The 72089-nt window shown below is 36.3% G+C and overlaps 1 protein-coding gene and 2 long non-coding RNA genes across 4 annotated transcripts; 1 reads left to right on the top strand and 2 right to left on the bottom strand.

Annotated features, from left to right (window-relative positions):
* Positions 1 to 47076: 47076 nt before the first annotated feature.
* Positions 47077 to 47851, bottom strand: LOC104085287 (uncharacterized). The gene is made up of 2 exons (XR_683812.4): positions 47663 to 47851; positions 47077 to 47350 (listed from the first exon to the last, which is right to left on the bottom strand). It is a non-coding gene; the product is annotated as an uncharacterized lncRNA (long non-coding RNA).
* Positions 47852 to 49763: 1912 nt separating this feature from the next.
* LOC104085288 (uncharacterized) lies at positions 49764 to 56073 on the top strand. 2 transcript variants are annotated; one of them, XM_033653186.2, is made up of 8 exons: positions 49764 to 50308; positions 52850 to 53053; positions 53144 to 53171; positions 53956 to 54114; positions 54235 to 54595; positions 54694 to 54820; positions 54957 to 55495; positions 55576 to 56073. In XM_033653186.2, the coding sequence occupies exons 2-6, from the start codon at positions 52859 to 52861 to the stop codon at positions 54776 to 54778; spliced, it is 828 nt and encodes a 275-aa protein (XP_033509077.1). In that variant the 5' UTR covers positions 49764 to 50308; positions 52850 to 52858; the 3' UTR covers positions 54779 to 54820; positions 54957 to 55495; positions 55576 to 56073. The 2 variants fall into 2 exon arrangements, with proteins under 2 accessions (XP_033509077.1, XP_070053877.1); XM_070197776.1 differs by having other exon boundaries at positions 54957 to 55428.
* A 4066-nt stretch (positions 56074 to 60139) lies between these two features.
* Positions 60140 to 61116, bottom strand: LOC104085290 (uncharacterized). Its single transcript, XR_683813.4, has 2 exons — positions 60886 to 61116; positions 60140 to 60426 (listed from the first exon to the last, which is right to left on the bottom strand). It is a non-coding gene; the product is annotated as an uncharacterized lncRNA (long non-coding RNA).
* Positions 61117 to 72089: the final 10973 nt, after the last annotated feature.

Here is a 72089-nt window from a genome sequence, read left to right on the forward strand (position 1 = left end):
AACTTACATGATTAGTCTTAATTTTTCCAAATAGTACAAGAATAACAATCCACCTATTAATATGCTAATAATTTGGCAAAACCTCCGAACCAACAGCTTTCTTTTATTTGCCTAAGAAGTCGTAGACTCTAGAGTCTGCCCATTAATCTTTTGGTCACACACTACACTGTATTTGTACTAAAAGAGACTTAAAAGAATTTTACTAGGTGCATAGTTGTCCATGTAAAATTCTTAAAAGTCTCTTTTAACAGGCTACGTACGGCCTCTACACTCCCTAGTGAGGTCCTAAAATTGTGGTATTTAATGTAATTTATAACGGCTGATTAGCTCTTTTGGTCAATTGATTTTTTGAATCTTTATAAACTTATTTTTAATTTTATGATCGTACATTTTTTTACACATGAGAAATTTACTTAAATTCAAAATTATAAAAGAGTATAATATACAAATAACACCATTTTTTGCTACAATGTCAATTTTGGTTCTTGTATATGAAATTTAGTTATATGCATTTAACATCACGAACATATTGCATCATTGCTCAACTTGTTTAAGTCAGTGAGGTGATAAAGATACTTGCATTCGGTGGGTAGGTTATCTAACACTTGTTAGCTCAAACATTTGATACAATAAAAATAATTGAAATGTTTTTATGAAAATTGAAGTGTTAAACGATATTTATTGTTACGACCCAATTTCACCTATAAGTCGTGATGGCGCCCAACACTACAGCTAGGCAAGCCAAGTTAATAAATTAAGCATATATTGACAAAATTTAAAACCAAGAAAATAATAAAAACTAAATTCTACCAATGTGTGTGCCAAGACCTAATATCACAAGTGTATGAGCATCTAGTAGATTATACAAAATCTCAAATATTATCTGAAATAAGATAGACAGAATGAAAAATACAAGGAGAGACACTAGTAGCTGCAGAACGGCTCAGAAATACAGCTCACCACTATGCCCCTGGATAGCGTGGGTGTAAGACGATAGGTCCCCCACTAGTACTTGCCTCCTGTCCTGCACAAAAAGTGCAGCAAGTGCAGTATGAGTACGTAAACAACGTGTACCCAGTAAGTATCAAGCCTAATATCGAAGTGGTAGAGACGAGATGACCGACTTTGACACTCACTATGGGTCAATAATAATAATTGAAATACAATTAAAGTATTTAAATCAGCACGATTTACAGAATTTACAATAATTTATTTAACCAACGGAAATAATTAAATTCCTTCAAATGCAACAATTCTCAATATATTAATTAAATTCCTTCATTTCAAATAATTTCCAAGTTATCAATTAAATCTCATTTACAGGAATAACAATTAATTCCTTAACAAGCACGCATAATAATTCATTAAATTCCAAGGATTCTCAAATTTATCAATTGGCTCCGCAAGCTAAAATAAGCTATTAAGATATCGTGTAATTATTATTATTATTAAGCACGATTTATGTCGAGGATGTACGACCCGATCTAGAGTGTCGTGTACACTGCCGAGGGACGTGCGTCACGATCCATAGATGCATCTATCCTGCCGAGGCGTTCGACCCTCTCCACAAGAAAGGAGGACATTTTCTTATGTGCCTCCGGAAGGAGAGTATATTTATTATAAGATAAATTCGGGAGGAAGAACAATTTCTTTAATCAATTAATTAATTTAAACAGAAAAATCAAACATATGAGGTTTCCATCCTTTAATATCTTTATCTAACAATTCACAATATATTCATATATAGCAATTAATATTAATTAAATAAAAAATATAGTTTACACAAGTAATTCATGCTTTGAGTCCTAAATTATCCGGACTTTAGCATTAATAGTAGCTACGCACGGACTCTCGTCACCTCGTGCGTACGTAACCCCCGCAATTAGCAACAACTATTCAATTTAATCCCTATGTGATAATTTTCCCCTCACAAGATTAGACAAGAGACTTACCTCGTCTCAAAGTCCACTTTCCGATTATCGCATTGCGTAAAATTCTCGATTCAATGCCGAAAAATCCGAAACTATCTAAAAATCATATAAAATAATTAATATATGTTCAATAATTCAAAATTCATCTATTAATAAATTATCCGATCCAAAATAGTAAAATTTTTAAAATTCACCCCAGGCCCATGTGCCCGGATTCTAAAAATTTTCGGATGAAAATGTTACCCATAATCTCAAGAACTTAAATATATAATTTCTACTCAATTCCATAACTATTTTCGTGGTTAAAATCTCATTTTTATAAAAATTTAGGTTTTTCACCTAGACCCTTGATTTCTAAGATTTACTAGTTATAATCTATCTATAATTTATGTATTTAACTCAAGGAGTGTGGAATTAACTTACCTTTCAATTGCTAGTTGAAACCCCCTTCTCAAAAGCTCTGAAATCGCCCGGAAATGGAGGAAAAATAGGCTCAAAATATTTGAGCCCCGACTTTTTAACCATTCTGCCCAGACAGGTTTTTCGCACCTGCGGAAGGGGTACTGCACCTGCGGCTTTCGCACCTGCGAAAAAATCCTTGCAGGTGCGAGTTTCGATCGCCTGCCCCCTTTTGCATCTGCGCGCACTGCCTCGCACCTGCGCGTTCGCAGGTGCGCCAAAATTCCGCATCTGCAGCAGTGGCCTCCCCTTCCCTTTTTCCGCTTCTGCGCATGAACCTCGCATCTGCGAGAGTCGCACTTGCGGCTTTCCAAGCGCAGGTGCGAACGTACCAGAAGGAGAAGGCTTCAACTCTTCTTCAAAATTTCCAAAATTGATCCGAGCCTCGTCCGGTTAACACTCGGGGGCCCCGGGCCCCGCTCACACATACCAACAGGTTTGAAATCCCAAAACGGACTCGCTCGAACACACAGAATATGTAAAACAATGCCAAATTTAGGAATCACACCTCAAACCAAATGGATTCAAACTTAAGAATTTCAAGTTATTCAATTTACTTCCAATGCGTTGAAATATACTTAAACTACTCAGAATGATACGAATTTTTGCGTGCAAGTCTTAAATCACTATACGGAACTATTCCCAAACTTGGAATTCCAAACGGATTTCAATTACTCAAAATCCTACTACAAACCAAATTTTAAGAAGTTTAAACCTTTAAATAGTTGATTTTTACTATTAAGCGTCAAAATGCTCCCGGGTTATCCAAAACCCGATTCGGACATACGCCCAAGTCCAAAATCATCATACGAACCTATTGGAACCGTCAAATCCAGATTCCGGAGTCGTTTTCTCAAAATGTTGACCGAAGTCAAACTTGGCCTTTTAAGACTAACTTAAGGAACCAAGTGTTCCGATTTCAACCCAAACGCTTCCAAATCCCGAACCAATAATTTCCGCAAGTAAAAAATTATTAAAAGCACATACGAAAATTTTTATTTTAGGAAACAGAGTTCTAAAAGTTAAAATGACCGATTGGGTCATTACATTAATATTAATAGGTAAGATAATAGAGACTAGATTGTATTAGATTCAATTTTTTAAGAAGGTTAATGTTGGACGTGATCCAAGATTTCACTGTTTGGTCATAAATAGTTTACAAACTCGTTCTTGTTTTTGTTGACAAGGGTATTGGACTTGTTTCTGGTTACTGAGATTGGTGATTATTAAATGATTGACTTTATTAACACTCAATTATCAAAGTAATATTCTAGTTGATTATTAGCTCAATTTGATACAATAATTGAACAATATTATGATTATTTTATATCACAGTCATATAGTTGAAAAATCCTTAAATTAATTGGTAAGATAAGCCCAACTCGACTTAAAAAAATCCTTAAAAGTACAATATACGAAACTGATTTATTTTCAAAAGGTCATTAAAGTAATAAATAAGTAGCAATGACTATATTTATGAGCACTTTTTGAGTTAAGGATTACTTTCAAAAAATTTGCATGGCTACTTTAATTATATTTCCATTTCCTTCTTCTTTGTCAAATAGGAAAACAATTAATAAGTGATTAATAATAAAAAATCTGAAAGCTGTGATGAATCAGCTGTTGATAGGACTGGAAATCCGAATGCTACTAGTACTAGGATTTCAAAAACCCAGACCGAAGCAATTTTAGTTTGATGATTTTCCCAACTTCAAATTTACGGCATTATATAATAGAGATCTTTTTGTTTTGAGGAGGTTAAAAATTAAACAAAGTATCAAAAACATAGAACCATGGATTGGTTCTGGTTTGGTTTAATCACTTTTGAAGTCCTTAGTTTTCTTTCCCCTTTCCTAATTTGGTATACTTGTAAATTTTGTAATAAATCTTCAGACGACGACCTATTACCAATTTCTGACCGTGCGCTATTCTCCGCTGCCGCCGTATCATTCCGTATAACTTCTAACAGTGCGGTATTCCCCGTCGCCGTCGCTTCATCCCGTACGATTTCTAACAGTGTGCCATTTTCCGCCGCCGCCGTTTCATCCCGACCTAATCCTGGTCAGCAGCAACCATCAGAATCGAGAAAAGGTTGAGATTATGGTTATTAATGAAGGAAGCCAACAGGGAAAACAGGTATTGGGGAGAACAATTTTATTATTTGTCTTTTGGAGTATTTAAAGAGAGAGAGAGATGCACAATTCTGCCCGCTTGTTGCCATAAATTTATGAATTTCTTTTTCGAAATTATAGATTTTAAATAATTAACAGTACTTCAATTGTTCTTGTTTTTGTTGACAAGGTATTGAAATTTGTTTACCCGTAAAACAGTACAGTTGAATTTATATGTGATTTCTAGACAATTAAATTAATTTAATCCTAAAATAATAGAAAAATTAGATAAATATGCAATATTTATGTCTGAGATGGAGAAATTAGAACGAATCAGTTGATTGATGGTCTATATCTTTTAGACTATAGTTAATGGATACTCTTAAACCATAATTCTAATTATATAGACTATGATTCCATACCAGAAAAATTTTCAAATTCCTTTTCGGTTTTGGAGTTCTCAACAACAAACAACGACCCCTCTATTAGAATAGAAATTCATAAAAATAATTTAGATTTAATTGTATAGTGTATACCCGTTATGTACACAAAATTGACATTTATTTTATTTTCATCATAGAATGATTATTCTGTCTTTTTTCTTTTTTGTAATTTGTAGGAAATAGCAGAAACGATAGTTCCGGGAGCAAGGCTTCCGGGCACAACAACAATGAAATCATGATGCAAGAAGATGAAATTTTATTAAGCTTTGAATAGAGTGTAGCGTAAGTTTGCCTAAAAATTCGTGTCCTTTACAATAATAATAAAGCTCACTATTTATAACTGCACTTAGGAAACAAGGTCCTAGGATCAAGCCCTTCTTTAATGTCAATTATGAGGGTCATTGAAGAATGTATAATTGCGGAAATGAATGTCATATTCTTTGTAACGGGTAGTGTACTAAATGCTGTAGAATATTTTTCATCAAATGCTATCGGGTGGCCGTCATTTATTTTATCTCCATGAGTATCATTGTTTCCGGTAACAGACAAAATAGATGCCTTCGTTTTCAGCTATCCTCTGCTTTCGGCTCCACGTGTCACTTCCTTATGTGATCATTTAATACAATATATTCTACCCTATACAGATAGTCCCTCTGCTTTCCGGTGGCATAACTTTATGTCACCAAGAAGTTGGTAGGAACCTTCTTTTTGGCGAAAATTTTACTGGCCCCCACTGAAAAGCTTCTGACGGTTAATTAGACGCACGTTTCTCGGCATTTAATGCCCAGAACACGCGCCATCCACGATTCAGCATAACTTTTGCCAGCTATCGAGGTAATTATGGTCACGAATTTAGCTGCCTAAACCTTTACTTATACGCATCAACCTCATTTATTCACACCTCATAACTCTCCACTCTCTTCATTCAACTTGTACTCTGCTCTTCAACCTTTCTTTAATTTTCTTCATAAGAGAAAAGCTTGTCCTTCTTCTCTAACATAGAATGGCTTATTCTTCTAAAACCCTTAGTTCCTCAAAGAACAAAAGCAAAGCCGATGAATCTACTCCTCCTATAGTGAGCATCATCATCCCCCGAAGTCTCGTCACAACTAAAGACTTCGAAGAGAAATTTTCTTTTGCTAACCCTCGTACATGGGGCCATTGGCAGATACCCTTCTTCCATCTATCCTTCCAGTATTCCTGCGGTGAAGGAAGATTATCGTTGTCAGGATTTAGACATTATCGCTCCTGATTTGGTGAAGTGGGTAACCTTACCCTAGAAGGGTTTTACGTACTTCTATACGTATCCCTACACTTTGGGGGCATTTTCTCTGAGTGGAAAGCTTGACTCCGTCATTGTGGAGTAGTGCCTCTGTTACCAAGTGTGTTTGGCACTAGTGAGTCCTTCCGTATGGAGGGCGATTGCTTGTCTTCGGCACCTTTGCCAAGAAGTGGGAGAGGAGCTATCCCTAGCTCACGTGATGAACCTCTATTCCTCCAATATCTTCCGCGGGGGGAATGGTAAATTTCAGCAAACATGGTCATCATTCTCTACTATCTAGCATGGATGATGACAATGATCGTGGGTAGATAGAACGGTTAGTTGCAATTTCCACCAATAATATCATTCTGTCAACGGTTTCATCCTTTCCGGAATCATGGAACCGCACTCATAAGTCCCTTGTTTAATCTTTCTTTTTTCAGATATCATCTCATATCATTATTGACCTTCCTTCTTTCGTCTGTTTCAGCAACTCGATGGGTACCACCTAGGGTTGAAGGCTTGGACCACTGGGTCCAAAAAATCTTGGACGTCACTACGCCCGAAACCCGCACTTGGAAAGAACTGGCCCTTAAATACGGGTGGAAGGCCAAAAATCTTTATAACTTAGACTCGTCCCGTCTCTGCTTTTTGTGTGGGGAAATTAATTAGTCCTTTCTCTCTATACCGAATTCAGGTCTACCCCAGGGCTCGGTTGTTATCCCCGAGGAGGATATTTTGGTTGATCTTGTTGATGCGACGAGGTAGCCGCAGAAGGATTTTTCATAGACAAGCGTCTTCGGGCCTGCTTCTGGTGCGAGTGCTTCTTCTCGGAGACCTCAGCCGGAGAACAAGCAACCAAAAAGAAGGCATTTCTTCCGTGGCCGGGGGGAAAGAATAAGAGGGCGAAGAATGTTGTCCCCGAGTCATCTTCGGAAGTTGTGTTACGAGTCCGCTGCCCGGGCCGACCATAGATATCGTGATGATTGACGTTGATGGAGAAGCCAGCAAGGAGGGGGCTTCTCTACACAGAAGATGACGACCTTCCTCAACTCAACAGACTGCTCAATCTGTTGGTTAGCTACACCAACCGAGGATGATGCCTCGGTGCTCTGGGGGGAGTTTGAGATAGTGGAAAATGCCAACTCCCATTTCTGTTTCCCAGTCATTACGCCTGGTATTCGGGGGCTGAGTACCAGGTCCCTACCATTTTCGGTTGACTAGCAACCAACAACCAGCACTGTATTTGTCGTAGCTGTTTCTCACCCTTCAAGACCATCAGTTTCATATCCCTTTTCACCAACTCTTCTACCATCAACTGCTACATCATCTCCACCGTCCGCATCTGTACGAGAAGATGATATTTCTCTCCCCTAGTCCCCAATTCATGGGAATTTGGAGCAAAATTATGATGCCCTTTCAGAAGATCCGCAAAGGAGGAGGATCGTTACTCTCTTATTTTCTACCGGATGCAATTTGTTGTCCCGGCCGGTGGAACTTGCTAACTATCAAATGCCTTTGGCTTCAGAAAAAGATTGGAAAAAGATATAGGCTCTCTCGGGAGAGTGCTTGTTGAACAATATTATGTACAAAGCATACTCTTCATTTCCTCTGTCATTTCTTCTATCTTTGATTTAGTTGTATTTTGAGTTTGCCTTTCTTGTTTCACATGCCAATTTCGTTACTTTCGAGGGCCTCCAAAGATTGATTCGGGAAAAGGAGGAACTTACCTCCGAGCGGGATCAACTTTTGACCAAGCGGGACCAAACTGTTGTTCGCCTCTCAGAACTGGAAGCCAAAACTACTGAGGATGTTGTGTTGGAGGCTCGTTTGCAGCACATCGAGCAAGAAGTAGATAACTCTTAGCCAAAAGATTGCCCCACTGAGGGTTCAATTTGAAGAGGCTAGGGCCAAATAGGCTGAAGTCTATAGTGTCGTTCTTGCTGCATCTGATCGCGAGGCTGCCTCCACTGAAAGATTAAATAATTTAGAGGCAGCCTTGAACTCAAAAACTGAAGAGCTTGCTGCTGACGGGTTAAAATATGCTTAATTGGAGGAGAAGTATAAGAAGACCATTGAGCATAATGGACTTTTACGCTTTATTGTCCGCGAACTCAATGCTAGCCTCAAGTCTGTTAGATCCGAACGGGAAAATCTTTCTGCCGAGGTTGACCAGCTTAAAGAAGAACTCAAGCACCGAGCCGCTTCCCTCGTTGTTGAAACAATATATGTTATGCATAGCATGGGGAGAAATACCTTGGAGGAGGCTAAAACGAGTATCATTGACTTTGATGCCGAAATCGCTAAAGCCCGTGAGCTAGAGTCAGCTGCTAAGAGGGACCGCCTGGCCAGGTCTGATGCTTCCGGTCTTCTGGTTCTGGTTCCGAATCCTCGGAAACTGAAGAGGAACCGGAAGGCAAAGATGTTGAGGTCCAAAATGATGAGGGTCAAGATATCGAGCTGGCAACGGATCTATCCAGTTCCCCTGGGGGCGCGAATGCTGTTCTTCCTCCGTGTTCTGGAGATACAGCAACTTAGCTTTTCATTTCTTTTATCAACTTTTGTACTTGTGTCGTTTTGGCACATTTATTGTGAATAGAAATATCTTTTGCTCAAGTGTTACATGTTTCTTTCTGCGTGTCACACCCCTTTTCTTCCACCAAAAGATATATGTGTTATTGATTGTAGGTATAAGAGTTTTTTCAATTAAAGTGGTATTTTTGAAGTAGGGTTATTTTATTATTCAGAGTTGCCACTTGAAATTTGATTTTTTGGGTATTCCAAGTCACCTTTTATTTGAATCCCTATTTAAAGGAAGATTTTACTCTTTTATTATTGGTCTGCGAAAACAAAATCCGTGTAAGGCATTCTGTTGACGGTCGCTTTATTGACTAAAAATAGCTTGAAATAATTTTGGATAAACTCTGATTTATTGGTTTCCATGTTTTATCTATCCGCTTTCAATTATTAAAATATAAAATTATCTTTGAAACGAATCACGTGTGTGAATCCGTTTTGTTTATTGTGCCAAAATTACGTCATACGTACGTGTACATAATTAATAGCAGTTTATTATATTAAGATTGCTTTGGCCAAAGTTGGGCAAACACATACTTCGGTTTTAATTTTGAAAAATCACAATTATGTCACGTGAACGTGTACACAATCACGATTCAGCATTGAGTATTTTAAACATAACTAATATTTAGCAAATCAAATATTAAACTAATATTTAGCAAATCAAACAAAATTCACCGTTGAGCATTTAAAAAAAAGATTATGCGCAAAATCAATAACATAACTAAGAAAAATATAAACTAAGACGAGACAAAATAAATAAAATAAAAGCAATAAAACTACGGATTCATGAACTTCTATTGCGGCTCACTACATTCGATCATGGAAATATGCAGCATATTGATGTCAACTTAACCAACTGAGAAGATAAAAAGGAACGGACCTTTACTGTTGCCAAATGCTTTTCAATATATTGATAAAGAAGAAACTTGTATAACAGCTTGGAGCCAGAACAATACCGTCAACCTCAACAGATCCTCAAACTCGAACAAGAATACCTTGTCATTGAATGGCTTATAGACTGGTTTTAGGTGTTGGAACAGTCATTTTTGGTTGGTTTCTCGCAGCCACTGTTGCTGCGTTTTTTCCCAACTGGTGCAACTGATTCTTTGATAGGGATGAGCTGGTTTGGAGCTGATTTTCGCAGCTATTTTCTGGTGGTTTTAAGGTTATTTTAATGGAGTTTTACATGGTTTGGGGGCTGGTTTTCAGATCTAGCTTTAGCTGGAATTTTGGTGGTGTTTATTGGAAGAGATCCAGTTACGGCTGCCCCTTTTTTTTTGGTTAAGGAAGACCAACTCCCCTCCTTTGTGTGTGTTACTTGAGTGTATGTCCGTGAGGTCAAAACATGTGGGGATGATTGTAGATGAGAGAGACCAAGAGAGGGGAGGGACCGGTTCTTGAAGGAGGGATGTGTGGGTGAGTTGTGAGTGGGGATAAGCATGGGGGACACACATGGGGGACAAAGGAAAGTGAAGTGGGGACAAAGTGTGGGGGGACAAACATGGGGGACAAATGAAAGTGGGGTGGGGACACGCGTGAAAAGATGAGAGCGGAAAAAATAGAGTAAAAAGTGAGGTATTGGTGAGATGAGTGGAAAATAATTCAAGCATGGTCAAAAATTAGGTGCTCACAGTATGTCCCTATTTGCTTGGAAACATGAAGAGTTTTCAGGCAAAGAAAAGATAGCGATATGACTAATTTTTGATCATACCATTATTCAAAAGGGAAGAGATAAGAGAAAAGAGTGTGACCGAGTCTTGGTTATGGACATCCTACATATACCGGGTTATAAGGGAATCAGGTCGTGTGTAGCTTAAGAAGAGTGATGGAAGGATGAGGTGGAGAGTCGAGTGAGGTTCCGTCAAGGCTCCGGTCTATGGTCCTGTTATTACATCAAAATCAAAAGAAACTAAACAAACCTATCAGCTATGAGTTACAAGATTCCTATTTATAGGTCTTCTAAAACTTGGTCTTGAGTCTTGACTGATTATTCATGCAGACTCTGATCTAAACCTTGATGCTTCCTAGTTGCAGGTGCTAGTTCATCTATGACTTCTTCTGAGCAAAACGGGAAATGTAAAGCTCGTAACTTCAGTCATGTCTTGAGCAGTCCATATCTTTTCCATCTGCTTCTGCATTTGGATTCACTTCTTTTCCTTTTTTTTTTCTTTATTCTGGATTGAGAATTCTTCTTTTGGTCATTTTGAACCTTGTGCATCGAGGTAAAACCTGCTCAGACACCAAAACAAACAAACGAACGAAATTTTTCTGCACCAATTTTCACTAGGAAAATTTCATGAGTTACTGTAAAAAAAATTCTAAACTACTTCTTTATTGAAAGCAATAAAAATAATCGGGAAGGGTGTACCCTGAAAAGATCATGATGATTTTTTGTGTATTTTTTTTTTGGATGGTGTTCATTTACTGTCCAAAAGAATTTCTCAACTAAGGATTGGTGTACCTTAAGTTGGGAAAATGTGACAAATGAATAGTATACCCTATATTGGCAATGATATCACAGAGTGGTGTACCCTGCATTTAAGATCAAATTAACTAGGGAGTGGTGTAGTCTATATTGGAGAACACAGCTAGGGATTGGTGTATCCTATACTGGTAAGCAGATCAGGGATTGGTGTACCCCAATAAGGAAATGTAATCAGGGGTTGGTACCCTATACTGGTTTACTGAAAAGGAAATGAACCAGGGGTTGGTGCCCTGTATTACTGAAAAGGAAATGTAACCAGGGGTTGGCACCCTTTATTACTGAAAAGGAAATGTAACCAGGGGTTGGCGCCCTGTATTACTGAAAAGGAAATGTAACCAGGGGGTTGGCACCCTGTATTACTGAAAAGGAAATGTAACCAAGGTTTGGCACCCTGTATTACTAAAAAGGAAATGTAACTAGGGGTTGGCGCCCTGTATTATTGAAAAAGAAATGTAACCAGGGGATGGTACCCTGTATTACTGAAAAGGAAAGGTAACTAGGGATTGGCGCCCCGTGTTACTGAAAAGGAAATATAACCAGGGGATGGTGCCCTTTATTACTGAAAAGGAAATGTAACCAGGGGTTGATGCCCTATATTACTGAAAAGGAAATGTAACCAGGGGTTGGCGCCCTGTGTTACTAAAAAGGAAATGTAACCAGGGGTTGGCGCTCTATGTTACTGAAAAGGGAATGTAACCAGGGGTTGGCACCCTGTATTACTGAAAAGGAAATGTAACCAGGGATAGGTGCCCTGTATTACTGAAAAGGAAATGTAACCAGGGGTTGGTGCCCTGTATTACTGAAAAGGAAATATAACCAGGGGATGGTACCCTGTATTACTGAAAAGGAAAGGTAACTAGGGGTTGGCGCCCTGTATTACTGAAAAGGAAATGTAACCAGGGGATGATGCCATGTATTACTGAGAAGAAAATGTAACCAGGGGTTGGCATCCTATATTACTGAAAAGGAAATGTAACCAGGGGTTGGTGCCCTGTATTACTGAAAAAGAAATGTAACAAGGGGTTGGCACCCTGTATTACTGAAAAGGAAATGTAACCAGGGGTTGGCGTCATGTATTACTGAAAAGAAAATGTAACCAGTGGTTGGCACCCTATATTACTGAAAAAGGAAATGTAACCAGGGGTTGGCGCCCTGTATTACTGAAAAAGAAATGTAACCAGGCGTTGGCGCCATGTATTACTGATAAAGGAAATGTAACCAGGGGTTGGTGCCCTGTGTTAATGAAAAGGGAATGTAACCAGGGGTTGGCACCTTGTGGGGATCCTATGTTGGAAAAGGGAGACTAGGGAGTGGAGACCCTATGTCTAAAATAAAATCAACTAGGGAGTGGAGACCCTATGTCTAAAATAAAATCAACTAGGGAGTGGGGACCCTATGTTAAAAAAACAAAAACGACTAAGGATTGGAGACCCTATGTCTAAAATAAAATCAACTAGGAAGTGGGGACCCTATGTTGGAAAAGAGACTAGAGAGTGGAGACCCTATGTTTTAAATAAAATCAACTAGGGAGTGGAGACCCTATGTTGGAAAAACGACTAGGGAGTGGTGACCCTATGTCTAAAATAACTTCAACTAAGGAGTGGAGACCCTATGTTGGAAAATCGACTAGGGAGTGGAGACCCTATGTTGGAAATAAAATCAACTAAGGAATGGAGACCCTATACTACCATGATTTTGAACTTTTTTAAAAGAGAATGAGTAAAATGCGGGAAAGAAATTGGAGAAGACTTCCCTTTTGGAGTTGTTGCTGTTGCAGAGCTATTTCTAGCTCCCGTGATATTTCTTCTTGTTTTGTTTATTTGGTTGCACCTGCTTCTTGTAAGGTTGCTTTTGGATTGCACCTATTTCCTATTTTTCAAACCAAGAACAATTGTTAGTTTGAAACGGTGGTTGGTTTTGTGGCCTTGAGTGTTTTAGTCACTTGATATCGGCCCGACTTCTTTGATGATACTTTCAACTGCAACTGGTTGTTTTCTGAAAACCGATTTCATTTCTGGCCCCGGAGAATCTTTGGTTTTTCCAAAACTCTACCATGACGGTTGATCGCGTGGGCTTAACCTTTTTCACCTTTATTTTGCCTTTGTGGGCATTTGACTTCTTTCTTCCAATTTTATCTTTATAGTATTGGGGAACCTTTGGCTTTTCAAACTTTACCAAGACGATTAGCCACTTGGGACTTAACTTTTTCAACTTTATTTTGCCCTTGTAGGCGCTTTCAATTTGATTTCCTCCTTTTGAGAGTTTTTGATTTCAAAGCATCAGCCACCATGGCCAGTCGGGATCGACTTGATGCCTCTGCCGATACTGGGTGCCTCTTTTGCATATTGGCTTGTATCAAATGAGAGCCCTGTAAATTAGTCTTGCCATCCCTTCTTTGCCTTAGTTTTAAAACAAAGTTAGACCGAAATGGATTCAAAGAAAAACAAACAATGGAATGGAAATTGAGTTTAAACAAGAGGTGTCTCTTTCGGGGAAAGGAAAGAAGGACTTATCTGGATTACATGCGGATTTTCATAAACATGGCATGCCTTTTGCACTGGATGCCTGATCCATGTAATCCATCTGACTCTCAGAAATTCATCACAACCTTTGCCTCGAAACAGAGAAACCTTGCCCCGGACTGTGTCGATGTCAATGGCTGTGAGGAACCTTTTTCGATCAATGGTGCCCTCTGCGGGTTTTCAACAGCTGACCTCTCTCATTTCTCTTCTCACCATCGCCTTATAGTGCTCTTTGCAAGTTTTCACTAACAAGACTCTCTCATTTTAATTTCTCTGCTTACCATCGCCTTACGGTGCCCGTGAGTATTTTCACCAATAAAACCCTCTCATTTTATTTCTCTCATTTGGTTGCATCATATCCAAGTAATTGTATCCTCCTATTTTGAACCTCTTTGTCGATTGATCGGAAGGACTTGAACAGGATTTGGGGTAAAAAGAATTTGGATTGAATTACAACTTTTGGAACCTTTCGGGCGAAACCATCGCCGAACCATTATAACATCTGCCCCAGTTTCATTTTTGGGGGAATTTAAATTTTTATTTTGGTGTGACTAAACCCCAAAAAGAGGTTGCCTACGTATCCTTTCGGAATCAAGTCGAGCGTAGTTTAAGTACATGAACTATTTTGATTTTCTTTTGTTTTTGTTTTTCTTCTTTTTTTTCTTCTTTGTTTTGTTTTTCTTCTTTTTTTTTTCTTCTTTGTTTTGTTTTTCTTTTTTTTTTTTTTTTTTTTTTTTAAAATAACATCTTCGGTTCCAAAGAGGATAATCAAACAAAGGTAATTAGCTCAAAAGGGTTAGCAAAGGGTTGGTGGTGTTTGGATAACGAGAATAAAAGTTTTCGTCATCCCAATCAGAGAACACTAATGCTACATAAAGGGTCAAACAACAAGGAAGAGTAAAGCATTAAACTTCTAGTTAATCCTTATTCTACTAACTCTATAAATATCAGTTTTGTTCTCTTTATAGACGATGCACACATACTGAAGTTAAGCACGAATTAAGAGCAAAATAGCAAGGTATTTTGTGAGCAATTCCTGTGAGATTTAAGAGTGCGATCTTGAAGCTACACGAACAAGATTGAAGAACCAGCTCCATGAAGAGTTTTATGAGTCTTTCTTTATTTCTAGTTCAAAGTGTAGTAGGCGTTTTGAGTTGTACCTTTCAGCTTTCTAATAAGCAAATTGTATTAGGTACCTAAGTTGTATATTTCAAGTTAGAGTTAACTTGACGTAGTCGCAACAGCCTGTGTCGTATTGCTATAAGGGTTAGAGTTAATCATTAAGTTTGCAAGAGGTTGTAAACTCTAGTTGTATTGTTCAAGTTAGAGATAACTTGAAGCAGTCGCAACAGTCTGTGGCTGGTTGTTACAAGGGTTAGAGATAATCCTTAGGTTAGCAAGAGTTTGTAAACTTTGTTGTTGGCTCAGAGTTGCAGTGAAGTGTTTGGGAAAAATCTTACTGGGTAGTAGGTCGTGAATTTTTCACTTTCTGAGCCGTGTATTTTCCACGTAAGACTCCTTGTATTCTTTACTTTCTGTATTATTTATTCCGCGACTGTAGTGTAAGGAACGCATAGAAGAACTAGGTCCTTTGATAATCGAGTGCACGCGAAAATCAAACACCACATAATTCACTCCTCTTGTGTGGTATCGAATTATAAAACATCAATTCAAAAAATATTTAAAAAAACATTAGTCGGTCAGATAAGCCCAATTCTATTTAAAATATAATATATGAAACTGGTTTATTTTCAAAAGGACATTAAAGTAGAAAATAGTACTAGTAACTACTACATTTATGAGTATCTTTTGCATTATGGATTACTTTCTAATTTCCTCGGCTACTTTAATTATATTTCCATTTCCTTCTTCTTTGTCAAATAGGAAAAAGATTAATAAAGTGATTAATAATAAAAAATCTGAAAGCTGTTATGAATCAGCTGTTTATGGATATCAGTGTAAGAAAGACTCCCAACTCCGAACGCTACTAGGATTTTAAAAACCCAGACCGAAGCAATTTTAGTTTGATTATGATTTTCCCAACTTCAAATTTACGGCATATATAATAGAGATCTTTTTGTTTTGAGAAGGTTAAAAATTAAATAAAGTATGAGAAACTTTTAGAATCATGGATTGGAACTTATTCGGTATCCATATCCCTGAAGCCCGTATTCTTCTTGTGTGCGCAGTTGTTCTAATTATTTGTTTTTGTTATTTTTGTAACAAATTATCAGACGACATCGTATTACCAATTTCTTACCATGCGCCATTCCCCGCCGCCGCTTCATCCCTTACGACTTCTAACCGTTCGCCATTCCCCGCTGCCGCTGCTTCATCCCGTACGACTTCTAACAGCGATCCATTCGCCGCCGCTTCATCCCGACCTAATTCTAGTCAGCAGCAGCCATCAGGATCAAAATATGATGTTGAGATTATGGTTTTTAATGAAGGAAACCAAAGGGGAAAAACAAATATCGGGGAGAACGATTGTGCTATTTGTCTTTCGGAGTTTTTAAAAGGAGAAAGATGCACAATTCTGCCTGCTTGTTGCCATAAATTTCATGTCGATTGCATTAAGATTTGGTTACTTACGAGTATTAAGCGGAGTTATTTGTTTTATAACATTCTGACACATTGATCATGCTAATGCAGTGAAAATTATTGAGTACCCTGTTTTCAGTATTTTTACCATAGTGTAAATTTGTAACTCCAATTAGGACTTCAGGAGGATTTATTCAATAGCTTAATTATTTGCTTGCTTCTGAGCTAAAGAAGTTCCCCGACCCTTCAATTTTACATGTTGATTCCTCTATGATGTCGTTTTTCTTCCTCTTCAACTTTAGTATATTATTCATGTAAAAGCTAGTGATTAGTTAATAATAGTCGTGAGTTTCAATCTTAGTAGCCTTTATTCCCTTTTTTGTGTAACAGCAATAGTTTTTTCACGCAGTTTCTGTTTCCTTAATTTAACGAAAGAACTACCTTTAATTTTAAGGAGTACTTTATGAGTTCTACTTTAGAAAAGTTAGACTTTCTGTGTTAAACGAGAAGAAATGGCGGGAGGCTAAAGAGACACAGCCTAATTAGGTTATTCACAATTAATACGCATACATCATAAAGTTTCAAGCTATGAGACTAGTTCAAATAGATTCTTCTTATTTTATAAGAGTCTATTGGACAATTAAATTTATATCGACAATGCCTAAAATTCAAGTCTGTTGGAATCCTCTTTTATAAATATCTTTATGTATCCACTGCTCTTTGGACTCTATTGCTAAACACGCGCTAAGCAAACTCAAATAAGATGTCCTAGAGGTAACACATAGGCAAACTAGGTAAATACTTATCACCATATTAACATATTCAGGGGCGGAGCCAGAATTTTTATCAAGGGGTACCAAAATATAAATAATTAGATACATCGAAAAGTCAAGGAGAGTTAACGTAGTGTAATTTTTCGGCGAGGGGTGTCGCTTGACACCCCTTGGTTCAATGTGGCTCCGCCACTGAACATACCATGTTTAAGTGATTGAATGAGATGGGTGGTTCAATGTGGCTCCGCCACTGAACATACCATGTTTAAGTGATTGAATGAGATGGGAATGCAGGTTAAATAACCACACACTTACGTACTAGAATTGAAATCTATCTGCAAACACATATCATGCATCTATTAATTTACACATATCATGTATCTATTGATTTAATATAAATTGGTTACTTCCGAAGATGCCGGCAGGCTTGATGACATCAAGCTAACTTATTGATTACGATCAAGAAGACACAAAATGGACAAACATCAGGTCGTTCCAAATTTGAGACAAAAACATACGAAAAGTACTACATTATATTTTATCTTGGATCAGTATCGATGCATCCAATGGTCCAATGCTTGTTCAGCGAAGCGTACATGTGAACTGTATTTTCACCTTATTTGTAATTTCTAATTTCAAAAGTAATAAGTTTAATCTTAGAACCTTAAAGTTAAATCCATCAAGTTTAAATCTTCGATTCGCCTCTGCATGCAGGGAAACATGTCGATTAAGGCAAACCATTATGTGACTGAGAATTGATAGGAGACGAGCAACATCTGCAACAAGATCCTGGTGGTGGAGGTTGGCAACACACACAAGCAGGACATATAGGTCTCCTCACAAGTACTTCTGCTTATTTGAATCCGAAAATTGAATAAAGAAATAACCAAAAGAAATAGAATAAAATATTGATGTAGATGTATGATTAATTACCTCTGTACACATTGGAACGAGCAGCAACGCCTTCTTGGATTCCAGGGGTTAAAAGTAAAGTAAAGAAAACAAGGATCATGACTATAATAGATCTTGGAATTATGGTTACCATGGTGTAATGAGAAGAATAGCTAGAAATTAGCCTTCAATTAGATGAATTAATGAACAAGTAGTAGTCATAAAGTTATTTATATTGCAAAACTAGCAAAAGGAAAATTGACTAACTGTGTGTTCTCACTTACCAAGCTCAAGGTTGACTTGACTAGGTACAAGTTAATTATATTGGGGAATCTGTTCAACTTAATTTGATTTGCTATAAGTTATTCAATTGGAGATTTTGTAAGCTTATCTTTGAAAAAAATGAAATAATTGAAAAGTCAGCAATTGCAATTGTTGACTTGTGCATATGGTGATGCATATGAGCTGGTGAGCGCTGAATTTGAATGCAAAGTAAAAAAAATGCGTTCTTTTTAGACTTTTGTAGTGTTCTCAAACTTACCAGTTACTTCTGCTATCTCTTACTCTTGCGGAAACATAAAGTAGAGTAAATAGACTGCTAAACAATCTTATTAATGTTTTAGTCAGTTGAATTCAACCTCTCTCACTCATCTTTTGAAAACAATTAAATAAATTATAGTATTGCTTAGCAACTGTTTATTGTAGTAATTGAGAGCAAAAATTCAATAATAGCACTGCTACAATAATATTATTTGTAAGCAGATATACGAATTGGCTTGAGTCGTGCTGTGCACTGTCCTAAGAAACTATTTCAGCAGTGTGAAATGTCTCTCCAAGATTAAACAAGCCTACATCTATTAGGAAGGATACAAGAATCAGCAAAATATTAAATTACAAACCCAACTATTTAAAAGAGGGGAACAAAGAAAGTAGACTATAAAAGTTTAAGGAGGAAAGGAAAAGAAGCGGAAGAGGAACGAAAAAGGCAAATGAAAAATGCTGATCATTGATGGCCATATTGAAAGTTTATTTATAGCCTTTAAGTGAAGCTTAGAGCATGACAAATGTATACCGCTTGTCTTCGATTTCTCATGCAAGAATGCCACATGGAAGGACATTTGTCCATTTTTTGGAAATATCACAACAATTCTCCCACATATTTTCAAAACATTCATACAAAGAGGAGTAAGATTTGCTGGATTTGTATGGTCCAAATACAATAGGTTTGGTGTCTTTTGGACTATGAACCAAACTTAGACCAATAAAACTTAACTCACATAATTACTGGTGAAATATAATATTTCTATGAACCACTAATTCTTATTGTAAGTCAGAGATTTTATCAATCACATTTCGACCCTCACAATTTTGCTGTTCAACACGGTTTTGCGCTACTAAGCTATACGCGTGCCTGGTTATTCATGAGAGCTCTAGAGACTATGCCAAAATCTCATAGGAGCGGCCCCACTCCACTCTCATATAGGTGAATTCATCAAGTGTATACTGTTTTGAAATACACCATCCTAAAGGAATATGAATTTCATTAAGAGTTATAATTCATCCTCTCAATTAGTAGCAGTCAAGAACTCTCTTTTAGTACTTCAGTGTCAATATTGACTTGTTATTACTCATATGAACCTATTTCATGGGATCTCCAATCACACAGGTTGGGTTACCATCTCTATTGACAACATGGCGGCTTTAACCCCATCTCTTTTGAGGTTTGAAGAATTAATTTTTCTCCTACTGGTTTAGTCAGAGGATCGACCAAATTAACTTCTGACTTCACATAATCAATGGAAATTATTCCATCTCTCAGTAGCTGCTTTATGACATTATGTCTCAATTTCATGTATCTACTTTTACAATTATAAGATTTATTCTTTGCTATAGCTATTGCCGCTTGGCAATCACAATATATAGACACAGGAGGCAATACATCCTTTATTAAAGGGATATTAGTTAAGAAGTTTCTTAGCCACTCAGCCTCAGAACTAGCTAACTCCAGAGCTACAAATTTTGATTCTATAGTCGATCTAGCAATGATCGTCTGTTTAGATGATTTCCACGATATTGCACCACCACAAAGGGTGAATACATAACCATTAGTGAATTTTGTCTCATTTGAATCAGACATCCAGTTTGCATCGTTGTACCCTTCTAAAGTAGAAGGAAATCTACTATATAGAATACCATAATTCATGGTTCCTCTCAAATATTTCATTAGTCTAGCTAATGCAGAACAATGCTCTCTGTTGGGATTATGAGTATATCTACTCAGTCTACACACATCATAGGCTATATCAAGCCTTGTAAAATTCATTAAATGCATCAAACTCCCAATAATCTGAGCATATTTAGACTGAGTAACTGGGTCACCATTATTCTTTTTCAATTGAGAATTAGCATCAAAAGGAGTGCTCACAAGTGTGACATTAAAATATTCAAACTTCTTAATAAGTCTATCAACATAATGTTCTTGTGACAACATTATTCCATCTTCACTCCTTATAACTTTAACTCCCAATATTGTATTTACTTCACCCAAATCTTTCATATCAAAATTAGCAAACAGAAATAATCTAGTACTTTGCACAATATTTAAACTTGTATCAAATATAAGCATGTCCTCAACATACAGACATATTATCACATAATTATTATCTACCACTTTAGTATAAACACATTTATCGACCTCCACTGAAGAAAAACCTTCTCTCAGTAAGACTTGTTCAAATTTCTCATACCACTGTTTAGGAGCTTGTTTAAGGCCATAAAGAGATTTAATTAATTTACAAACTTTATTTTCTTGTCCAGGAATGACACTGCCTTCAGGTTGAACCATATAAATTTTTTCTTCTAAATCACTATTTAAAAAAGCTATTTTGACATCCATTTGATGGATAAAAAGCTTATGGATAGAAGTTAAGGCAATTAAAATTCGAATAGAAGAAATTCTAATCACTGGTGCAAACGTATCAAGATAATCTATATTTTGTTTTTGAGAAAATCATTGTGCTACTAACTGAGCTTTATATTTATTTAAAGATCCATCAGGATTAATTTTCTTTTTGAAAATTCATTTACAACCAATAGACTTTGTACTAGGAGGTAAATCTGTTAAAATTCATGTTTTATTTTTTAAAATAGAATCGATTTCAACTTTTATTGCCTCTTTCCAATAATTAGCTTCTGAAGAAGTTATAGTTTTAAAATAATTTGATGGTTCATTATAGACAAGAAAGGTCTGAAAATCATTTCCATAAGAAAAATATCCTTTCCTAGGCCTTTTACTCCTTCTCAGTTCCTCATTAGAGGTAATTTTATTATTTGTTTTAACAGGTGTATGAGAAATTTTATCAGACAGTGGATAAATATATTCAAAGAACTCAGCATTCTTTGTCTCAATTATAGTATTGCAATCAAGCACATTACTTTTTAAAACAAGAAATCTATATGCAGCACTATGTTCAACATATCCAATAAGTATGCAATCAACAGTTTTAGAACCTATTTTTCTCTTTTTAGGTTCAGAAAAAAGGACTTTAGCAAGGCACCCCCACACTTTTAAATATTTCAAGTTAGGTTTATAACCCCTCCACAATTCATACGGAGTTTTGCCAGTTCTTCTATGTGGTATTCTATTTTGTAAGTGACATGCAGATAATATAGTTTCACCCCACAAATTATCAGGAGCATTGGAACTAACTAACATAGAGTTCATCATCTCTTTCAATGTTCTATTTTTCCTTTCAGCTACTCCATTTGACTCATGTGAATAAGGCGGAGTTTCTTCATGAATAATTCTATTCTTTTCACAAAAATCATTTAAAGAAAAATATTCTCCACCTCTATCAGATCTAATTCTCTTGATTATTCTATTAAGTTGATTTTCAACCTCAGTTTTATAAGAAATAAAAGCATTAAAGGCATCATCTTTATTTCTAAGAAAATACAACTTAGTATATCTAGAAAAATCATCAATAAAAGTCACATAATATCTTTTACTACCTCTAGTCATAGTCTGCTTCAAGTCGCCTAAATCAGTGTGAATTAAAAATAATAATTCAGTTTCTCTATTTATGAAAAATATGTCTTTTTAGTACTTTTAGCTTCAGCGCATATTTCACACTTGTCAATATTATTTGAGTCTAAACCAGATATTAATCCTAGCGACTATATTTTATTTATATATGCGATATTAATGTGTCATAATCTAGTATGCCATAAAGAAATTGACTCAACTATATAAGCAGAAGCAGATACATTTCCATTGATAACATCAGAAACATTAAGTACAAAGAGTCCTTGGTTACAATAGTCCTTTCCCACAAATATATTATTTTTGGTCATTATGATCTTATCAGATTCAAATGACACTTTCACTCCGGCTCTTCCCAACAAGGTTACAGAGATCAAGTTTGCCCTCATAGTCGGAACATGCAGTACATCAACAAGGTCTAAAGTTTTTTTCGAAGTGAGTTTCAGGAGAATTTTACCCTTACCCAAGACTTTTATAGTACTTGAGTCTCCAAGGTAGACCTCTTCTCTATCATCCTCTACAGGAGTATAAGAGGAAAATGCTTCTCGATTTGCACAAATATGTCGAGTAGCCCTAGAGAATACCACCCATTCTTTTGCATGTGCTACAATGTTTACTTGAGAAATGACAGCTGTAATAATATCACCTCCTTCAGCTAAGTTAGCCTTAGGAGTATTAGTTTTTCCTTTGTCATTTCCTGCTCTATACCTGCACTGTGAGGCATGATGGCCTGGTTTTCCACAAACAAAACAAGAGCCTTTTTTTCTTTTAAGGTTAGAATTTTTAGGCTTGTAACCTTGAGACTTATTCTCGTACCTTTTGCGGTTGTTGTTGTTACTTTGCACTATGTTTGCTTTAAGAGATGTCATCCTAGCTTTGGAAGATTTTTTTTCTATTGGAATCTTCAAATAAGATGTGGGTCACAATTTTCTCAATAGTAAAATTTTTTTGTTTGTGCTTTAAGTTATTTTTGTAGTCACTCCATGAGTCAGGCAGCTTCTCAATTAGCACTCCAACAGCAAACTTTTCTGGTAAAGACATCCCCTCGGCCTTCAACTCTTTTAACAATTTTTGAAATTCGTTGATTTGTACGTTCATCTCTTTATCATCTCTCATCTTCCACTAATAAAAGTTTCCTGCTACAAATTTTTGTTTTGTAGCATCCTCAGCAGTGAATTTTTTAATTAAGGCTTCCCAGATAGCTTTTGCTTCTTTATAACTACAATATACGTCAAATAGTTAATTAGATATAGTTTGAAATATGGTATGACGGCATACCTTGTTGGCATGTTGCCATGATTACACTATTTTATTATCAGTGTCTGGACTAGGTTGTGGATGCAGCAGTGCATGTGCAACACCATGGACATCAAGCAGTGAGAAAATACGTTCTTGCCAACGCTTGAAATTTTCATTGGCGAAAATTTTAATATTTGACACATCTGAAAATGGCCTGGCATATGGCAGTGCAACTGGGGCTGGAGCCAGGGGCGGAGCTAGCCCTTTATATACGGGTTCGGTTGAACCCAGTAACTTTTGTCCAAACCTTGTATTTGTCTTAAAATATTATTGTATTATATACAAATTGTTAATTAAGAACCCAGTAACTGTGAGCACGTAATTTTTATCCGACGAAAAATACTCCTACAAATTCAAAATAGGTTTTTCTAATTATTTGAATTTTTATAGAAGTTTTAGGAATTTCTTGTTAATTGTTGCTTGCATTTAGTTGCATATTTAACATTTTAAAATCATAAGAAAAATATCAAAAATGTCTAAAATATTTCATGCATAGCATTTTAGGTCTTAATTGTATTTAGGATTTAATTACATAAGTTAATTGCTTTATTAAATAAAAAATCAAAAATATTAGACATTTTTACATTTTTAGCTTTCAGTTGTAAATTAGTAATTTTCTTTCATTAGTCTTAAGTTAATTAATTATTTTTATGTTAGAAGTAGATAATTAATTCAATTCTACAAATTAGATTGTTTTAGAACTTAACTTTTTTATTAGGATTATTCAATTTTATTAGGGTTAAAAAATTCAAAAAAAACTGAATAAAAGAAAGGCTTTGTTTGGTTCCGGTTTGGGCCAAAGCCATTTTTCAGTGGCCCAATGCATCTCAAAACCCAACTCGCCCCAAGCCCAGTTCGTTCCAGCCCTCACTTAACCAAAACGACGTCGTTTTAGTAACGGCGATCTTAGCCGTTGATTTTCTTTGATCGAACGGCTGAGAACTCCACACCCGAAACCCTTATAACTGTTTTAAGACCCTCCCCCCAAACCCTAGACACCCCGCCCAGACCTCTCTCATCTACCTCTCTCACCCTCAGCCACTCACCACCGCCCGCCGCCGGCCGAAAATCGTCTACGGCGCCGGCGCAATCCCAAATCCTCCCAAAGTCATACCCTACACTCATCTCCTCATCCTCAACCCAATCTTACCCTTAGTTTTCACAAAATCCCCACTGAATGTCCTCAATTTCGGATCTAAAAAAATAAAAAAATAAAAAAGAAAACCCCTGGTTTCTTTCTTCTTTTGATTTTTCGTCGAGTTTCAAGGCTCGATTCGAGCCGAAATTTATGCTAATCGATTGTTCTCAGTAAGAACAATCGATTAGTGTCATTGTCGGCTCATTTTGAAGTTGCTGGAGGTCGGTCGATTCGCCATTTCTCGGCCAATGTTCGTCATCACTGGAATGGTTTGGTGTCTTCTTGGTCTTGCTAAATCGTTACATCCACTCATATTTCCTATTTATTGTGTGATTGATTAATCATGTTTTAATTTTTGTCTGAATGCTCAATTAGATTAGTTAATAGGTCGATTTAGTTTAGTTAAGAGTTAGTATTTGGTGAAGTCCTTAATTAGATTTAGGGCCCAAAATATGGTTTTGTTATTTCTGATTTTCTGTTTTGGGCTTCTTCTATGAATTCGGATTTGCGCTTGTCTTGGTCCATTTGGTCATGGCACTTGGCCCAGACCTAAGCAGATAGTCTTTTCTAGAAATAACAGCTGGCAATTTCGGTTTAAAAATATTCTTTTCTTTCTGACTTTTCCCATTTTTTACGCTGACAGGATTCCCTCTCCTCCTTCTCTAATAACGACAGCCCTTACATTTTATATAAAAGACTTGATATTCACACACAAAAGGGGAGGGGAGGTCACACAAAAAAGGGCCTCCGAAATTCATACTATCCTTTTCATTTTTTTAAAAGACTAATTTTGAGACTCCAAATTTCTGAAAACTTGAGAAATCCCTTCTCATTTAGTAAGAAGTTGGTTTTACAGTGTCATTTGGTCTTGGGTTTTACTGCTGGATTTCCGGTCTGAAGGTTGGAGCTATTGTGTTTGTTCTTGCTGTTGTTTGCTGTTTGTTGTTGAAGCTGAGTTCTTTTCCCTGGTTTTCTAGACCTTTATTTAGTCCTCTTCATTTGTTCGCCTACTGTTAGGTATGTAACACTCCAATCTGAAACCTCTTTTAAATATGGAACTAAAGTTGTAATTGTTCAAGTTTAGCCTATGTTTAATATTTTGTGCATCAAAGATGTGCGGTTATCTTGTTTATTATCAAATCCATCCACCTTTTGCTTTCTGCCATGGTAAATGAAGTATATTTCAGTTGTGATTACTGTGATTGTGCTGCTGAAAATTTCATTAGGATAGAGCTATTTGGTTTTAAGGTGAAATGATTTAGCATAAGTTTAGTCCATGAATGAAACAAACTTATTTGATACTTTAGCGTCTACAATTTTTTTTTAAAAGTCGAGTGTGAGTTGTTTGCTTTCAGGGATCTAATTGAGTATGAATGTCGTTGTGAAGTCTGTAGTAGTTTAAGTAGTAATATGAGCATGATTTAAGTTAATGACATGAACTTACGAGCAATAGTATGACTAACTTTCGGGGTTTTGAATTGCTGTGTTCCTATTTGTTTGTTGTTGGTCTTGTGGAATTGTTTGAGCCGAGCTTCATTCTTATACCTCCGAATCTACATTTATCTACTATTTACTGTTTTTTACACTCTTAGGTATATAAACGCTCAACATAAATTTGTGATGTTTGGGAATTCAAATTCTCTTGCAACCTCCAGTTCTTTTAAACAACATATTGAAAGAAGTTGTTGGCATGCTTTTTCTCTGATTATCCCTTTGTGTATTGAAATCATGAAAAGTTATAATCTTTTGAATTTTAAATTGTTGTTTTGTTTGTTTCAATTGTGATAAGTTGGATGCAGATTTGCAAGATTAGCTCTGTAGCTATCCTTGTAAATGCAACACTATTTTTTGAGAATTGCAAAGTGTCACATGGTCCTGAATTGAGTGTCTTAGCAGAAGATAATTTGATGGGAAGCCAGGAGTTTATTTTATATGAAGTCACATCTGATAATTAGCTAAATACAAGGATCGCTAAGTTTATTTTGTTTATGACGAGAGCTACGTAAATTCATTATCCATTTTGTATAATTTCGATTGATAGCTAGTTCTACGTTTTTTTTAAAAGAGTTTATATGGATGTTTCTGTCTTATCTCTGAGGCCTGGGGGTGCCTTATACATGCTTCACATGTAAATAGATGTTTGAAAAGAAACTATTTTGCTAATGCTCTTTCTATTCTTATCTGTTGTGGATTCCTTGTTTATCCTAGATGTTCTAATGCTAGATATTCTAATGCTAGAGTAGCTAGCGTATTTGGCAGAAGTTTTGCTTCTCTTTGCTTTCTACCTCCGTCCATATTCACCTTTCAAGTTATTTTAATTAGCTCAAATGATTTTGATATGGGATTTCACTAACTAATTTTGAAACAAGCCTTTGAGATTTAAACATATGCATGCTCTGAGTCAGAAGCTAAATTGATACTCTTTCCCAACAAAATGCACTCCATAAATCTAGACTTTGCACGCGAATCCCAAATTTTAGGATAATAGAAACATAAATAATCATAGCCATGCTTTAGGCGCGCGTGTAATCGACTTTCGTAATTGTGTACACGTTCGCGTGACATGATTATGATTTCCAAAAATAAATCAAAGTATGCGTTTGCGCTACTTTGGCCAACAATCTTAATATTAATAAGGCGGGACTAATTGTGTACAGATTCACATGACATGATTATAGCGCACCGAATGAAACGGATTCACACACATGTGATCTGTTTCAAAGATAAATCCATAAGCGCCATATCTAAAAGTGGTAAAAGGTAAAATGCACATGGGTTCTAAAATACGTAATTAAATAATTTAATTAAGCCATGTATGATTAAAGCGACCGTGCTAAAAATACAAAATTCGGGAGTGCCTAACACCTTCTCCCAGGTTAACAGAATTTCTTACCCGGTCTTCTGGTTTCGCAGACTTTGAACAGAGTCAAAGTTCCTCGATTTGGGATTTAAAATAAACCGGTGACTTGGGACACCATAAATTATCCCAAGTGGCGACTCTGATTAAACAAATAATCCCATTTCGATTAATGTCACTTTAATTGGAAAAACTCCCCTATACCCTAGGAAAAAAAGAGGTGTGACAGCTCTGGCGACTCTGCTGGGGAAAGAACCCAGAATCTCTGGTTCAGGGTTCAAGAATTCGAGCTTGTTGTTGTGATGGTTATTACTGTATTTGTGGGCCTAATGTGCTAATTGCCACTCATTTACCGCTTGGATATTATTTGAACTGTATTAAATTATCTTCTTACGCCTCCCTTCTGAGTCTTCTAAACATTTGGTGCACACGTACGCGTGGCCCACTTTTCTATTAGAGGTCATACCAAATAAAACGAGGATGGATCAACCACTAGGCCGGGTATACTTTCGTGCTCCCGGTATGTCGCTCTCACCTCGGCTCAAGTTGTCCACTTGGGTAGGCCATGTCTAGAACACACCCCCAGGTCTAAACCTAGAATAACATAGCCTTATGCTGGATCCCTAGTAGGAACGTTTGCTTGCATCACGTGCATTTGACTTAGGGGACTCAACACAGGGGTTGAGTCCGTCTAGGACAGGTATACCCGAAATAAAGGCCATCCTGATGCATCTTACCTGCTATGTGTGCATTTATTTCGGCTTATTTGTTGACCAACTAAGAAAATAAAAGAAAAACCAAGAGTGAGGTAGGATAAAAAATTTACCCGATTCTAAAAACCTCGGTATTTGAAAATGCCTCGAAACTCTGCCAAAATTTTTGAAAAATGAAAGTAAATCAATATCATTCTCTTCCAATTATGTCAAAACTGACCGAACTACGCGGGTCTGATTCCCACCGGATGTGAGATACATAGGCAAACCTCATCGGTACCGACCCCAATTTTTCCAACCAAATAAATAAAGTATGCCTATTGGTCAAAAATAAAACCGACCCAGTTTCGGTTAAGTCTTGCGCCGTTTTGCCGGAATAGCCTTAGAATACTTTTAAATTATCGAAGGGCTAGTCTCGCCAAGAATGGACATGTTCGTCAATAAGGCATCACTTTTCCCATAAAGTTCCTTACCTCGGCCTTAAAACTTTATTTGAAAGTGGGAAGGGGCCATTATTGCAAAGATGACCATTTTGGCCAACGCTGCACAAACAGTCACCTTCACGTGATTTTCTTTGAAAAAATATTTTGTTTTTGCAAAAAGGTCTGTTGGTCTGTCTTCGAACTAAAGTCAACCCTAACCCCAACCATTCACAGGTACAAAATGAACACTGTCCAGACCCCACATTAAATATTGTAGAGCAGGCTCCACTGCAGCTCCAAATGTGGTGGTATGACTTGGGTAAAGATGGTCAAGACTGGGTAGTAGAACATTTGGGTGCTCTCACAGATATTATGAAGGTCAAGCCCCGAAATGATCTGATCAAGGCTTTAGTGCCCTTCTGGGATCCCGTTCATAATGTCTTTTGCTTCTCGGACTTTGAGCTCACTCCCACCCTCGAGGAAATAGCAGGATATACTGGTTTCGGCCGGGATTTGAGGAAACAACAACTTATATTCCCAAGGCCTCCCTCTGTGCGTTGATTCTTTGATATTTTGAACATCAGTAAACAAATAAGGAAGAACAATGTATGTTGCTCTTTCTACTTCCTGTACTCCAGGTATGGACATCCAAATGGGTTTGAAACACATGAAAAAGGGTTGAACAACAAGCAAAGCAAAGATACTTGGAAAATTCATCGTCGCTTTGCTTTCATAGTGGCATTCCTAGGCATCATGGTCTTCCCGAATGAAAAAGGGACGATTGATATCCGTATGGCTAGAATTGCACAAGTCCTAACTGCCAAAGAAGATCACACACTTGCTCCACTTATATTGTCGGATATCTACCGGGCATTAACACGGTGTAAGTCTGGGGCGACGTTCTTTGAAGGTTGCAATATCCTTCTACAAATGTGGTTAATTGAACATCTTCGCCATCATCCGAAATTTATAAGCTACGGACCAAGCAAGAGCAACTTCATTGAGAGTTATGAGGAAAGGGTAAAAGATTACAACTCTCCAGAAGGGGTTGATGCTTGGATCGCCCACTTGAGAACTTTAAAGGCGAATCAGATTGAGTGGACTTTAGGATGGCTCCCAGTGAGGAAAGTCATACACATGACAACCACAAAGAACTATTTGCTATTGATGGGCTTGAGAAGTGTCCAACCATATGCACCGCAAAGGGTTCTAAGATAATTGGGAAGATATCAAGTGGTGCCTGAGGATGAAGATTTGAGTGTCCAAGTTATTTAGCTACACCCCGAAGCCCCACTTCCCGAGGCTTTAATCAAACAAATCTGGAATGGTTGTCGATACTTAAAAGAGGACACCCAAGTGCCCGATCTCGCAAGAGGAGAAGTAGATCCAAGCTATGCCATATGGTTCGAAAGAAGAAACTGTATTAATGACGAACCATAGCCTGAGCCTGAAAGGCCCGCCAAAAGGCCTCATATTCAGGCTTTTGATGACAAAGTCCGAGAGCGTTTGGCCTGGGGAGAAAAGGAAAAGAAATATCAAGCCACCATCCATGCCTTAGAGGAAAAGTTGAGGAACCTCGCATTTGAGAATGACTTACAAGCACAGGTAACCGAAGGTGAAAAGAGAAAATTGACCTGAGAGAACGAGGCGCTCCAAGCCCAACTCCAGGACATGAGGATAGCCGCCAAAATGCCTGTAAGGAGCGAAAGAGATGAAAAACTCATCGGCAACCTAAGGATGAAGGTGCATGACTATGCGACTGACTTGAAAAGGCCGAAAGAGACTTGTTAAATGCTCAAGCAAAGTTGGCCAAAGGTGCGGAAGAACAAGCTAGATTAGCCCACCAGTTGAAGCAGAAATATGACAAAGAAGTAGCAATTTTACACAAAAAGCTGGTTGCCCTTGAGAATGAAATGGTCAAGCAAACAAAGGATTTTAAGGCAGAAAGAGAGCATTGCTATGTATTGATTTATCAACTATAATAAAGCATGCAGCAATTACAAAACCAAAACAACACAGATACACAAGTGTTGGAGGCTCGGGCCCAGCAGATTGGATGTTTGCTTCAAGAAAAGGGTGTCATCAGAATGAGGATTAAAGAGATAGCTGATTATGTTGTAATGAAATGCCATGAATGTGAGGACATGACCAGGTCTATATTTTTTGCTTCTGTGATGACATTCGTTCGCCAGGTGATGTTTGACCTAGACCACCTTCAAGAGGATATTGCCCGTAAGCCCGTGCGGAGACCGGCTGATGTCTCGCAGGCTCCCATAGTACCAGTGGAGGCTCTCATGTACTTTTGACTTTCTAGTTTTTTTTGAGTCTGTACTTTACTGCTTTCTAGAGTTTTGTTCAAAGCTGTTTATTTCGAGTTTATATGTTTTCTTTTGTAGTCGTCAGTATTTTTAAGTCCTTGTAGTAGAAAACAAAAAAAAAGATGATGTGACTTTATTAATGAAGTATTAAAACCCCAAAAGATTTTATTTCGTTTCGTATTTATATTCTTGAACTACGTAATGATCTGATTCATGCGGCGTCATGATACGTAGGCAATCCCTATAGGATTCGATCATAGTCTTAAAATAAAATAAAAGACAAAAAAAAAGAGAAAAAAAGAGAGGAAAAGAAAAAGGGAGGAAAGAAAGAAAAGAGGGGCAAAACAAAAGATAGAAAAGAGAATGAGAATTAACAGAGCGAAACACAGCAAAAGGAAAGGGGGAAAAATCAGGATTTGAAATTTGGAAAAAGAGCCGGGATGAAACACATAAGCCGTCGCAAAGCATTTAGAAATGTTTAATGGCTCAGGTGCATTGCATCCCCAATATGCGATTCCCTATCTGTTAAATGCTTCAAAACTGACCAAGTTATTGTGTGTGCATGTTAGTTAGGTTCTGTTTAGGTGGTTAGTTTGTTGGCATCCTGGCAAGTCACCCCTATAACACCAGATCAAAGCGCAAGGCAGTCATGACTAGAAAAGAGTCGGACACGGGTGTTGTTGACCCGCCGAGGGAGATTGTAGAATCGGAGGCTGAATTAAAAGAGGAGGTCCACAGGTTGAAGTATCAAATGGCAAAAATGTATCAAGCCTGGATCATGGGGCATCCTCCACCTTCATTCCCCGCTAACTATACAAAAAATACCGCTTTTATCCCACCACTGGCACAAGCCCAGAATCCCACTACTGTTGATCTTTCCCCTCAGCATGCACTGGGTTTTACCCATTTCCACCGTTTCCCTGGCACCTCGTCCTAAACTTTCCATGCTCCACCAGCCAAAACAACCACATACCCTGCTCCAACATCTGCTCCTGTTTTCGTAGCCCCTCCGCGAGCTACCCTCCACCGATCTTTTAGTGAACCTGTATTTCAAGCTCCAGATACCCAATATTATGCTCCAAAACCAACTTTCAAAATCACGGATCCCTATTCCTACACCCCGCATTTTGAACGTCCTGTTGAAACTGAGAAACCATCCCGGAACGTGGAGCAGGATGAGATATTCAGGAAAGTGAAGAGTTTAGAGCAATCTTTAAAGAACATGCAAGGGATAGGAAGCCAAGTAAGTGTGGCTTACAAGGATTTATGCTTATTCCCTGATGTCCAACTGCCCGTTGGGTTCAAGATGCTCAAGTTTGACCTGTACGATGGACATGGAGATCCCGTGGTCCATTTGAGAGGCTTTTGCAGCAAGATGACAGGTGCCGGTGGGAAAGACGAATTATTAATGGCGTATTTCAGTCAGAGTCTGAGTGGGGCGGCTTTGGAATGGTACACCCGCCAAGACGCTAGCAGGTGGTACACATGGGATGACTTGGCTCAAACCTTTGCTCGACACTTTCAGTACAATATAGACATTGTCCCATATTGCCTATCTCTGACCAAGGTAGAGAAGAAGCCCTGTGAGAGCTTTAGGGAATATGGTTTCAGATGGAGAGAACAAGCTGCACGGGTCAATCCTCCAATGGAAGAAGATGAGATGGTCGAGTACTTTCTTCAAGCCCTAGAGCCTACTTACTTTGGCCATTTGATCTCATCCATAGGTAAGTCTTTCAACGATGTGGTAAATATGGGAGGAATGGTGGAAGAGGGACTCAAGTCTAGCAAGATCATGAGCTACTCCGCCATAAAAGCAACCATACAGGCAATTTAAAGCGGCACCGGAACCCTGTTAGGCATAAAGAAGAAAGATGATGTCGCTATGTTTGTCTCTGGATCATGGCGTGGCCCAAGGGGTTTGCCTCACCAGTACACCCAACCTCGATCCTAACCTCAAGCCTACACCCAAGCTCCATATAATCCATCTCAACATCATTTCCTACTACAAGACCCTCAATATTCAGTTAGACTACCCCAATACCATGTTTACCACGCACAGTCATATGCTCAACCCCCTCCTTACCCGCAATGGCATGCTCCAACTCCACAAAATCCTTATCCACCCCCACAACCATACCGAAATCCTACTGGTCCAAGCTTTCGACCAAGGCCAGATTATAGAAAAGAGAGGCAACAGTGAAAAGAAACCTTCACCCCTCTTGGAGAGTCGTATACCAGTTTGTTTCAAAGGTTGAGGCAGTTGGGCGTTTTGAGGCCGATTGAGCCAAAGATGCCAAATCTACCTCCAAGGAACCTCGATTATTCCCTCAGATGCGCATATTGTTCTGATGCCCCAGGGCACTACACGGAGAAGTGTTGGCATTTGAAGAGGGCGATCCAAGAGCTTATTGATACAAGTCAAATTGTGGTTCAAAGCCCGAAGGCGCCAAACATCAACCAAAATCCTTTGTCGGCCCATGCAGAGACACATATGATCGAGATAGTTCATAAGGATGGGGAGCCCAAGAATTCTTCCAAGTCTATCATGATGATCTGGGCTAGCGAAAGTAATCTAGTTAAAGCTCCAGATTCTGCAGAAGCAATGCCCTTGACAGTTGAAAGGGTGTCGGAGAAGCTAAGCGCGCTCAACGTGAAGCCATCTGTATTGGTTGTGAAAGGGCCTCCGATTGATCTTGAAGCGAACCAGGAAAAGCAAAAAGTAGTCGTGCCAGGGGTCCCGGGCTAGCCTGTCATAATCGTGGAAGGGGCTCGTATTACCCCCGTTATTATTAAGCCAGTGACCCAATTACCAATGGTTGACACAAAGGCCGTCCCGTGGAATTACAAACAGGTGATAGTAACATATAAAGGTAAAGAAGTAGAGGAAGAAGTCAATGAAACCGGAGGACTGACTCGTTCTGGGAGATGGTTTACCCCAGAAGAACTGAGGAAAGCCAAGCCATTCATGGATGGCCACATCCCAGTAAAGAAGACGGTCACCGAAGAAGAGGCTGAAGAGTTCCTGAAAAGGATGAAAATGCAAGACTCTTCCATTGTAGAGCAGTTAAGGAAAACACCAGCTCAGATCTCTCTTTTATCTTTGCTGATACATTCAGATGAACACCGCAAAGCCCTGATGAAGATTTTGAATGAGGCCCATGTTCCTGATAAGATCACGGTGAACCATTTGGAAAAGATTGCTAACAAGATTTTCGAAGCAAACAGGATCACTTTCTCATATGATGAACTTCCTATGGAGGGTACAGAGCACAACCGAGCTCTTTATCTCACAGTGAAGTGCGAAGATTCTGCTGTCTCAAGGGTACTAGTTGATAACGGTTCTAGTGCAAATATTTGCCCTCTGTCCACTTTGCAAAAGTTAAAGATCGGCACTGAAAGGATCCACATGAACAATGTATGTGTTCGAGGCTTTAATGGAGGAGGGAAAGATTCTGTCGGTGATATAATGCTCGAATTGTCAATAGGGCCAGTTGAGTTCACTATGGAGTTCCAAGTACTAGATGTGGCTATCTCCTACAACTTTTTGTTGGGCAGGCCCTGGATATATGCTGCCAAGGCAGTCCCGTCTTCTCTGCATCAAATGGTAAAGTTCGAATGGGACAGGCAGGAAATAGTTGTGCACGGTGATGAGAACTTATCTGCTTACAATGACACAATTGTTCCATTTATTAAAGTTGAAGATGATAAAGGGCCTTGGGTGTACCAAATGTTCGAAACAATGTCTGTCGAGAAGATTCCTGAAGGAGAATGTATTCCAGGTCCAAAGCTACCCTCCGCGTCCGTCATGGTAGCAAATGAAATATTGAAGAATGGTTTTGTGCCGGGCAAAGGTCTGGGTTAGTCTCTGCAGGGTATTGCACATCCGGTGTGTCCACGAGAAAGTTTTGGTACATTTGGGATTCACACTCATAGGGAAGGACATGAAAATGGCTAAAAATTTGAAAAGAAAGGCATGGTCACTTCCTAAGCCTGTTCCACATATCTCCAAGTCTTTTGTCAAGCCAGGGGTCGCAATAATATCAGCGGTCCCAAAACCTATGGTCAACTTTGATGAAGAGTTGATCAAGAGGTTCCAGAGTCTGTTTGATGAGGTTAATATGGTGGAAATCAGGGAAGGTTCCAGTAATGCCGATGTGCAGCTCCTTGGGCCAAATGTGAAGCTTAGCAATTGGAAAGCTACTCCTCTCCCCACCCGGAAGGAGTTTTGGTAGTTTGCTTTGTTTTCCTTTCTGTTATCTGGGTTATTCCAGGGTTGTAATATAGATTTCTTATTTTTTGCTTGTTTTGATGTACAAACCCTTCTATCCTTTTATTTTCAATGAAATACAATTTCTCGTTTTCCATTATTCCTGATAGCGTTTCATTTTTGTTTTGTTCTTTTTTCTGTACAGTTCTTTTCATGCTGGTTTCAATGACATGACATGCATGAGGAATTTTCAGCCAAATCTTAAAAGCCAATCTAATTCCGAAATAACAATCCAAGAAGTAGAGTGTGATGATGAAACAGAATATGATGAAGAAGCAGCATTTCAGGAAATCAGTAGAGAACTAAATCACTTTGAAGAAAAACCCAAGCCTAATCTGAACGAAACTAAAGCAGTCAATTTAGGAGACCAAGATAATATCAGGGAAACCAAGATAAGTGTGCATCTGGAACCACAAATCAAGGAAGAAATAATCAAAGCAGTATTTGAATATAAAGATGTTTTTGCATGGTCGTATGATGACATCCGGGTTTGAGCACTGATTTGGTAGTTCATAAATTGCCAACTGATCCGGCATTCCCTCAGGTCAAGCAAAAGTTAAGTAAGTTCAAGACTGACATGAGTGTGAAGATCAATGAAGAAATCACAAAGCAGCTTGACGCAAATATTCGGGTCACTCGATATCCCACTTGGTTAGCTAATGTCGTGCTAGTACCAAAGAAGGATGGTAAGACCAAGGTCTGTGTTGATTATTGTGATCTCAATAAGGCAAGTCCAAAAGATAACTTTCCATTGCCGAACATCCATATTCTGATCGACAATTGTGCCAAGCATGAGATTGGGTCTTTTGTGGATTGCTACGCGGGATATCACCAGATCCTGATGGATGAGGAAGATGCAGAAAAGACAGTATTCATCACACCATTAGGGATATACTGCTATCGGGTAATGCCATTTGGTTTGAAGAATGCTGGGGCAACTTACATGAGGGAAATGACTACCATATTTCATGACATGATACACAAGGAAATTGAGGTTTATGTAGATGATGTGATCATAAAGTCAAAGAAGCAGTACGACCATGTTGGAGACTTGAGAAAGTTTTTCCAAAGGCTCTGTAGGTACAACCTCAAGCTCAATCCGGCAAAATGTGCATTTGATGTCCCGTCTGAGAAACTGTTGGGATTCGTAGTCAGTCGACGCGGTATTGAGTTGGACCCATCAAAGATCAAAGCCATCCAAGAATTACCACCGCCAAAGAACAAAACTGAGGTGATGAGCCTTCTCGGAAGGTTAAACTACATCAGCAGGTTTATTGCTCAACTCACGACAACTTGTGAGCCCATCTTTAAGTTGCTGAAGAAGAATGTTGCGGTTAAGTGGACTAATGAATGTCAGGAAGCATTTGATAAGATCAAAAGTTACCTGTCAAACCCACATGTGCTGGTCCCGCCAGAACCTAAGAGACCTTTAATTCTCTATTTGACGGTATTGGATAATTCTTTCGGTTGTGTGTTGGGTCAACACGACATTACGGGCAAGAAAGAGCAAGCCATTTATAACCTCAGGAAGAAGTTCACTCCTTATGAGGTTAAGTATACTCTTCTAGAAAGGACATGTTGCGCCCTGACTTTGGGTGGCACAAAAGTTGAAGCATTATCTGTCATCCTACACTACTTACCTCATTTTTCGTATGGATCCTCTAAAGTATATCTTTCAGAAGCCTATACCCACAGGAAGATTGGCAAAGTGGCAGATTTTACTCACAGAGTTTGACATCATCTATGTGACTCGAACCACGATGAAAGCCCAAACCCTGGCCGATTACTTGGCCGAGAATCCGGTGGATGAATAATATGAGCCACTGAAGACTTATTTTCCTGATGAAGAAGTGATGTATGTTGACGAGGCTGATCATGATGAAAAGCCAGGTTGGAAACTTTTCTTTGATGGAGCTGCTAACATGAAAGATGTCGGAATAGGGGTTGTACTCATTTCTGAAACAAGGCATCACTACCCCGTAACAGCTCAGCTTCGATTTTATTGCACTAACAACATGGCTGAATACGAGGCATGCATTCTAGGTTTGAGGCTAGCTATAGACATGGGAGTTCAAGAAATATTGGTTTTAGGAGATTCAGATTTGTTGGTTCACCAGATTCAGGGAGAATGGGAGACTCGAGATTTGAAGCTCATACCGTATCGACAGTGTCTGCATGATCTTTGTCAACGATTCAGGTTGGTAGAATTCAGGCATATTCCCAGGATTCATAATGAGATTGCCGACGCCTTGGATACTCTAGCGTCAATGCTACACCATCCGAATAAGACTTATGTCAACCCTCTGCATATCCAAGTCCATGATCAACACGCTTATTGTAATGTGGTTGAAGAGGAAATTGATGTTGAACCTTGGTTCCATAATGTCAAAGAATACATCGAGTCGGGAATATATCTGGTACACGCCACAGGTGATCAAAAGAGAACCATTCAACGTCTAGCTAGTGGATTTTTCTTTAGCAGAGGAATCTTGTACAAGAGGACTCCAGATCTAGGACTACTAAGGTACATAGATGCTAAACAAGCTTCGACTATCATGGCCGAAGTGCATGCCGGAGTTTGCGGGCCACATATGAGTGGTTATGTCTTGGCAAAGAAGATTCTTCGAGCAGGTTATCATTGGCTCACCATGGAACGTGATTGCATCAGCTTTGTTCGTAAGTGTCATCAGTGCCAGGTGCATGGTGATTTGATTCATTCCCCTCCATCTGAGCTACACACGATGTCTGCACCTTGGCCCTTTGTTGCTTGGGGCATGGATGTCATTGGACCAATTGAGCCTGCAGCATCGAACGGGCATAGGTTTATTCTGGTGGCCATTGATTACTTTACCAAGTGTGTCGAAGCTGTAACTTCCAAGTCCGTGACCAAGAAGGCAGTGGTAGATTTTGTTCATTCAAATATCATTTGCCGATTCGGAATTCCCAAGGTAATCATCATAGACAATGCGGCTAACCTCAACAGTCATTTGATGAAAGAGGTATGCCAACAATTCAAGATTATGCATCGAAACTCCACTTCGTATCGTCCTAAGGCAAACGGAGCTGTTGAGGCTGCTAACAAGAACATAAAGAAGATATTTTGCAAGATGGTGCAAGGTTCTAGGTAATGGCATGAAAAGTTGCCTTTTGCTTTACTAGGTTATCGCACTACTGTTCGCACTTCAGTAGGTGCAACTCCTTATTTGCTACTGTATGGAACTGAGGCAGTCATACCTGCGGAAGTTGAGATTCCATCCCTTCGGATCGTTGCAGAAGCTGAAATTGATGATGATGAGTGGGTCAAAACCCAGCTAGAGCAGTTGAGTTTGATTGATGAAAAACGATTGGCAGCAGTATGTCATGGTCAATTGTATCAGAAAAGAATGGCAAGAGCATACAAGAAGAAGGTGCGTCCCCGAAAATTTGAAGTGGGCCAGTTGGTATTGAAACGCATCCTTCCCCATCAGGCTGAAGCTAAAGGCAAGTTTGCCCCAAACTGGCAGGGGCCGTTCATTGTGACAAAGGTATTGCCCCATGGTGCCTTGTATTTAACAGACATAGAAGGCAAATGTGTAGATATGGATATCAATTTTGATGCAGTCAAGAGGTACTATGTATGATTTCTTTGCTTATCTTCAATCACATTTTGTACTTGGCGTGTTCAAAGTTGGAATGACGAAGGTATTTTATTCTGCTGCCCAAGCATTTTTATCCTTTGTTACCCCTTTTGAGCCTTATTTGTTTTCTTTCATACCCCTCTTTTGGAATCAGAAGTAGAGTTAGGAAATAGAAAAGAAAAGGGGAAAAAAAGAAGAAAAAGGAAAGAAAAAAAAAGAAGAAAAGGGAAAGGAAAAAAAAACTTTTAGTTTGAACTACGTTCGACCTGATTCCTTTTAAGGATACATAGGCAGCCTTACACGGTTCGGTCCCATCAAAATAAAAATTCAAAATTCCCCAGATTCGAAGAAACTGGGGCAGAAGTTTTAGTTTTGTAAAAAGATCTGATTTCAAAAGTTTTAATTTTGAACCCCTTCATCTTAAATTATTTTGAGCCTGCATGCCACCCTTTCTTTCTAACCCTGTCCAAAACCTACACTGCAGTCCAAAAAAAGACCTTTTGATCAACTTTGAGGATGCCAAGTCAAGTGAGATGGAGGTATGATTTACATCATAGGTAGCACCTTTGTTCATGGGCACAAGGAAAAGTGAATAAATGAGAGAGTCTTATTGGTGAAAACCCTCACGGGCACCATAGGGCGATGGTGAGTCGAGAGAAAATTCAAATGAGAGAGTCTTATTGGTGAAAACCCTCACGGGCACCATAGGGCGATGGTGAGTCGAGAAAAAATTCAAATGAGAGAAGTCTTATTCGTGAAAACCCTTACGGGAACTGTAAGGCGACAGTGAGTTGAGATAGGAGCAAATGAGAGAGGCTTGCTGGTGAAAACCCCTCGGGGCATTACAAACCAAATGGGGTTCATGACTTTACAAAGAAATTAAATTATGGCAACCCCGATTTTGAAGTAAGAAGACATGGCATGAACTGAAATGTTATTAGTTAGATGGATTATGCTAATTAATCTGAAATGCATGTCATGATCATTGGAGCCAGTTGCTTCATTCAGATAAGTCTCTTTTCTATTTTTCTTCAAATAGCCATCTCTGTTTTTTCCTTTTTATTCCTAATTCTCGAAATCACTTCGCTTCGTTTCTTTTGGGTCTATTTTTCTAAGTCTCTGTCAAATTAATCTTTGTTAAGCAAGCAAGAAAGGACTTCAAAGCTCATTACCAGCTTTTTATTTGCACCAAGCAAAATTCGGCCATGCACATCACAAGTGACATGATTTAGAATGAGCAATGCGGTGGTAACTGAAGTTCAGGTGGTCAAGTGATTCGTGAATTTGTAGGAAATGCAAAGGTTCAATAGTTGTCAGAATGAAAGTGCCATACGACGAATTGAGTGTAAGGGATTCAAGTCATTCAGAGGTTTTATGGTCGAGGTCCGATCAAAAGGTCAAACAATTCTTTGTAGCCCGAAGCAGCTAATCAAAATGAAGCGGGGTAGTGGCAGAAGCAGACACTTTCAGCAAGGATGCCACAAACTAACCACCACATTTTCAAACTGATAAAATTTTCTTTGTTTTAAGCAGGGGCAAGAAATCTTGTTTGCTTTGCCAGGAATCCCCCATGAGGAAAGCATGTTCTAGATAAGTTCAGTTTTAAGTTTTCAGGACCCTCCTAGATAATGGGAGTTAATTTCAACTGTTCAGGACCCTCCTGGATAATGGGATTTAATTTCAGGTTTGCAGGACCCTCCACGATAATGGGATCTAGTTTAAAATTTTTAGGACCCTCCTGGATAATGAGATTCAACTAACACTCAAGAATGTTCCTGGCATAAACTGGGGCAGAACATTTTATTTGTTTTGTCTGTGTTGTCATGATTGCAGGCGTCCACCTGGAGAACGAGGGAATTTATTTAAAGTTTTAAGTCATCAGGCGGCCACTTGGAGAATGAGAGAATTTATTTCAAGTTTTAAGTCATCAGGCGCCCACCCGGAGAGCGAGGGAATTCATTTCAAGTTAAAGTTAGTTGCGGGCGCCCACCTGGAGAATGAGGGAATTTATTTTTAGTCAGTCGCAGGCGCCCACCTGGAGAACGAAGGAATTCATTTCAAGTTCAAGTCAGTAGCAGGCGCCCACCTGGAGAATGAGGGAATTTATTTCAAGTTTTAAGTCATCAGGCGCCTACCTGGAGAACGAGGGAATTTATTTAAAGTTTTAAGTCATCAGTCGCCCACCTGGAGAACGAGGGAATTCATTTCAAATTTTAAGTCATCAGGCGCCCACCTGGAGAATGAGGGAATTTATTTCAAGTTTTAAGTCAACATCAGGCACCCACCTGGAGAATGAGGGAATTTATTTCAGTTTTAAGTCAGCACAGGCGCCCGCCTGGAAAATGAGGGAATTTATTTCAAGTTAAAGTCATTAACAGGCACCCACCTGGAGAACGAGGGAATTTATTTCAAATTCAGGTCAACATCAGGCGCCCACCTGGAGAATGAGGGAATTTATTTCAAATTAAGGTCATTGGCAGGTGCCCACCTGGAGAATGAGGGAATTTATTTTAAGTATTAAGTCATTGGCAGGCGCCCACCTGAAGAATGAGGGAATTCATTTCAAGTTAAAGTCATTAACAGGCGCCCACCTGGAGAACGAGGGAAGTCATTTCAGAATTTACTTCAGGTTTCAAGTCAGTAGCAGGAGCCCGCCTGAAGAATATGGTCAATTAAAGTTAAGAAGTAGCAGAATCTCGCCTCAAGAATGTGAGTCAACAGTTCAAGATGCACAACAGGACTGTAGAAGATTCAAGATCAAACTTCAGAAAACTTATAGATAGGAATCTTGTAACTCATAGCTAATAGGCTTGTTTAGTTTCTTTTCATTTTGATTTTGGTGTAATAAGGAGCTCAACAAGCAGTAACAGCAGCAACAACAGTGAAATCACAGCTATTCGGTAGTCCCAGCTAACAAAATTTCCAAAACTACACTGACTTGATTTCTTTATAGCCAAGGATATGTACGCAACCTTCGAAGCAAAGTTCGGTCAAACTTTTTTAAAACGCTTCCCAAGGAGTATCCAAACGGGCAAAAATTGCTCGTATTTGCTCAGTTTATCTTTGCCCGAAAACTCTCCGTGTTTCCGAGCAAAGAGGAGCAGTTGTGAGCACGTGATTTTTACCCGACGAAAAATACTCCTACAAATTCAAAATAGGTTTTTCTAATTATTTGAATTTTTATAGAAGTTTTAGGAATTTCTTGTTAATTGTTGCTTGCATTTAGTTGCATATTTAACATTTTAAAATCATAAAAAAAATATCAAAAATGTCTAAAATATTTCATGCATAGCATTTTAGGTCTTAATTGCATTTAGGATTTAATTACATAAGTTAATTGCTTTATAAAATAAAAAATAAAAATATTGGACATTTTTACATTTTTAGCTTTCAGTTGTAAATTAGTAATTTCCTTTCATTAGTCTTAAGTTAATTAATTATTTTTATGTTAGAAGTAGATAATTAATTCAATTCTACAAATTAGATTGTTTTAGAACTTAACTTTTTTATTAGGATTAATCAATTTTATTAGGGTTAAAAAATTCAAAAAAAATTGAATGAAAGAAAGGCTTTGTTTGGTTCCGGTTTGGGCCAAAGCCCTTTTTCAGTCGCCCAATGCATCTCAAAACCCAACTCGCCCCAAGCCTAGTCCGTTCCAGTCCTCACTTAAACAAAACGACGTCGTTTGAGTAACGGCGATCTTAGCCGTTGATTTTCTTTGATCGAACGGCTGAGAACTCCACACCCGAAACCCTTATAATTGTCTTAAGACCCTCCCCCAAACCCTAGACACCCCGCCCAGACCTCTCTCATCTACCTCTCTCACCCTCAGCCACTCACCACCGCCCGCCGCCCGCCGGAAATCGTCTACGGCGGCGGCGCAATCCCAAAATCATACCCTACACTCCTCTCCTCATCCTCAACCCAATCCTACCCCTAGTTTTCACAAAATCCCCATTAAATGTCCTCAATTTCGGATCTAAAAAAATAAAAATAAAATAAAAAAAAAACCCCCTAGTTTCTTTCTTCTTTTGCTTTTTCGTCGAGTTTCAAGGCTCGATTCGAGCCGAAATTTATGCTAATCGATTTTTCTCAGTAAGAACAATCGATTAGTGTCATTGTCGGCTCATTTCGAAGTTGCTGGAGGTCGGTCGATTCGCCATTTCTCGGCCAGTGTTCGTTATCACTGGAATGGTTTGGTGTCTTCTTGGTCTTGCTAAATCGTTACATCCACTCATATTTTCTATTTATTGTGTGATTGATTAATCAGGTTTTAATTTTTGTCTGCATGCTCAATTAGATTAGTTAATAGGTCGATTTAGTTTAGTTAAGAGTTAGTATTTGGTGAAGTCCTTGATTAGATTTAGGGCCCAAAATATGGTTTTGTTATTTCTGATTTTCTGTTTTGGGCTTCTTCTATGAATTCGGATTTGCGCTTGATTGAGACTCCAAATTTCTGAAAACTTGAGAAATCCCTTCTCATTTAGCAAGAAGTTGGTTTTACAGTGTCATTTGGTCTTAGGTTTTACTGCTGGATTTCCGGTCTGAAGGTTGGAGCTATTGTGTTTGTTCTTGCTGTTGTTTGCTGTTTGTTGTTGAAACTGAGTTCTTTTCTCTGGTTTTCTAGACCTTTATTTGGCCCTCTTCATTTGTTCGCCTACTGTTAGGTATGTAACACTCCAATCTGAAACCTCTTTTAAATATGGAACTGAAGTTGTAATTGTTCAAGTTTTGCCTATGTTTAATATTTTGTGCATCAAAGATGTGCGGTTATCTTGTTTATTATCAAATTCATCCACCTTTTGCTTTCTGCCATGGTAAATGAAGTATATTTCAGTTGTGATTACTGTGATTGTGCTGCTGAAAATTTCATTAGGATAGAGCTATTTGGTTTTAAGGTAAAATGATTTAGCATAAGTTTAGTCCGTGAATGGAACAAACTTATTTGATACTTTAGCGTCTACAGCTTTCTTTTAAAAGTCGAGTGTGAGTTGTTTGCTTTCAGGGATCTAATTGAGTATGAATGTCGTTGTGAAGTCTGTAGTAGTTTAAGTAGTAATATGAGCATGATTTAAGTTAATGACATGAACTTACGAGCAATAGTATGACTAACTTTCGAGGTTTTGAATTGCTGTGGTTCCTATTTATTTGTTATTGGTCTTGTGGAATTGTTTGAGCCGAGCTTCATTCTTATACCTCCGAATCTACATTTATCCACTATTTACTGTTTTTCACACTCTTAGGTATGTAAACGCTCAACATAAATTTGTGATGTTTGGGGATTCAAATTCTCTTGCAACCTCCAGTTCTTTAAAACAACATATTGAAAGAAGTTGTTGGCGTGTTTTTTCTCTGATTATCCCTTTATGTGTTAAAATCATGAAAAGTTATAATCTTTTGAATTTTAAGTTGTTGTTTCGTTTGATTCAATTGTGATAAGTTATGCAGATTTGCAAGATTAGCTCTGTAGCTATCCTTGTAAATGCAACACTATTTTTTGAGAATTGCAAAGTGTCACATGGGTCGGAATTGAGTGTCTTAGCAGAAGATAATGAGATGGGAAGTCAGGAGTTTATTTTATATGAAGTCACAGCTGATAATTAGCTAAATACAAGGATCATTAAGTTTATTTTGTTTATGACGAGAGCTACGTAAATTCATTATCCATTTTGTATAATTTCGATTGATAGCTAGTTCTACGTTTTTTTTTCAAAGAGTTTATATGGATGTTTCTGTCTTATCTCTGAGGCCTGGGGATGCTTTATACATGCTTCACATGAAAATAGATGTTTGAAAAGAAACTATTTTGCTAATGCTCTTTTTATTCTTATCTGTTGTGGCTTCCTTGTTTATCCCAGATATTCTAATGCTAGAGTAGCTAGCGTATTTGGCAGAAGTTTTGCTTCTCTTTGCTTTCTACCTCCGTCCATATTCAACTTTCAAGTTATTTTAATTATCTCAAATAATTTTGATATGGGATTTCACTAACTAATTTTGAAACAAGCCTTTGAGATTTAAACATACGCATGCTCTGAGTCAGAAGCTAAATTGATACTCTTTCCCAACAAAATGCACTCCATAAATCTAGACTTTGCACGCGAATCCCAAATTTTAGGATAATAGAATCATAAATAATCGTAGCTATGCTTTAGGTGCGCGTGTAATCGACTTTCGTAATTGTGTACACGTTCGAGTGACATGATTATGATTTTCCAAAATAAATCAAAGTATGCATTCGTGCTTATAGCGCATACTTAATATTAATAAAGCGAGACTAATTGTGTACACGTACGCGTGACATGATTATAGCGCACCGAATGAAACGGATTTACACACATGTGATCCGTTTCAAAGATAAATTTATAAGCGCCATATCTAAAAGTGGTAAAAAGTAAAATTCACATGTGTTCTAAAATACGTAATTAAATAATTTAATTAAGCCATGTATGATTAAAGCGACCGTGCTAAAACCACGGAATCCGGGAGTGCCTAACACCTTCTCCCAGGTTAACAGAATTCCTTACCCAATCTTCTGGTTTCGCAGACTTTGAACAGAGTCAAAGTTCCTCGATTTGGGATTTAAAATAAACCGGTGACTTGGGACACCATAAATTATCCCAAGGGGCGACTCTGATTAAACAAATAATCTCATTTCGATTAATGTCACTTTAATTGGAAAAACTCCCCTATCCCCTCGGAAAAAAGGAGGTGTGACAGTAACTTAAAAGAATTAGAATATTGAACCCACAAGTTTTAAATTCTGGCTCTGCCTCTGGCTGGAGCAGCGGAGGAAGCACCAATATCAGTAGTATTTTCAGTATCAGTGTTATTTGAAATAGTTTCTTAGATTGTAGTAATTGAGAGCAAAATTTCAATAATAACACTGCTACAATAATATTATTTGTAAGTAGATACACAAATTGGCTTGAGTTGTACTGTGCATTTTCCTAAGAAATTATTTCAGCAGTGTGAAATATCTCTCCACGATTAAACAAGCCTACCTCTATTAGAGAGGATACATAAATCAACAAAATATTAAATTATAAACTCAGCTATTTAAAAGAGGGGAACAAAAAAAGTAGACTACAAAAATTTAAGGAGGAAAGGAAAAGAAGCTGAAGAGGAACGAAAAAGGCAAATGAAAAATGATGATCATTGATGGCCATTTTGAATGTCTATTTAAGAATGCCACATGGAAGACATTTGTCCATTTTTTGGAAATATCAACATTTATAGATACTGTAACTTATTTTGTCATACACGCCAGGTTCTTTTCTTAGATTTTTGCTTGATTTTAGACACATTAGGCTTTTTTGCAAGAAAACTTCTCAAATATACCGAATACGTCTAGTTTGTTAGGGCGGATTTTCAACTCTTTTAGCAATATTCTGATTTATTCTGCTAAAACATTTCCACGTCAAAAGTTGACATCTTTTATTTTAAAAACGAATCCACGCGTTGATTACATAAGCTTGCTTAATTAATCGATTATCTTTTTTTTTTAATAGGAGATAATTTCTACCGTATAATTCGTTGTTCATTTTGACTCGAATTGTACAAGTGCGTTAAAAAATTCACCAAATAAGTAAAATAATTGATTTTGAACACAATTAATTAAATGAATTAAGCTAGAATCTAGAACTCAAACTCAAAAGGTCCGGATCTCCTCTATTGATATATAGGGCAGTCCGTTGCATTAAACTTCCGTTATACGCAGATTCGAAAAAGTACCGGACCACAAGAATCTGTTTTACACAACCTTATCATACATTTCTACATTTCTGCACTTCTGCAGTGCTGAGAATAGTGGTATTTGAGTAACAATTAGAATCCCACCCAGCTTGAGCCTTGAGGTTTGGCAAAGTTTTAAAGTTATGTGGAAGTTAATTAGATATTCAATTTATTTTAAAAATTAAGTCACAAGCATGTCTTCTTTTATTAACATGATTTTAAAGATAAATCTCTAAGTCCAAATAATTTTTTCCCTAAGCAAATAAATTGAGTTGATGATTAATGGAAAGAAAAATAAGAGCAGTTTATGATCCTATGATACCGTGACTGGTTTTTAAACTTGGAAGAGGATCAAAATTGCTCGTGTTATTTGAAATTGACCAACTTTGTCTCCATTAGCTTTTGGTCTAATATTAGCTCCGACGTAAAAAAAAGATTATTTTTTCATTGATCTCTAATATTGCTCCAATCGAAGGGTAATTTTAAACCATAGTAAAAAATTTATGTGTAAATTTGGACTTTGTTTTGAAGAATTTCAACAAGTGAGTCCATAAATTTCACACCCGAACTCTGTTAAATGCAAATCCAAAACATCTATTAAAACTTAATCAATGAGAAATTTCAAATAGGACATGTTGAATGAAGCACTTTTCAAGAAAGTGAAAACGAAGACCAAATCAAAATAGGAACAATATTATTCACACATATAAAAATTCAAATCACCCAAAACATATTGCCAAAAGCATTAATTGCACGAGCAAATTATTTTCTTATTTCATTCTTATGTAGAAATCCATCACACAAGTCGTCTCTTCTCCGCATTTTGCTTTAAGTCATGGCTGGTCGACGGCGGCGGCGAACGGAACGGCACAAGCGCAAACACAACAGGACGGTGTATTTGGTTGGCAACAGTTGCAATTGTTACATGGTGGTTCCTTAAACCCAAGTTCTGCACCAATTATGATCATATCGTCAGTTGTTTATGGTTGTAAATTATAGTTGTCCAATATTCTATTCGTTTTAATTTATGTGATATTGTTTGACAGAACACATAGTTTAAGAAAGAAAAAAATATTGTTTCAAATGTATGGTCTAAAACAAGTCATAAATATTTGTGTGACTATAAATTAATAATTAAGTATAAATAATAATTAAACTTAAATTATTTATAAGTATAGAAGAAGATGTCATCCTTGTTGGAACAAATTAAAACGGAAAGTGTGCAACATAAAATGGGACGGAGGGAGTAATACTAACATACCTCGACGAGTCAGTCCGGCGGCGTTGGTGGGAACAGCCGGAGATAGAACTAGCATAAAGATGATGATAGTCGCCAGAAGAGTTTTCTCAGAATTCATCGCCACTGCCTTAGATTTAGAGGTTTATTCGCTAAAGCTATGATAATGTTATTCTGCATACACCACTTCAATGTAGTTACGATATATAGCTTGAGACAGTAGACTTTTGTTGTTTTTATATATGTTGCTTGATACAACAAGGCAAACTTATCATTTTTTAAAATACAGAATTGAGCTTTCAATTCCAGTAGTTGGAATTATTTTACTAAGTAAATTTAAAGTTCTTAATTAGTCTAAGTGTTTGACGCCAAAAAATTAGAAAGCCAAATTTACAACTGGTAATTAAAAAATAGTCATAATTTTAGAAGTAATCGAAATTAAGCCACTTTTTCATGTACAGATAAAATCTGAATAAAAACACCCTCAAAAATCCGGAAAAGTTCTAGAATAATATGATGGAATTTGAATTTTTTAAATATGAGATTCGAGCATAATATGCTGGAATTTCATAATATGCTGGAGTTCCACATTATATGCTGGAAGTTTATACGCAGGAGCTCCATAATTCAGCATATTATGCTGGAACTTTCCGTGTGCTGGAGTTCCAACATAATATGTTGGAAGTTTATATGCAGGAGCTCCATAATCCAGCATATGATGCTGGAACTTTTCATGTTTCAGCAAAATAGTGGTTATGTTTTAATGACTTTGTAAATGTTGATTATTTTTTAATTACCAGTCCGAAAACTGACTAGCTCATACTATTTTGGGAACTTTACATAACTGTCACAGTTTAAAATAAATATAACAAATTCTTAACATGAAATCCAATATTACAATTGTGGCAAGAAAATATTTATATTTGTAGCACATAGTTCCATTAAAATAAGAATATTAATTATTAATCCCTAAACATAAGCAATTTGAATGGAAAGTTAATAATTCTTTGTACAAAAATCATGCCTTTTTTTCTCTTTATCTATTAGTTTTCCTTCTTTTTATTCATCTTCTTAATTTTGTTTTCTGTTGAAGCCAAAATATTTTTTAAATTTGTTCCATTCGTTTCCTTTTTAATTATCTTTCTTAAGATTTTCTCTTCCTTCTTTCTTCCTTTCTTAACATAAAGATCTTACTTCGATAATAATATACGTTAATATATACAAAACGTATATATAAAAAATATACATTGAATTAACACATATAAAATATACAAAAAAAATATACATCTTCAATTAAGATGACACTTAGACATGTGAAATATACATTAAAAATACATCTTAAAATAAGATGGCACTTCACAAATAAATATACAAAAATTATATACATAAAAATACATTTTGAATTACTTGATATACAAAGTATAAAAGACGTATAAATCAATACATCTTGAATTTAGGTGGCATTTACATATGTATTAGATTTTCAAAAATGGAGTGAAGAAGATGAATGTTGGAAAGGGAGAATGAAAATGGACAAAAAAAGTACTTCCCGTGATTAGTGAGTCAGTTAACTTATTAAATATTGAGCTTAATTTTTATAATATGCTAATAATAAAAAAGGAAGGTGTTCTTTATGGAATAAACAATAAATGGTGCTTTTTTTAAAGTAATAGTTAAAAAAGAATCGAGCGTGCAAAAATCTCAACTATGACTGCGTTGGATCGATCAACATTTGAATGGGCTTGCTACTTTCATGAATCTTGTGGGCTTTCAAAGAACGAATTTGGAAATAGTTTGGACTGATCTGTTAAAGTTCAATACATCTGAGTATCTGACCCAATACTTAAATTTCGCTAATCGCTCCATTCCTAGCCCGTTGCCAAGGAAAGCAGGAGGACTGTATTTTGCATATAAATAGTGTTAGGATTTTTACCTTCCTATATACTATATGAAACATTATTACCTTCCCTACTCAAGTTTTAATTTAATTATATGGGCATATACAATTTATCAATTATATATATTTTAGGAATTAAATGAGATATCCTCCCATTCCCTCCCCTCATGTTTCTCCTTTAATCACGCTAAAACGTATCTAACGTACATATCCCGCTCCCTCCACGTATCTCTGTACACACCCCCATGATTTCGATCCCCTCTCCCTCCATTAACGCTTTCTTCCATTTTTGTTCAAAAAGTTTTCTCAAATTTTCTTATTTTTCTCTCAAAATCCCTATGAAATCGTTATTGCTTCAAATTTTCCTTCCCTTACGATGAAAAAGAAAGGATCTACGAGGAATAGCCCTAAAAAAGCTATTGGTGGTGATATTTCTTCTTTTGATTTGGGTGATTTCTCATAGGATTCACCCAAAAAATGGTAAAATCCAGACATGCAACACCGAAGAGAAATTCCAAGCTTTCTCCTCGTGAAGCTAGGGCAGAGGCTCGAATAAAACTCAAGCATGACAGGGATGCTGCTGAAATAACATCTAGTAAATCAATAAAATGGAAGGGCAAAGAAATTGCTCGTGATGATGATTTCGTCGAAGAAGAAGTTATTCTGAAACCTGCAAAAAAAAAAAAATCAAAGTTTCTTCTATTGGCAAACCTTCAAAAAAGAAGAAGGTTCAAAAATCTCCTAAAAACATACCTCAACAGTCATTAGAGAAGGTAAAATTGTAGTACTTACAATTTTTTGTTGTTATTCTTACTTAAAAAACTATTTTCATTCTCATCCTGATACCTATTTTGTTGTTGTTTTGTAATTGTAGAAATTTTGTGTACATTGTGTATATTTCTTGTTTTTTATCAATTTTTTTACATATTTCTAGAAATTATAAATTTGTTGTATATTATTTGAAATAATTTTGCTAGGGTATGTATTACATGATTTAGTTGGTTTTGTTGGTTAATTTTTGCTCTATTTATAGATGTTAATTTCATTTTCTATAAATAAATTGTATATATTATATCCAGTTGTTAGTTTTTTTCCCAATTTTAGGGAAAAAGGGTCAAATATACCCCTCTACTTTCGAATATTGTTTATATTTAACTTTTGTTATATTATTCGGTCAAATTTACCCCTACCATTATACTATCTGGCCAAATTTACCTCTACCATCAGCAAACTTTTAAAAATTATCCATCAGTCCGTCATGTGACCCAGAATCTCCAAAATTATGTTAATTAAGTCATTTATTCTTCTTCATGATTCACTATTTTTGAAATAATTGGCATTTACCTGATTTCTTAATTGGAAAAAAATTATAAGAGAAAGAAATATTAAAATAATACATCGGTTAGTAAATAAATTATAGTAAATTGAAGAATCTAAATTAGGCAGCTTGTCTAAAATTCAAAAGTATTTACAATACCCCACCTTTATTGAATTCATTGCACCAAAGATATGGAGACTTTGCAAGTATTAGTGATAGAAGTTAAAGTTCATTGGAGACTTTGCATTGTCGAATTCAACTTTGCTTTAATCAAATGCTTACGCATTGTGCACTCTTAAGTTAGTTGATAATTCTATACTAATCAGATAATAACAAAATATATTCAAATATACATGTACATTCCTGATTATCATCTGTATATAATACACAATAAATAGACCCACTAAATTCTACGGAGTGTATATGGTTGAAAAATAAATAAAATTTTAAACCAATTCCAAACTCATTATCACAAGAAAAGAAGTGGGTGCATTGGTAATTAAAAATATTCATAAATAATTTGTATAATCTTGTACCTTTAACATTCTCATCAATAGTAATTTCTGGAAATAATGGAGCAAGAAGAACAACAAGTGATTTAAATAAAAGAAAATTAGAGATTTTGGATTACTTAATAGATCAAGGAGTAATTTTTAAAAGTTTGGTGATGGTAGGGATAAATTTGACTGGATAGTATAACGATAGGGGTAAATTTGACCGGATAGTATAACGGGGGTTAAATGTAGACAGTATCCGAAAGTAGAGAGGTATAATTGATCATTTTTCCCTTTTTTAAATGTATATTACTTTTTAGTTTCTTGCTCTAAATAAATAATTGTCAGTTTATTTGTAGCTTCACTGTAGTTCAGTTGTTATATTTGTTATTGATTTTGTAATTTATTTGTCTGCAATGTATTACTATATTTCTGGCTGTAGATAAAGTGTAGCAGCATTGTTATTATTTTGTTTTCTTGTCTTTAAATGTGTTTTATTAAATATTTTTTTATTTGGTACAGAATTGAAAATTCTTTGCACCACATGATATTGATTATGGCATCATTAGGTTTCAAACATTATCCGACCCTGTAGTCCCTGCCCAAATCAAGGTATTATTTGTCTGAAAATGGGATAAAATTATTTAAGAAGACATATTTTGGACACTTTTTTCGCATGCCCAAAATATGTATCCAAAATCAGGCAATTCACCTTCTAATGAAGTATGAATTGAACACATTCGGGGCGAATTTTTTCACAGCAGAGATGAAGAGTGAGAGGCTGAACTTTGGGTTGAGGGAGTTTTCTCTTATTACTGGCCTCAAATATTTTAGAGAAGTAACCGACTTTGGTTACACAACTAAGTATGATAGTAAAACAATGAGGAGTTATTTTCCGAACAAGGAAAAAGTTGAGAAGTCGTACTTGAAACAAATTATAACCAATCGTAGTTGAGTGAATGATGAGAATGCAGTCAAGCTGTGTATTCTCTATCTGATAGAGTTCTTCCTATGTCCCTCAGAGAAAGATAATAGTTTGATTGACCATTTTGGGTTCTATTTGGTGGACTCGGGGAAGTATGCGAATTTCGCATGGGGTATCGAAGCTTATACACAATTGCTTCAATCTGTTAGGCATAAGTTGAACCTTTCTTTGTATTTTTATCTCCTTTGAGCTTTTCATTCGCTATGCAAATTTAGTTGTATGAGTGTTGCTCTACAGTCAACACATATATAGCTACAAGGGTTGGTAATTCAATTCCCCGCATACTTAATTAGACGACAACAAAAGACAAGATATGAATTTCTGCATTGGAAGAGAGGATGATCAAACCATGATGGATCAAGATAAATGTTTTTCAATTTTGTATAAGGTATTTTAAAATATTGATATACATAACACAACAAATCTACATGTTTATGGTACAGACAATATAACTACAAATTATCTACGAATTTTATACATATGATGACTATCTCCCCCATATTTTTATTTTATTCAGTTCACCAACATGATTGAAGCCCCAGAAGAGCTTTCTAGATTGACTTTGTCAGACAAAGTTGTATACATCCTTGAAGAAGCTGAAACGCAAGCCGAGCATCCGACAAATGCTCCATCTTTATCTGGCAATAAGCAGTCAATGGGAATAGATGACAAGAAAGATATTCTGAAACAACTAAAAAAATTAAGAAAAGATGTTGATAAGGTAACAACTGATGATATTCCAAGTTGGTTTATGTAATTTATGTTATGCAAATTATTTCTTTAACTCTTTTTATTTTTATACTTAGGTCAGTTCAGACCTTGGATTGTTCAAGAAAGAGGTATACCTAATTCTTGATTTTTAGGCTTCTTTATATATCTGTAATCCTCTTATTGTCAGATACATTATAAGCATTTTTGGTTCTTTAGGTTTTTGAAGAACTAGGTAGCATTCGAGTGTTATTCAATGATTCAATCAAGTTTGTCATACAGGAAATAAAGAGTCAACAAGATACTAACATCGATGCTAAAGTTTCATTCAAATTATATTCATTAACTAAAATATTTTTTATCCTGTTTATGTTTATATTACCATTCATAAAGGATATAGCCTCATAAATTTTGCTTGCAGTTTAGTGGCAGTTCTGAAAAAAATGATGAGCATTATAAAGTAAAAAACACACAACAGTATCCCGGCAGTAGTGCTAAACAAGTGTTGGGCAGCAACACTAAATATGTATTTGTTCAATTTTAACACAATTTGATGACATGTCTTACCTAGGTTAAATATATTACTAAAGTATCAACTAATAATCCACATTATATATCCAATTGTTGTATAAGATACAAGGCACATGTCTGATATTCAAAAGGAGGAGAATGTTCCTATATCATATCCGGTAGGTGTTGACTTATTTTTTCAGTTTCAAGAGGTATTGAACAAAGAAACTTCTGGTATAATTTTGTATATTTTTTCTACATGATTCACAATACATATTACATTTAATCTACAAGACATAATTTCAACAAATTAACTACAATTTAATAACAATTTATCTACATTTATTTTCTATTTATTACAAATGATCTACAATTCTCTTTCAATGTACACATTTGTTATCACAGAGAAGGAAAGTATGTATGTGCACTCTCCATATCAGGATGCAAATGTTGCCATACAAGGAGACCATTTCAATCTGGAGAAGGAGATTATGCATTTGCAATCTCCAATTCAGGATGCAAATGTTTCCCAACAAGGAGAGGATTGCAACGAAGCTTTCAGTGGTATTAATTATTACAATATAATTGTAGAAAAAAAATAACAGCTTTCATATAATTTGTAGTTTTCCTAACATTTCTGATGCAAGCAACATACAATGTTATTCTTTTATTTTAACTTTGTAGGTGAACCAGTCGACTTCATCAACGTAGATGATTCAGACAATGATTCCAAGTCTGGAAAAAGGACAATAACACTTGATGTTATTGAGTTGCCCGAGAACTTCTCACAGATAGTCAAGTTCGGCGAGGTTAATGAATATGAAACAACCCTTGTTCATCAAGGAAGAACAAGGGTTCCTGGAAAGCATGTCAGATCCCCCTTTCTTCCTTATTTCAGTTCTGATGGAAGCACTTCTATTGGCCCTCCTCTAATTTTCAACATCAAACATCCATTTACTGGGGTAATGGGTGAAGATGTTGATCCTGCTTTGTTGGAAGAATTCAATAAGTGGTTATATTTAGGTACATGCACAATTTCAAAGAGGTTAGATTCTACACTCTTTCCATATTATCGAATGCATAGAATTTATGAATTTCCAATTACAACTACATTTTAATTGTACTTGCTATATCTTTATATAGGAAGAAGGCGCCTTATACTGTAAAAGATAACCAGCTCAACCCGTGGTTAGATCTTGGAGTGGAGAAAGTTGATAAAAATGATTGATTTTATACTTTGGCACATTCCGGAAAAATCCTGAACAACACGGTACACTCATACCCCGACAGAATTTAATGATAAGCTGAAGTATTCTGTTATTTTAGATATCTATAGATTTTTTGTTAAAATATTATAGTTAAATTGTATGCTGCAGTGAGAAATAATATAATTTATTTCTTTGCAGCACATTGATGTTATTTTGTACTACTTGAGGAAGAGAGGAAAACATGGTCCTGAAAACAAAATACGATTTCAACCACTTACTATATGTTCAAGACTAGAATAGAACAAATTTATGAGAGGTACAGTAAGGCCCCTGTTGATAGGAAGCTTGCTGTTGTCAAACCCCAGGACGTCGTATCAGAATACATATTGGGGGTACTGATTACTTGCAAATGTTGCATGGGACAAAGTTGAGTTTGTAATTACGCCCATAAATATTGTTAAGAAATTTCATTGGTTGTTGGTTGTATTTGATATTACCGAAAGGATTCTATATGTTTATGATTCTATGGTCTCTTCACGTAATCACAAACTTGTGGAATCTGTTGTCGACAAGTTTGCTATTATGATCCCCTTCTACTTGTCTTCCACCAGCTTCTATGGAAAGCGTTCAAACATCAACTACAAGAACACAAAGACATACATTGAAAAAGGTATTACTGACTCTCTTGACATTCAGTGGTTGGTCGGTGAGATACCCCAGCAAAAAGAGAAATCACTGTATGTATTGCTTTTCCTTCAATTTAACCAATTGAATTTTACATTGAATGTTAAAGCTTTTTTCCTAATATTTATTGCAGTATTTGCGGTGTATACGTGGCGGCATTTGCAGAATATGCCAGCATTAGACAACTCTTGATTTCAAAGGAAGACCTTTCTGATATTGATCAACACCGTAGACGCTATGGAGCGCTCCTTTGGGATTATGCTAGAAAAAAGCAAGAGCTTAGTGAAATTAGTAAAAGTGAGGTGACTGGGAGATTAGCAAGAAGAAAAGGTGCACTAGCTCTGAGGGAGAGAACAAGAGTCCGGACCAAAAAGAATTAGTTTTCCTTTTCAGTAGCTATTTTATAGGGAAAGTGTTTAGTTGTAGCTGGATTGTATTAAAATTGTAGGAAAATTATTTACTAAGAACAATTCAGCAAAAGTTTAATTGTAGCAGATTTGTGCTAAAGTTGTTTTAGCTTTTGTTTTGTTATGTTGTCCAAAATTCTACTACTTACAAATAAAAATATTTGTAACATGTTTTTTTATCGAAATTTGTTAGTACTTGATCTCCATATTGATACTATATAATATATGTTTTCTGTTGTCTTCTTTTACCCTATTATGTTAACATATGTTACTCTAAATGTAAGTTATTAAATGTTTAGCTTTACAATTAAAGAAAATTTCAAGCAACGATATACCAAAACTCTCAGATAATAATTTTTTTACATTATAACTACAATTCGGTCTACAACTAATATACAAAAATACATAATCTATTCAAAATTAGCAGTATTGTTAGGAAAAGCTTAAAATTAATAAATAAACACAGTTATTGAACGAAACAACTACAAACCAATGGCATTAAGAGTTAAAATATGTTTACCAAACATTCATTATAGGAGACAATCTTTATTCAAATTAGCAACACAATTACACCATAACTATAATTGTCCAGAACACAACAAATACAACTGAATATGCCTTAAAGGACATATTATCATCAAAAGTACCCAGTAAAAAAATATTTATACTATATTAATTCTTATTTCCTTTTGGGAGCATTCCTACAAAATCTTTTATTATGCCCTTTTTTGTCCGCAGTTGCCACATGAAACATTGTACTTCTTTGCATTTATTTTATCATATGGTTTGTATCTTTATTTTTTAGGTCTCCCTGGCTGCCTTTTCTCAGTAGGTGGCAGTACAACTTCTTCTGCTATATGTTGTGGCATATCCCATTTACTTTCATCAGGTAGATGGTCTACTGGTGTTTCATAAGTCTGCAGAAGGCTCTCTCTTTAAGGAGAACAATAGTTTTTATAAGACTCGTTCCCGTGCCTCAAAGCCGCCAAAGCATGTGGATAAGGAAGTTCATCAAGCTGGAATTGTCCACAGCTACATCTCTTGTTTTGAAGGCAAACAATGAAGCGTTTCACACCATCTATCACAGTATGAATGTAATCTATTGAAGCCCTTACCTACATTTTTATTACAAACATACAACAAGTTGTCATCACTTGATAAAATAAAAAATATCTACAACTATACAACAACATATCTACAATTATCAGTATATGTTTATTTTGATAAAATCAATTATATGATGTTATGGACCATAACTTACTCTCATCTTCTGTGATAATGTCCTGTTGTCTTCCAACTCTTTGTTGTATTTTTTCCAAGGTATGTGAACGTACCCTTTGCATTCAATAATTTTTCATTAGTCCAACGTTCAAGAAGAGTCCTCATGTACGCTAATAGTTCAACCACGGGCAACTCTCTTGCATATTTGGTTACCGCATTCAAGGACTCTACAATATTTGATGTCATCGTCCATGTTCTGTTCACCGTAGCATTTATTCGAGACCATTTGTGATAACCAATATCATATAGGTATGCTTTAACACACGTATCGATCTCTTCGATCTTTGACATTCTTTTATTAAATTCATCAAGTGTGTATGATCGTGCTGCGGCAAAGTACAATTCGCTTAATTTTAGATGACCTTTCTTGAACTTTGACCTTATATTTGTCCAAATATGCCACATGAAAGCATAATGTGGCATGCCAGTATAAACCGTAGATGTTGCCTTCAAGATACTCTCATTCCGGTCCGAAACAACACACATATTTGGTTTTTCACCATATGCATGTTTGAATTGCTCAAAAAAATACCTCCATGATGCGTCATTTTATGAATCAACAACAGTGTATGTTAGTGGTAATATGCTACCTATCACATAGGTGGAAAAAAGAAATTAAATTTCAGTAATAAAACTTGAAAATATAAAAAATATAGCCTTAGAAACAACTTTATTACAATATTTTTATAATTAATCTACATTACCTACTGCATCCATTGTGCTAGCTGTTAGCATGATTCCCCTATATGTCGACTTCAAGAAGGTACCATCAATTACTATAACTGGCCTACAATGCTCCCAACCCTTGATGGACGTACTAAGAGCAACAAATGCATACAAGAAACAGTCATCTTCAGTCTTCTGCAATTTCACTACCGACCCCGGATAAGTCTTCTCCAAAATTTACAAATAACTCGGCAACCGACTGTAGGAATCAACAGGATGACCTCTCAAAAATTTCAAAGCCTTTTTCTTTTCTCTCCAAGCTTGCATGAATGGTAAGTTCACACCATGTTCTCATAACATGCCAGCTTGTATGTCTTTTGGTATGTATATTGTCTTATGATCCGCATATTTTGGCATGATCATGATGCCAACTATCATGGCAATAGCTTTGCGTTGTATATATGTGTTGTCCAACAAAGAACATGTGTGCAAGCTGTTGAATTTTCGAACCTTGAACAATGCTGATTCATTTATGCTGGTGGACTTGAAGTGCCATGTACAATTGTCACCAACACATACGAGGCAGTAGCTACAGAATAAAAATAATTATAAAAATGTTATGCAAATTGTAGCTACAGAATACGAGGTTGTTTATGCACATCAAATTGTTCTAAACAATTTATATACATAAAAACTACAACTTATACACAATATGATTTTGACAAATATATTCCTACCTTCTTGCACTAGACCTTTTCACCATAAATTGAAACTTATTCATGACAGCATATTGCTTCATTGCACTAATAATTGTTTGCTTATCTTGGTAAACTTGGCCTACTTCAATTACTTTTGGCGTATGTTCTGTTATTATGATACTTTCATATTCCACAGTTGCCGAAGATGTTGGCATATCAATCAACTTCATTGTTCCTGATACTTCTCCAAATGTGTTACAATTGCTTGACAATTATACCACATTAGTATTACGATAATCAGAAGTACTTGCACTCAATTAAAGGTATAGTAATTCAAACCTTTGTATATTAAGGTATTCAGTATTTGACATAATACTTGTAGATACTTTGTTCTGTGATCACATTTTTATTTTTTCAAACCTTAAGTACTGTGTAATAGTTACACTTCAATTATTTTTAGAGACATAACAGTTCAACTATATTTGTTATGTAGTATAGTTGTAGATAATTTGTAGTAAAATTGTAGAACACTCGATATTGAAAAAATACCCCCACTGAAAAAACAGAGCAAACCTACAATTGTGCTCGCATTCGACATACTGCATTCCAAATCAAAATCATGTACTGTAATACACAACGGATATATTCCTAAGTTTTGATTTTCCTTTTTCATCTCCATATACACTCGAACTCCCATATCGTTCCGAATTTCCATTGGAGGACAACGTTCGTTGACAGTGTATTTGTTCTCGATAATTTTTACAGAGGTATCGATCATTAGATGTTCTGCAATTGCGACATTCAATTGACTATAATTTGAATCTTCATTGACTACAATTCCGTCAACATCAAAATCTATGTATCTCCCAAAGCTATCCCACCTACCATTGAGCCGAAGCATTATCGCCAATTTTGACATTGTATCGCCAAATTCAATTCAATTGTAGAGAAAACAATTACGCAATCGTATGAAAACTTTAGAATGCAGCTAATTGTTTGCAATTGTGTTCTTCCGAAGCTTTTTTTTTTCTTTTGAGTTTGTTGCCTTGTTTATGGAAAACCAAAGAAAATCTGTGTAATAGAAGGATTTTACAGATATGTTGCCTTGATTATGGTGCGATGATTGTGTCTAAAATTTCTAACTGAAATATAAGCTATCCCAAAATTGCGCGTCTAAATAAGGCAGTCCACCGAAGAAAGGGGTCTATTTTAAACGAATATATTTTATTTTAGCTAAAACGTGTTTAGGTCGGGTAAATTCCAAAAATGTAACAATTTTGATAATAAGGTTTCAAATAGTGTATAGGAAAGAAAAAAATCTCAATAGTGCTCGTTCAGTGACCACTTTTTGGCGCTTCCCCTATTATCGTGATGTTTCACTCGGGTAAATTGAATCTCCAAGATAGTGGCTATTTTGAATTACAGAGTTCAAAAGTGACTATTTGTGAAAATTTTCCGTATTTTACAAATACAAAATCTTTTACCGCCAAGTTGAATTTCACTGGTCGAATAAAACTAAAATGAGGAAGAACACTTAAATAAATGTCAACTAATAAAGAAGAAAAATTTCAAGTAATTGGATCCTCACTAGAGCAGGAAGTAGGAGCTAAACAGACAACAGCGTGGAAAAAGAAAAGAACACCAGTGAGACTAAATACATTAATTATAAATCATCAACTCTATGATACTGTTCTTGACATATTGGCAATTTTTATTCCAGAAAATAGAATTATATAATGAATTTATAATTATGCTGAACTATTCCAACCCATTTGCAACTTATTCTCCAATCCAAAGATGCAGCTTTTCATAGGATTAAGTGCTATGGATTATCAGATCGAGTAACGTAACAGGCACAATAGCAATATGGTGGTGGAGGTGCTGCTGATTTGCAACATAGACATGGCGGATACATTGGCTTCTGATATAGTTCTGCAAATACATAATCCAAAACCCAAAACAATAAAAATTAAAAGAAGAAAATAAGCGAAGCCGGTCACCTAACAAGCAGTAGATTTCAAGAGTTTAGTTTCTATCGGTCTTCTAATGTCAGCTCTCTGGTAGGCCAATCGATCACTGCTTGATTGGCCGTAACTACATGATCGATCTGACGAAGATTCCCATGTAGATCTATGACGTTTCTATGCATTAATCGATATTTAAAAATATTTTACACTGTCATGCACAATATTAAATGCATAAAGGAATTATAAGTAAACCGACAATATTAAATATATATATATATATATTCACAGAAATAGGTCATTTATAAAGTTATTATTGACAAATTTCTATGCTAATATTAATTGTTAACCTGATAAAAATGGTAAATAACCTGATATATAGATAAACTATTATTTATATAACTTAAATCCAAATTTTGAAAAGTACCTCTATGACTGAATCCAGCTTCCGCAGAGGGGATCACGCCAGAATGTGAAATAATCATCACAAAAGTAACTATGGCAATGAGACGAAACCTTGAAATTAAGCTTCTAATTGCCATTTTCTTTTTTAGTGTTTCAAGTGTTAGTATGCAACTTTGCAATAAAGCACAATTGCATCCTTTCTTATAGGTGCTATATGCAATTCCCTGTCAGTGTTCTAATTCCACGTTAATTAATTAACTGACTTTTCTTCTATTCCTGTACTATTTAAGAATCTAGAGAGTTTTAAACATTTCAATATTCTGCTAATAATTCGGTTAGCCACCGGTATGTATTCTTGTGCAGTGGAATTGACTTGAAACAACTTTTTTTCCAAGTCCACGGAGGGGAGACTCAAAGTCTTTTTCTTTGTTTTTTTTTTAAAATTTTCTTTTTCTTCTTTTGAAGTCTTTTTCCAAGTCGAAGAGAGAAGATTCCAACCTTTTAAAGTATCACTACCATTTTTTCTGCGTTTCTACTTGCCTCGGAGGCTTGTCCCTTTTCTTGTGCTATAAAATATTAGATTTTTGAAAGCCAAAAACTATTATGCCAGCAGACAAAAACTTCACTCAGGGAAGGAAAAATCGTTTTAAAAAAATAATTTGATTTTATCCTCCGTGATATTTTGGAGTCATTCATACCCTCGTCATTAGAGAATAGCTCGGATTTATCCTTAACCAAACGGAGCTCCAATTTAAAGTATAACAAATAATAATTTAAATTATAATCAAAAGTACAAAAATAAATTTGGACCTTATCAAAGTATTATGACACATGGAATATACACCCCAATATCCGTTAAAACCAAGGAAATCAGACGATTTGCTAACGTGTATATTCGTGGACAAGTTTGTGCCAATTATACATATATAGAGATCGCTTGATTTTTATAATAGAAAGCATTGTTTAATATGTTTCTCTTATGAAAAATTATCTTAATTTGGCAACTAAATGTGAAGTGAAAAATGGATTTATTCGACATATTCATTTGCTTGGCACTTAAAATGTTTACCTCTTGGTATGTAACATGTACGCATTTAAATTTCCTCTCTGATGATAAGTAAAAAATCACGTTACTCCCATTTACCACAACTAGATACTACGTAATACAATAGTTATTTTCAATTGGCCTGAAAGTTCGTCTTACACATTTTTCTGCTAAATACAAACAGAGGTATCATGCTATTCCTTTTTTAAAATTCAACTCTATCGAGTATTTTCGAGTTGCAAGTTGCAACAAGTTTAGTTTTTTTTAAGTGTGAAAAATTAAAGAATGTTTGAAATTTCTGTTGAGTATGATTCTTTGATGGAAAGAAGTAGTAAATGCAGTTCCAACCTTCTCAGCTGTGAGAAAATGAAGAAAAAGAATAAATATAAAATTAATTACACAAAGTAAACAAGCAAGTCAAGGAGTCAGCTAATTGCAGCGTTCTTGACTTTGAATTGTTCTTCTACATGCAGGGTGGTGTACAAACTGAATCGAAAAACTGCACAAAATCGAAAAGTCCAACCAAACCGATTAAAAAACCCGACTTGGTTTGGTTTGGTATTGAGTAAAAAAACCTGTACCAACTAGACATATAAATATATAATTTTTATATATACTTTTAAGATTTTATATAGAATTTTCTTTAAAAAAATGTCTAGAAATATTTGGGATTCTCTTGCGGGATATAAATTCTAATAGAATATGAAGTGCTCCATATTTATTGACCTTAAATAATGGATTGTATGATCACTTTCTTATCGAGGGTTACTGAAATGCGTTTATCTCTTTGTTCTTCCATATTCATATCATATGTTAAGATCTATTAAATTCTTATATCTTTTTCGAATATGAAGTGATTATTAATATTTATATATCATATTGATTTTTATGTTTAATTACTAAATTTGGTTAACCTGAAAGTGTACATCAACGAAAAGTTATTGTCAGACGACTAAAAAAATAACTATTATGTGTTACTAATAGAATTCTCCCATAAGAATATTTTAATCAATAATATTCTTGTTAATTTTTTTAGATTTTTACTAAATATATATTTACTTATCAAATATTTAACAAAGTAAGATTGAAATAATATTTAAGTAACAAAAAACCCAAAAACCCGACAAAACCGAACCAATCCAAACCGATATAATTGGTTTGGTTTGGTGTTGATAAAAACCGAACCAACCCGGTCCATGTGCACCCCTATCTACAAGTGTTTGGAACTCCTTTTCTTCCTCTTTTTTCTTCGGACAGTAGAATGCATTAAGATTCATATATTCCAAAATAAACAATACATAAGACTCGACTGAACCTTACACTTGCTAAGGTAGTTAAAGTGCTCAAGGTACAAGGAGGGGAGACTCCAAGTCTTTTCTATGTTAAACTAGATTACGATTGCCCGTGTTGCCACGGGCCCAACGCGGGGAACGGCTCCGACAGTGATAGCATAATTAAATTTCACATAAAATTGATTATAGCAAAAAAATAATTATAATAGTTGCAATACAGGAACTCAATTGCTGAATGGTAAAATTGTATGCAAACACAGAATATGTAATATTTGGCTGTATACAGTACATAAAAAATATTCTTTGGCATAACAGTTTACTTTATTTCTTGAAATTACAATTTTAAATTCAAAAAAGCTAAATGCCATAAAAAGACATAACATGTTACTAATTCAAAAGCAAAAAAACTACAATGCTTAAAAGACATGTCATGAAACGTTAATGGAACTCATCATTCCACAAGTATACAGAACCAGATTGCTTTTGCTTGCCGATTTTCTTTATCATTAACTTCACATTAAAGACACTACTCGATCTCCTTTCATTTCTACTGTTGCTACCATCCTGGCCACCAAAGCAATTTTTTGCCTTCCTTTCGCACTCTGCAAAGCCACATAGTTAACTCTATTATCATTGAGATGTAGAAAGTTTCTATCATCATTGGATGAGATGATGAGAAACTTTTATTTAGTAGCTACCATATTGGCTAAGTATAAATTCTAAATGCCTCCAAGCAGCATCACCAACATAGTGTTGATATGTGCATATGGCTCGAGGGACTTGCACTACTTGTCCTTCTGGCTAAGCTAGATATCCATCCATATATTCTACATTGCTGGCACAATCTAGCAAAGGACCAAATTCACACGATCTAGCTAACTCTCATTGTTTTTTCAATCTCAATCATACTTCGTAATAACTTTTTGCAAGAGAGATAGATTCATCAGCTTAGTGATATATGAAGCAACTTTGAAGCAGATACTCATTCTCATCTTTCATATTCGATTTCTTTATGCCTTCTATATGCCTTTCTGGAACCCGTCTAAGAAATGTGCGCAATCATATAGCAACATCAGCATTTAAAGGCCCAATTATAAACTTCACCATAATTTTCCAACACACATGGATCACTACCATTTCCTCTTAGACAACTTTGTCTTTACTATCCTTAATGAAACTAAGAAATATATTCACAACTAAGGTTTCAACAACACATCATAACCTATCAAATTATAGGAAGAATTTAAGCATAAATTTCATATAATTATGGCTTAGAGAAGTGCAATACAGATTTTGACTGTGCACTTGGTCAAAATCCTCTAATGATGTTTGACTACTTAAAAAGTATAGAGCTAAGTAAAAAAAATTAGTTGTTTCTCAGAATCAACAAACCAGACAACAACAACAACAACCCAGTATAATCCCACTAGTGGGATCTGGGGAGGGTAGTGTGTACGCAGACCTTATCCCTACCCTGGGGTAAAGAGGCTGTTTCCGATAGACCCTCGGCTCCCTTTCTCCAAGAACTCCCCACCTTGCTCTTGGAGTGACTCGAACTCACAACCTCTTAGTTGGAAGTGTAGGGTGCTCACCACTAGAGCAAACCGCTCTTGTCATTAGCAGACATTAGACTGGTTATATAATTCTTTTTTTCACGTAGCGTGTCATTAGCAGCTTATTTCTCAAGTTAATTACATCTTTCAACTAAAAGTAATAGATGCCATAAAGAAGTAGTATTTCAGTAACCAAAATGCAAATTCAATAGAATTTTTCTTGAAGACAACTTGCAAATAATTTCATGTGCCGGATGCACCATTTTTATATAACATGGATTAATCCTCTATCTAACTGTAATGCATGTTTCCAAGACTAATCGACCTTCTTCCTTTCTACTGCAATACTCAATTAACATCCCAAGATGTCACCTGATAAAAAAATATTAGTTTCAATCTTTCTGTAAGAGATAATGCATATAGGTCATAGGGATGCATAACAAACAACAAACAGAAGAAGTTTTAAGAAAATGAGATGTTATCAAATAGAAAGTTAAACAATCAAGCACAAAAGTGTATTTTAGCAGGCATAGATGCAAAGAGAGACTGAGAACCAACTTACATTTTAATGGAACTATCTGAGCTGCATGTATCCATACAATCAATGGTTTTAGTTAGAGGAGATAAAATCAATACCTCTAGGGTGCACCATTTAAATATTTCTTTGACGACACCTAGTGAAAGATTCAATATCTATTAGAATATATATACTTGACAACTCCATGAATATATAGCAACTATTTCAAGTCTCTTAAATTGCTATGTCAACATACTGATCTCATAAGCTCGTCCAATCACTTAAAAGAAAAAGAAATAAATTTTAATTAAATGACCATTTTTCTCAACAAAATAGAACAAAAAAAGCCCTCTTAACTACTCCAAGCCTTCCGGTACTGTGGGGTCTAAGATTCAATCCATCAAAAAGGACTTTTTATTAAAACAATCAATTACCTTGCATATACCATCTAAAAGCTCAAAAAAAATGACAATCATCTTCTGCTAGTACATAGAATTTTAGGAATTTAAGAACCCTCTTTTATTGGAGTACGTCTCCTAAATTAGATGATATCTAAGAAAGAGTGTATGATAATCCCTGGTCTCTTGCACAAAATAAGGAAGATGATCTTTGAAAAAATCAGATGATGACGTATCTTGAAAACAATAAAGTGGTAACTTTTTTTTTTGAGCTTCAAGAATCTTAATGTGCAGTCAATTTAGTTTGTGTAATTCACATCTCTTAGTCCTTTTAATTTGTCAACAAGTATTTTTTCAAAGGTCTCATCGTTGTTATGATTCATATTCAACATATCTGCAACATTTCTATTCCCTAAATATGTTTCTAAAGATTGAGATTTGAATTACATGTTTAATTTTTGTAGCCAAAATCAAGAATTCAAAGTTAAATTTTTTTTAGGGAATTCTTTAACAGTTGTAGAAGCATAAATATCCAAAGCATAGAATACACCTGAATAAGAAACAAAAAGTGAACAAATGAGGAGTTGTACCATGATTTCAAGTAGCATAAGAGGATTATGCTCAAAAGTCTGAAAATCCATTTTAGTCTCTCTTGACATTAAGATGTATAGGCAAAATATCTAGCATCTTAAAATATGAAAAAATCAAGACTATTCTAGCTAATGACAGATTTAACAAATTACCAACTTGAGAATTAGTAATAATTTACCAAAGTAGGGCAGAAAGTGGGAAAAGAATTGGAAAGTGCGAAGAGAATTGAAAAACAAAATTGGACAAATATTGAAACAAAATCATAACCGAAATTAATTGTAACATCCAACAGGGAAGACGAAAAGAACTGAAAGAGTAGTCTTTGAAATGAATAAAGTGAAGGCCAAAGAACACTGAAGAGAGAGTTAGGGCAGAACTAGGGCTGGGCAAGTGGGCCGGTCCAAACGGTCCCGGGCCAGTCCCAAACCAAACGGGCCCGGGCCTAAACGGGCTTTTTGTAGGGACCGGACCGGGACCGTTTGGTCCCGGGCTAAACGGTCCCGGCACGCGGGCTAAACAGGCTAAGTGGGCCCAACATATCCAATATATTTTAAAAAAATTAAATAGATATTAGAGACAAAAGGATGTTAAAAAAATATCTAAGACAATGCTTTGTAAATTTTATTATAGAATTGTGACCTAAATTTTAATATTCAATATTTAATATCCAATATATATAGTATATAAGATGTATATATATATATATAAGCTATATTCGATAAGCTATATATACATCTTATATATAGTATATATAAGATGTATATATTGTATAGTATATATATAAGATGTATATATTGTATAGTATATATATATATATATATATATATATATATATATATATAAGTAATAAGTTATATTCGATAAGCTATATATACATCTTATATACTATATATAAGATGTATATATAGTATAGTATATATATTAAATGTATAATATATATATATATATCGATATAGAAGAAAATTAGAGAGAGATTGTGATAGATTGATGATTTTGTAAGAAAAAATAAAAGAATGATGGGGTATTTATAGTTGAAAATAGGGAAAAAGTGTAATTATAAAAAGTTTGGGATTAAAACAAAGTTGAGGGGTTAAATGGCTATTTCATAAATAGCCAACGGCTATTTTCGATAAGCTATATATACATCTTATATACTATATATAAGATGTATATATAGTATAGTATATATATTAAATGTATAATATATATATATATCGATATAGAAGAAAATTAGAGAGAGATTGTGATAGATTGATGATTTTGTAAAAAAAAATGAAAGAATGATGGGGTATTTATAGTTGAAAATAGGGAAAAAGTGTAATTATAAAAAGTTTGGTATTAAAACAAAGTTGGGAGGGTTAAATGGCTAAATGACTATTTTATAAATAGCCAACGGCTATTTTTGATAGCCCAACGGCTATATTGTTTTTAAAAAATAAAAAAAAATAGCCGTTGGGACCGTTTGGCCCGTTAAAGGACCGGGCCGGTCCCGGGCCCTGGCGGGCTAAACGGTCCCTGGCCTGACGGCCCCAAATCATAGGACCGGCCCACGAGACCGGCCTAGGCCCACTAAAACCGAGCCAAACGGTCCTGACCCGTTTGGCCCATTTGGCCCGCGGTCCCGGGCCTGGACCTGGACCGGCCCACTTGCCACCCTTAGGCAGAACCATAGCAACAGCAGGCATGAATTTTAGCTATGAATGAACCTATGACATTGGAAAATCTGAAAAGAGTTGGAAGAAGATTTGAGAAAAAATTAAAGAAAAGCATACCTGAAATAGGGAGAGCTAGCTGAGAAGATGAAGAGAAGTGAAAGAGTAGTATGAAATGAGCGTCTGAATTTTAGAATGAGAAAGACAAAAGAAGGACAAAAAGCACCATTTTAATAGAGACGTCTAAATTACTATTCTACCCTTGGTCGACCTCCACTTCGCTCTTCTATATAATAGAAAAAAGTGAACTAGGAGCACTGGACGACCGCTTTGTTAAGAAGAAGAATTCCACATGACTCAACCTCACTAAAGAGGTGGCAAATGCGCGTGTAGCAAGTTGAATTAAATTTGAGTGAGTCAAAATGAATCAATACAATAAATGGATCATTATTCAACTTGCCCTAAGTTTGCTTGAGTCAAAATAATTAAAACATGGTGAAATAACGAACTATAACCCAACATCCACGCTCATCCACCTTTCAAATTTTGCAAAAGGAACATATCCATACAAAAAGTAAGGGTTTGTGTGACAAATTAATTGATTAATGATGAGATGACTAGTATAATAACACGATATATGGATTTGATAACAAATCATTTAAAGACTATAATAAATAGTTGGGCTTGCCCATCGACGATGCAGTACAGTGAGTTGAATTGCAAACTTGAGGTATAAGCGGAAGAGTCAGATTATAGGAGGCAATTCTAGTAATGAACAATCCCCGATGACGGTTTCTTCTACTTGCTCCAATTTATATATCCTAATAGTGTAGATTCAAAAAATTAAAAAGTGAAAATATTTACTGTTACCAATTGTTGCGGAAGCCAAATGTATATAGTGTGAATGAGTCACAACTACTATACCAAAAATTATGACAACCACTAAATAATAAACAAGACAATAAGACAACAATAAAAGAACACCAGAATTTACGAGGTTCGACCAATTTTGCCTACTTCCTCGGACACAATCAATATTTTATTCCACTCCAAAATTACAAGTGAAATAATACTAAAGAGAGAAGATACAAATGCCTTAAGAAGATAAAAGGCAAATGAGAGGTGTATTTAAATCCTAAACATTAGGCCTCCTTTTATAGGGTGAAATTCTCATTCAAAATTGTCATCCACCGATGTGGTACTTTTGCCAATTTCAACAAATCTCCACCTTGGCAAAATTCCACATCTTCAATTTTCTCTCAATAACAAATTTTGGTTGTGTCTTCATCTTCAATCTTTAGTGTTCAACAATGTTGATCAAATCCAAACAATGTTGAAACTTGACCGCAGTCACCACTTTTGTCAGCATATCAGCAGGGTTCTCCGTAGTATGAATTTTCTTCACCGTGACTCCACCTTCTTCTATGATTTCTCGTACGAAATGATACCGAACATCAATGTGCTTCGTCCTTGCATGATAAACTTGGTTCTTCGCTAATTGAATAGCACTTTGACTATCACAAAAAATTGTAATATTTTTTTGTTCAATACCAAGCTCCTTTAGCAACCCCTGAAGCCAAATTGCCTCCTTCACAGCCTCCGTAATAGCCATGTACTCTGCCTCTGTTGTAGACAAAGCAACTGTTGACTGCAAAGTAGACTTCCAACTAACTGGTGCCTTTGCAAAAGTAAACACATAACCAGTAGTTGACCTTCGTTTGTCCAGATCACCCGCAAAATCTGAGTCACAATATCCAACTACAGACCGATTGCCTTCCTGCTCAAAAACTAACCCAACATCTACAGTACTATGAATATACCGTAGAATCCATTTCACAGCTTGCCAATGCTCCTTTCCTGGATTATGCATATATCTGCTAATAACTCCAACGGCTTGTGAAATGTCAGGTCTCGTACAAACCATTGCATACATCAAGCTACCAACAACATTTGCGTATGGTACCCTTGACATATACTCCTGTTCAGTTTCATCCTTTGGCGACATAGTAGTACTTAGCTTAAAATGGGGAGCAAGTGGCGTACTAATTGGCTTAGTCTTCTTATCTATGCCAAAACGCTTTAGTACTCTCTTCAAATATTCTTTCTGAGATAAACAGAGTTTCTTTGTACGTCTATCTCTTATTATCTCCATGCCAAGAATTTTCTTTGCCTCACCCAGATCCTTCATCTCGAACTCCTCCTTCAGTTGAATCTTCAACTTATCAATTTCTTCCGAATTCTTGGAAGTTATCAACATATCATCAACATATAGGAGAAGATATACAAAGGAACCATCATTAAGTTTGCGCAAATACACACAATGATCGTATTTGCTTCTCTTGTACCCTTGCCGCAACATAAACTTGTCAAATCGCTTGTACCATTGTCTAGAAGATTGTTTCAATCCGTACAACGATTTTTCAAGTTTGCATACTATATTTTCTTTTCCAGCAACTTTGAATCCTTCTGGCTGAGTCATGTAGATTTCCTCCTCCAAGTTTCCATGTAAAAACGCAGTTTTTACATCCATCTGAACTAGTTCCAAATCCAACTGTGCTACCAAAGCCAACATAATTCTAATGGAGGAATGTTTTACAACTGGAGAAAATACTTCATTGTAATCAATTCCCTCCTTTTGAGCATATCCTTTGGCCACCAATCTTGCTTTGTAGCGAACATCTTCTTGGTTAGGAAATCCTTCTTTCTTTGCAAATACCCATTTGCACCCAATTGCTTTCTTTCCCTTCGGGAGATTGGCCAATTTCCATGTATGATTCTGATGAAGGGACTGCATTTCTTCATTCATGGCAATCCTCCACTTATCTTCTTCTGAACTTTGGATTGCGTCTTTATAAGTGGTAGGAACACCATCAGCTACAATTGAGGTTGCACAAGCAACCGTCTCTATAAGACGAACAGGTTTCGTTATTGTCCTTTTTGGCCTGCTGGTTGCTATTGATTCAAGTTGTTGTCGAGGTTCCTGAGTTGGAATCTCCCTCTCTACTGGCTCTTCTTCCAGAGGGTAATCTTCATGAGTTTCCTCCTCTGCTTCTTGTGTAGGAAAAATAAATTTTCCCTCAAACTCCACCTGCTTTGATGCACCACCAGTTTGTTTGACATCTTCAACTGTCACCTTATCTGTTATGGCAGATTCATCAAAGGTAACATCTCTGCTGAATATAATATTCCTTGTCTCTGGACACCATAAGCGGTATCCTTTGACTCCAGAAGTAATCCCCATAAATATAGCCTTCTTTGCTCTCGGATCCAATTTTGACTCTTTCACATGATAGTATGCAATTGAGCCAAACACGTGCAAAGAATCATAATCTACAGCAGGTTTTCCATACCATTTTTCAAATGGTGTCTTGCCATCAATAGCAGCAGATGGTAGACGATTAATGAGGTGGCATGCATATGTAATTGCCTCAGCCCAAAATTCTTTGCCCAAGCCAGCATTGGACAACATACACCGTACCTTCTCCAGTAAAGTCCGGTTCATACGTTCTGCCACTCCATTCTGTTGTGGTGTATTTCTGACAGTGAAGTGTCGGACGATGCCATCATTTTCACAGACCTTATTGAAATGATCATTTTTGTATTCACCTCCATTGTCTGTGCGAATACACTTGATCCTCCTGCCTGTTTGATTCTCCACCATCGTTTTCCATTTGAGAAAAATTCCCAACACTTCATCTTTCCTCTTCATTGTATACACCCACACTCTTCGGGAAAAATCATCAACAAAGGTTACAAAATAGTGCTTCCCACCCAATGAAGGTGTTTTGGAAGCACCCCAAACATCAGAGTGTACATAATCCAAAATGCCTTTAGTATTATGGATCGCTATACCAAATTTAACCCTTGTCTGTTTCCCTTTGACACAATGCTCGCAAAACTCCAAGTTGCAAGTCTTTACGCCTTTTAACAATCCTTGATTAGATAAAGCTTTCAAGGATTTTCCTCCAGCATGTCCCAAGCGCATGTGCCATAGCCTGGTTGCTTCTGCCTCTTTGTCATCACTGGATGTCACTGTTGCTGTCCCAATAACTGTGCTACCACGATAGCAGTACATGTTATTGTTCTTCCGATTGGCCTTCATTACCACTAGTGCACCGGAGCATATTCTCATCACTCCATTTTCTGCAATGATTTTGAACCCTTTTGATTCTAGGGCT

Source organism: Nicotiana tomentosiformis, chromosome 3 (genome assembly GCF_000390325.3).
Source record: "Nicotiana tomentosiformis chromosome 3, ASM39032v3, whole genome shotgun sequence".
In the NCBI taxonomy this organism is placed as follows: domain Eukaryota; kingdom Viridiplantae; phylum Streptophyta; class Magnoliopsida; order Solanales; family Solanaceae; genus Nicotiana; species Nicotiana tomentosiformis.

Bases quoted from the DNA above. Each gene is read 5' to 3' on its own strand.
- LOC104085288 (XM_033653186.2), top strand. From the start codon at position 52,859: ATGATTGAAGCCCCAGAAGAGCTTTCTAGATTGACTTTGTCAGACAAA. The intron at 53,054-53,143 runs GTAACAACTGAT...TACTTAGGTCAG, and splicing joins TAAGAAAAGATGTTGATAAG to TTCAGACCTTGGATTGTTCA. The intron at 53,172-53,955 runs GTATACCTAATT...TTGTTATCACAG, and splicing joins TTGGATTGTTCAAGAAAGAG to AGAAGGAAAGTATGTATGTG.